Raw genomic sequence first — 72,089 nt, 5'->3', positions numbered from 1 at the left:
AGTAAAACATCCCTGTATTCACTCTGAATTCTCAGAATACTGCATCGAGATCAAATTGCATCCTAAGTTCTGATGATCCCCATCCTGGTGGCAGAGAGATATAGCATGATCTGGTATCTCTTTGAATGACACTCAAGCTGGGATTAAAAATGAGTTATCTTCTTATTCCAAAGCTCTTTGAGAGTCCCTTCTTTATAGCTGGGGTTGACTAGGACCTACCACCTATACTGCCCATGGTTAGTTACTCCTTTGTTGCCCAGTGGTCTCATTCCACCGCTCTGTTATCACCTAGGGTCCTTACGTCGTGGGTCCCTTACCACTGACCTCTTAGTGCCACAGGACCTTTCTTCCAACCTCCATCCCTATTCCAATTCCACACAATTTAATCTCATTTAATTTATAACAGTTTGTTCCTATATAGTAACTAATTCACATTTAATTGAGGAAGAATTGTTTACTTATTAAATAAATCTTCATTCTTTGCCAATTATGTTTCAGACTCTGTGTTAATAGGAGCTTTCTGTATTTTCCCTCCAAGGTACCAATTAAAAGTAGGATATTTAAGACTTAACCAAAATATTAAAAATATTGTCTGAATTGCTAGAGATAAAGCAAGACATCTTTTAAGTCTGTGTCCCCCAGCATTTAGCACAAATTGCATTGATTAAATGATACTGAGAGACAAATTAACTAGAAAGTCTTCTCAAAGTGGCATAGATAATGCAAATGATCATCAGATATCCATTAGTTTGTTTCAGACTCTGTGTTTTCTACATGAAAGATCTATTTGGGCAAATGGGGAACCCGGTAAGTCTCAATGTAGGCTGCATAGGCTGATAACTATTTGTTACTCTGGACAGTAGGGAATAGTGTCAAAGTGGGGAAACTCTTATTTGTTAATCATCTATCTATTTTCATTCAATGCAGCAATCCACAGTCATTCATTTATTTTATCTATAGGCTCACCCTATGAGGTAGGCATTAGTATTCTCACTTAAAAACGAAAAAGCCCAGGCGCAAAGATATTTAGTGCAATATCTAAAGTCCCCAATCAGTGAGACACAGAGTCAGGATCGAAAACCAAGACAGCCCTGTTCTCCTTGCACCTCCTCCCATCAGCCCTTCCCCATGATCCAAGGAGCATAACTTCCTATATGGACACAAAGTCCATAGAGCAGGCAGGACCAGAGGCAGAGCTGCTATCTCTCTAATAGCTAACCTGCTATTTTGTGGATTCTTTCAATAGTCCCAAGGGGACCAGACCACCAAATATCAGAGGAGACAGAAGAATGGTGTTTAGTGGGGGTTAGGAATATGGAACTGAAAATTCATTCATCACTGGGCCCAGGTGTCCCGAGGGTAAAGAAGAGAAATATGAAAGGGACACGTGATTTCCTTAGTTTCAGAGGGGAACAACAAGTAGATTAAAATGAGGTGACATGAGGAATGCTGTCCCCTGAGACTAAGGAACAAGAAATATATCCTGTTTAAAATAAGTCAGGATGCTTACTCCAGAGTCTGGTCTAGAGATTCTACAATCGGAAATAACTGCAAAAACCATCACAACTGCACTGCAGGGATATATTGTTTATTTTGAAATTATTTTACTCTGATTTAACAAATTGGGTACTTATCTTTAAGGAAAAGTAAAAGAAAGTTACTCTGCTGAATGCAAAGTAACTCTCCTACCGCAGGGAATGTGTAAAGGGTTTCAGTTTTCCTGTCTCTGTAACGGATGGTGTCTAAAGTCCATTCCAACTGTGCCTCCTGCTTAACCTGGGAGAATTAGAGTGAATGCCTTCTCTAAGAAGAAGGCTTTATTTATTTTGTTTCTTTTTTGCTGATTTTAGGCACTGGACAGGAACAAGCAAAGGGATCAAATAGAAGTCAAGCAGTTAAGAAAGGTAAGAAAAAGATATAAAGGGTTTTGCCCATGTAACTTACTCACCTAAAAAATAATTCACAATCTTGTTAATTTCTCCAATCACCCATAGGCCCAAAGTTCCGAGAACACTGAATGGCTAGAAAGTATGATAAATAAATACTCTGTTGTTTTTTATTATTATAAGATTTGTAAATCATTAGGAGAAATAAAGGCAGCAATAAATAATGTGATTTTCAGGCCTTTTTAAACACCAGATTTTTTAGGAAATCTCATTATTATTTTCACAAACTCCTAGAAATTAAAAACCCAGATCAAGAGTCTCTGGACTAGAGGATTGACTGCAAAATCTCACCAGGGGTAAGGGTATTCCTGCAGAGAAGCAGAGAAATATATTTGACAAAGTAGAGGGGAGGAGAAAACATGCAATTCACAGCACCAGATATAAAACAAATGATATTTTTCTAATAATGCAAATTAATGAACATGAGCTCTACAAAAGAAATTTTTAGTAATTGTAATTATATTTTCTCTTTAGGAGATTTTTTAATGTAACTAAATGTATTCTAGCACATTAATGAAGCTCTGAGAATTACAGTATCAACTGCTCTGTGTATTAGTGCTCACATCTGTTACTGAGAAAGTCATTCTAAATTACCTCAAGTGTTAAGAGAATAAGAGTTGCATTGGTTGGGTATAAATTAGACTCCATTAGGCTAACTCTGTGATTCTGAGAAAAAGTCACAAATCTTTTGTACCTTTTATGTGCAAAAAGAGGATTAAAATGCTGTCTATCTCATAGGATTTAAATAAAACACTGCAGGAAAAAATACTTAGCACAGTGCTTGTAGAGCATAGGAAATGCTCAACATATTTTAGTACTTCTTACTTTTACTCATCATTACCTTTCTTAGTGTGTCTAGCACACACACAAAAAAATGTCTGTGGCATTTTATTTTTTTCACTATTTCTAATAAAATAATACTCTTAGGGAAACTTTGTGGATGAGGATGGGAGAAAAAGATCCATTCCTTATTTTTACTTCCTTTCTGGAGATACTGTTCTTTTGAAGTTCAAACAGCAAGATTATTCCAAGGAAGAGGACCTAGGCTATATATTTGTCCAGTGAAACAGGGAGAGAGTTGATGTGGTGTTGAGGAACAACAAATAATTTTGCATCAAGAGACCTATGTTCCTGCTCAGGATTCACCACCAATTATCTGAGAAAGCCCTATACTTCACCGACTTCATCTAACAAAAGATGATCTTATTAATACTCTTGGGATAATATCTGCTTATCTCCTTCACTGATTTGTGGTGAGGCTCAGATAAGATAATAGGTGCAATAACACTTTGAAGCATTATAATACTGTATAAAAAACCCAGGTTTTATTATTGGCTGGGATATTGAGCCCCTATTCCAATGGAAACTAGATGGAGCAGAGCATGGATAGGCACTTCTGTGTACGGCAGTGTCTGTGAGAACGGAACCAGTTCCCGCCCGCTCTTCTCCCCAATTGTGCTCAGTAGATCTATTCTCTCCAATGTTAGCACAGCCATTGTGTTACTTTGGTCCTATGTTTTAATTTTATACAGTATCAAATAAATTTCTCCAGTGAGTGATAAAGGATTTAACACTTTGTCTGAGCTATGATTTGACAGGTAGCCTAGTACAGTTTTATCTATTGCTCGATAATCTGAAGTCAAGGAAGGGATAGGGGATTGGAGTGAAAGGGGAGAATTCCACTGGAGCTGTTGCTTAAACATTTATTTGGAAGACGTAGGCTGGGCATCTATTTTGAATTTTCTTTTTCCTTTTCTTTTCTTTTTTTTTTGGCCCTGTATTCAGCTTCATTACACATTGCAAGGGGTGAATCTTATTCCCACTTAGATGACCTGGTGGTAAATTATTCCCCCAATTCAGTATGGTGACTGGAATATTCCATGTGCTGCTGCTGGTGTTTTCTGGTTCTGTTGTGATCCTGTGAATCAGAGTGTTAAGTAGGGGTTTCCACTGCCGTGGCTTGTTCTATTACTTTCTTCTGGAATGTCTACTTATTCTTACAATCTGATTCTCTAAATATTGGAGGGAGTTATTCAAAATTCTCGATACTTAACTGACACTTTTTTTTTCCCTGCAGATGCAGATGCTGGGAATTAGGGCAAGGTTGGAGCCATGCTAGCTGCATGGGATCATCCTCTGTCTCTCTCCTTGGTCGTCAGTTTTTCAAGTTCTCCTCTCCCCCAGGAAATTCAATTATTTTCTTGTTGGACACTGTTGATTAATTTTGCTAACTTTCAATAGTTTTTATACATTCCATTAGTACTGTGGAGGAATAGTCAGTGGCCTGAATTCACTTCACCTTCTTGCTCCAGAAGTTGTGTCTAGAAGGTATGTTAATAAATCAATTAATTTATTTATCACCAATAAGGAAGAGAAATACATCATAGAAATAAGATCCTGTAATTATTCGACAAATGGCTAATGCGAGCTTGGTCTTAGTTAATGGGTATGAAGTCACTTATTTCAAGGTCATTAGTTAGTAGACAGCACACCTAGATCTCAGGCACAGTCTTTTGATTTGACAAGTCCAATACACGTTTTACTATGTTTTTCACGTTGCACTCTTCTGTTAGAATTTGTATGTGTTTATGTCAGTAAAAAGATGTTTATAACTCTGTCATGTATTCATGTGACCAAACGCCACGTTCTATCTTCTCTCTTATTGCAGCTCAAATGATCGCATATATGAAAGAGGTCCATGGCAGAAATCAAACAGAAGTGAGAGAATTTTTCCTCTTAGGACTCTCAGACAATTCAGATCTCCAGGTTGTCCTCTTTGAATTGTTTCTGTTAATCTATATGGCAACCATGGTGGGTAATTTGGGGATGATTGTGTTAATTAAGATTAATGCCTGTCTCCACACTCCCATGTACTTCCTTCTCAGCAGCCTCTCCTTTGTCGATGCCTCTTGCTCTTCTTCCGTCACTCCTAAGATGCTGGTGAACCTTGTGGCTGAGAATAAGGCCATTTCTTTCAACGGATGTGCTGCCCAGTTCTACTTCTTTGGCTCCTTCCTGGTGACTGAATGCTTCCTGTTGGCCACGATGGCATATGACCGCTATGCAGCCATTTGGAAACCTCTGCTATACCCAGTGCTCATGTCTGGGAGAATTTGCTCCTTGCTAGTCACTACTTAATTCCTAGCAGGCTTTAGAAATGCACCCATACAAACAGGAATGACTTTCATATTATCATTTTGTGGCTCTAATAGGATCAACCATTTTTACTGTGACACCCCACCTCTGATCAAACTCTCTTGCTCTGACACCCACATCAATGACATCGTGATCATGTCTTTCTCTAGTTTTATAGTGATCAGCTGTGTTATGATTGTCCTCATTTCCTATCTGTGTATCCTCATTGCCATCTTGAGGATGCCTTTGTTAGAGGGCAGGCACAAAGCCTTCTCCACTTGTACCTCTCACTTCATGGCTATCACTATATTCTTTGGGACAATTCTCTTCATGTACTTGCGCCCTACGTCTAGCTACTCAATGGAGCAGGACAAGATTGTCTCTGTCTTTTGTACGGTAGTGATCCCTTTGCTAAATCCTCTCATCTACAGTTTGAAAAATAAGGATGTGAAAGGGGCCCTAAAGAAGATCTTACAGAAACACATACTGTAAAGGCGTATTACACATCATCCTGTTATGTAGAAGAAAATATATTTTCGTATTAATTTTATTGTCTGATTGCTTGAGCTTTTTTTCTGTGTGAAAGTAGATTGTTTAAAATGAGGTCTCCTTCTTAATCTCCTGGTGTCTTAAATGCGTGTCGATAGGCCTATATGATGAATCAACACAGTGGGGGAGGGTAGTGTCTGGTAAAGTAACAAAAGAGTTGAAATTGGCTGATCTGGGTTTAAGTTTTAATTTTAGTATTTAGCTTTTCTTAATCTTAGTTTTATTGTAATATGTTGGTGTCTTTGATTGGGATCTGGGCAAACAGACTCTGACACTGATATTTGTATGCAGGAAGTTTATTGGAGAGTGTTTCAGGAACCACACCTGTAAGGGAATGAGGAAATTGGGTAGAAAATGTTGAATTGTGATGAAATTGCAACACAGTACACAACCGATTCCACTTGGAGCTCTGGACCTGAGATGAGCCATCAGAGATATCCTAACATGTGAAAAAAGGGCCAGGTATTTGTGCCTCCATAATGAGCAGTTTGGGATATGGATCACCCACCAGGAAGGGGTGTAATCTTGGGCATGGCAATATCTTTCAGCAGGGACATTCCGAGAACAGAACTCAGCTGTGAAGTGTCAGTTGCCAATTCACTTGGAAGCCGAGTAAATACTTCAACCCTGAAAGGCAAATATGGGTAGTATACCACAGCATCCATTATAAATAATAACACTATTTCACTCACATGGATGTCAAGGGTACCAAATAAGATACAAGAAAGAGTCTTACCAGGTGTTATAATAATATGGGTACCACAGCAATTAACTGAGCAATAGTTTACTGACTTTTTGAATTAATTGGAGTATTTTGAGAGTAGTAATCATGTACTTTAATGTTTTTAATCTCTATCTCTCCCAATCTTTCAGGTAGTTTTCAATACACATTTATCAAATTAAATTATCTATTTATTGCTCATTGTAGTGGAGTGGGAGGCTGTCAATGTTGGAGCAGAGGGGAAACAACCTTTTTTGATGAGATGGCATGTTGAAGGAAGCCTAATGTTTTGGAATCACGTAAATGTTTACTCCCTGTTTCTTTGCATTCCACTATCCACTGCAGACCATGAGGGAGAGCACCAGTGCCCTTCATGCTGCAAGTGAGACCTCCTCACCCTTGAAAAATTTGTTAGAGACCACAAAGGAGGGGTTAACTCATCCTGTCCACTCTGAACTGTCCTCCCATCTCCTTATAACTTCCACTATTATCTGTTAACTGCGGTTTGTCTCAAAGACATTCAAGACTGTATTATGGCTGGCATCCTCCTTTATGTTCTCTTTCATTTTGACTCATCTACTGTAGTATCCATGCCTTACCTGCTTCTTGTTTCACCAATCTAAGGAAAATGGCCCTTTATCATTATTCATCACTACTCTCACATCAACATTTCACTCATTGCCCAACTGAGATTCCATGGCCCATCATATGATGACTCATTCTCAATCACTCTCAATTCTGTGGTTCTACTTTCTCTCCATCTACTCATCTAATTAAATCCCAATTTAGTTAAACTTAATTGTTTATTTTCTCTGTCCTCCACTTAGGCTGCTTAGTGCACTTAGAGAACATCCGCCAGTACTTCACTCTGTTGCTGATCTTTTCTCATACTTCATCCTCCAAAATATAGACAATTAGATAACACTATCCCCATCTTATCACCTCTAAATCTTTATATATATACTTTTCATCCCACCTGTCATAATGGATAATATATCCCTGCTTCTACCTAAGACCAGTTCTTTCACAACTTTGGGCTTTCCGTGAACTTTACTTCAGAAATTATATCTCTACTCTCCCTAAGCATCAGTTTCTCACACTCTACTGGAATATTCTCATCTGTTTACAAACAGCATCTGGTATCACTCTTCTTAACAATTTCCTTGGCTGAAAGTCCCATCCAGTCACCAACTTATTTCTCTGCTCCCTTTACAATTAATTTTTTCAGAAGAACTACTTCTAGTCATTGTCTCTACTTCCTCATGCCCCATAACTGTTCTAATTGTATTTGTGTACCACCTCTCCTTGAACGAAGGACACATGAGACTTTAACACTACTATACGCAAAGATAGCTCTTCTACCTTACTTTTACTTGATATTTCAGGAGGATTACCATGGTTAATTCCTTCAGCTACCCAAAATAAAACCCCTTTGTAGGTTTCTATATTGCGTCAATCTTCTGATTTTCCTTCTCGCTCCACTGCCACATCTTCACAGATAACTTTGATGGCTCTTCATCCTCATCCTGGTGTCCAAATCTTGGAGCCATAGAATTAATCCTTTACATTGGTTCATTGGTGCACTGGTTCTCCATCTGCACCCCCCTCTTAGGTGATCTAAGAATAGTGCAATGATTCCAAAATCCTTAGCTCCAGCCCTGACCTCTCACCTGAATTCCAGATTAGTATATTGAATTGACAACCTGATATCTAGGGATTTTTGGATACATAAATGGATTAAGAATTTAGCTTTCTTTACTTAGTTATTGTACTCATATACCTATAAAATAATGACAACTTTTGTACTCGTAGCAGGGTCTGTATCTTAGCATCATATCTATATGTCATTGGGCTTAAAAATGCCCTTTTCCATGTTAAGTTTTAAATGGTATTTTGTGTTATACTTCCTTAATTTGTGTAATACTTCCAAGAAAATGGACACCCTTTATATCTTTATTTACTCATAATTCATTCAAAAATTGTTCATGGATATACAAAATATGCACTTATTTAAAGTATGTAATTTGATGAATTTGGGCATATGCATACTTCAATAAAGCTGTTAAAAATACTATTAGTGTTCACCACCCAAATACTAATTACAACCCCTCATCACACCCATGTGCCGAATTATCCCTTTCCCCCTCCTCCCTCCCCCCTTCCCCTCTGGTAACCACCAATCCAATCTCTGTCTCTATGTGTTTGTTTGTTATTATCTACTACTTAATGGTGGAGATCATACAGTATTTGACCTTCTCCCTCTGACTTATTTCACTTTGCATAAGACCCTCAATGTCCATCCATGTTGTCACAAATGTCTGGATTTCTGTAACATGTACTGGAGATATAACAGGTAAGAACACTGACAGTGATCTAATGTAACTTATATTTGAGTGAGGAAGAATTTATTGTTTATACCAAATGTGCATACATATATGCATAGATGTGTGTGTGTGTATGTGCGTGTTTGACATGGATATGAGTGGTGCTTTGAAGAAAAATAAATCAGGCAATAAAATAGGGAGTGGTGACCTCAGAGAAGAGCTCTCTGTGGAAATAACATTTGGGCAAAGTCTGAATAGGGATAATATCATATGAGTGTCTGTGGAAGAGCATTCCAGGTGTACTTACAGTACCTACAACATCCTTGAGGCAGGATTCTTCTTGGTTTGTTAAAGGAATAGTAAGGAGACAAGTATTGTGGACCAGAGTGAGCAAATGAAAGGAGGGAAAAAACTGTATTCAGGAAGGTATTTGGAAAAAGTGGCAGATCAAACAGTTCATAAGTAGGCTTTAGACTTTACTTTATCTTATCACTTTATAAGAGCTGTTTCTCCCCAACTCCAGACTGTAAGCTGCATGAAGGAATGGACAAGACTGATTTTCTTGTCTACTCTGCCAGTACCAAGGATACTGTCTACTCCCTAAACCAAATTCACTAAATATTTGTTGAATGAATTAACTAGTGAATGCAATGAGAGCTGTATTCTAGTAGAAATGAGTAGGGATTATATTTTAAGTGGAATTCTGAAATTTGGAGGCAGGATCTGACCAATCCTGTACCATTTAATTCAAGGTTATGCTCGATGGAGTCTCAGGACCTTGAAATAGTTTCTGCACTTCTCGAAATGCCTAATTTACTCTCCAGGGTATAAGTGGTTCACTGGAGAGAATGTAGTACAATTATCAGTGAAAAATAAATGCATGTTTTAATTTTGGATTAGTGCATTTCAAGTTTTAGACTTTTTCTCAAGAGAATGATCACAGCCTTAATAAGGCTGACTCTCTGCCTCAGGTTCAGAAACAGTGTTTTCTACTCTTTGTGGAATTAATTAACCATGCCTTAATTCTGTCATAGCTGAATCCTTTATGCTACTTCCATTTTCATCAAAGCTATAAATTGCACATTGTAAGACAGAAAACTTGTATTTCTCCAAAACCAATAAATAAAACAAAATTAAACTAATAAACACCTCTACTTCCAGTGAATATTTTTTAAGGACAAAAGGTAAGATGAATTAATTTATCTCAAAGTGTTCAGATATAGAAAGTTTCCCAGAGGACTCAAAAAACATTCAAGTACTTAAGACGAAACATCTCAATTGGAATATGTCTGAAACACTGAATTTCGTGTTACCAACTAAATGAATATGGATTTTTTTTAGAAGACATGGATTTAGGATCACTAATAACAGACAAGAATTTTATAGAATATTCAAAATACTCATATACATACATACAGAAATGTATATATATATGTATATCTATAGGATATACATGTGCATGAGTGTGTGTGTGCAAAACAGGCAAATTTAAGTAATTTTAGAAAGAGTGCCAAAACACTTGGCATATTTAAGGCCCTCTAAAGGGCATTAGATAAAAAAATTTTATGCTCTTATATGCACAAATTGAGAAAATGACCACAATTTTCAGCCTTCATCTTGTGTGTGTTTATGTTTGTGTATATATATACATATATACACACATTTCTGTACATACATACATATCCATAAATATATATACATACATAAATACATACACACATATATAAGATCATATGTATCATATAGAGTATAATTTCATTTATGTCAATTTATATGTTTATTACATATATAATGCAAGTATTTGTATATATATATGCATAAAGTAGAGCTCTATAAAATGGCTGCAAATTTTTAAAAGTGGTTATTTTGTAGGGTGGGATTTTAGCTGATTTTAGAGATAGAAAGATTAGTTGAAAGACTTTTGCAGTCCTCTAGGTGAGAGATGTTGTTGACTCTTGGGCCTTGGTGGTAGGAATGAAGGTTGTAGGAGGTAGTTGGATTATTGATATAGTTGTTTTAAAGGTAAAAGCCAACATAATTATTTAATCAACTGGTTACGGAGTGAGTGAAAAAGAGAATATATTAATTTCTCCAATATTTACTTATCTGTTCATTTAATTTAATCTAAGCAAATGGAAGCATAGATTTGACACTGACTTGAGACAGGGAATACTTGTTTGCAGTAAATCAAAAGATGGCACGAGGAATTTAGTTTTGAGTTGTGTTGAGTTGCTATTTAACATTCCTGTGGAGATATGAGTAACCAGTTTAATTATAAGTCTGGGGTTTGGAAGAGAGATCAGGGCTGGAGATCTAAATTCAAGAGTTATAGGTATATAGAAGGTATTTAAAGCCACGAAACTGAAAAAGATCACCAAGGTAGAGTGTAGGTAGAAAAGAGAAGAAGATCAAGGACTGAACTCTCAGCTACTCCAACCTTAAATGTCAGAGAGGGAGGAGGAATAAGCAAAGAAGACTGAGGGGGAGCAACCCATATGGTAGGAGGAAAACTCAGAGTCTAGTGTCTTGGAAGATAAGAGAAGAAAGTCTTTCAAGGAATAGTAAGCAATCAACTCTGTCAAAGGTTATTGATAGATCAAGAAGATAAGCACAGAGAATTGAACACTGGATTTGCCAAAATATAAAGACCCTGATGACTTTGGTGAGAGCAGTTTCCATGGAGTAATGGGGTGAAAACCTGATTAGAGGTGGCTTAAGAGAAAACAGGAAAAACAGAATTGGATACAGCAAATATATTCAACTGTATCAGATTTTTAATTACCACGGCAAATGCAAGGAAATTGGATGATAAGTGGTGAAGGCCGTAGGATCAAAGGAGGAGAGGAGAAAAGTTGGGAGTTACGGTAGGATATGGACAAATAGGGGTTGATCATCAAAGACCTCACAAACACACACACACACACATTCATTTTTAAATAAAATGGTTTACTGAGTTTACTTACAGAATCTTGTCATTTTTTTACTATAATAAGAAAATAAAGATATTTATTACACATGTTCTCAGGACATCTTAAGAGGTGATCTTACCTATAGCAGAGAATGAACTATTTGATTTTTCCGGTATTTTTTTTGTACAACTTATTTCCTTGGTTTCTTTCTTATCCTAGCAGATGAACCATCCATTCTGAGAGAAAAGTATGAGAAATCACACAACAGTGACTGAATTTATTCTCCTGGGATTCAAGGATCATCCAGAGCTACAGTGCCTTCTCTTTATGGTGTTCTTAGTTGTCTATACGATCACTGTGCTTGGAAATCTTGGCATGATCCTATTAATCAAGATTGACTCACGTCTCCACACCCCAATGTACTTTTTGCTCAGTAACTAGTCCCTTGTTGACTTCTGTTATTCTTCTGTTGTTACCCCTACTATGCTGGGTGAATTTCTGGGTGGAGAACCCAGTCATTTCATTTAACGAATGTGCCATACAATTCTTCTTTTTTGTTCCTTTGTTGGCATTGAGGGCTTCCTGTTGGCCGTGATGGCCTATGACCGTTACGTGGCCATTTGCAAGCCTCTCCTTTACACAGTCACTATGTCCGCCCATCTTAATGTCCTCCTGGTGTTGGCCATGTACCTTGCAGGCTTCATGAATGCTGCCATTCATACTGGCTTCACCTTCCAACTGTCTTTCTGCCACTCAAACGTCATCAACCACTTTTTCTGCGACATTTTACTCCTCCTGAAACTCTCTTGTTCTCACACATGTGTCAATGAGATTGTCATGTTTGCTTTTGCCAGTTTTAATGAACTGAGCTGCCTCCTGACTCTTCTCATTTCTTATCTCTACATCCTCATTGCCATCTTGAGGATCCATTCTGCTGTGGGGAAGCACAAAGCCTTTTCCACCTGCGTTTCCCACTTGATGATGGTCACCATCTTCTTTGGCACAATCCTGTTCATGTATCTGCGCCCCAGCTCCAGCTCCTCAATGGACCAAGACAAAGTGGTATCTGTGTTTTACACAGTGGTCATCCCCATGTTAAATCCTCTCATCTATAGTCTGAGAAACAAGGAGGTCAAAGCTTCCTTAGGTAAAATTTTTAATACAACCTCTTTTTACTTTTGTAATTAGAATCATCAAAGCATGAGATTAAGGACTTTGAGGGAACTTAGAAATGACCAAACCCACCTCCACTGACCCTGGACCCATTTCAGTCTATCATGAGGTTTCTTTTTTCATTTATTTATTTATTTATTTATTTATTTATTTATTTTTTTTTTTTTGTGAGGAGATCAGCCCTGTGCTAACATCCGCCAATCCTCCTCTTTTTTTGCTGAGGAAGACTGGCCCTGGGCTAACATCTGTGCGCATCTTCCTCCACTTTATATGGGACGCCGCCACAGCATGGCTCGCCAAGCAGTGCGTCGGTGCGCGCCCAGGATCCGAACCAGCGAACCCCGGGCCGCCGCAGCGGAGCGCGCGCACCCAACCGCTTGCGCCACCGGGCGGGCCCTTCATTTATTTTTTTGATAGTGGAGTTGGACCAAATGTCCTAATCATCCTGGGGAATATGATCACTCTGTATAAATCCCACTTATTCCAGAGAACTTCTATGCTTGAAAACAAACAAATATCACATTTCAACTCCCTGTTCAGAGGTATAAAATCCAGTATAAAAGCAGCTGAAAGAGAAAATACTGAGTGACAGGAGGAATGACCCCATTTTGTCCCCCGTTCGATGACTCTCTCATTGGTTGGTTGTGCATGTAACTGACAGAAGACAGGTGATAGGGAGTAGACTGAACTAGAATGTGGCCAGAGGACTGAAACAGGGCTTAGAGACTGCCTCTCGTCCCCAGTGAACTAGAGAGAAACATCAGAACTAAATCCTGGTTAGAAGTGCTGAAGTCATGTGTTTCTAACCTGGACAAGTGATCTAGACCACTGAGGGTGTAATGGGAACAAACCACAGGGTAAATGTAAGGGGGAATCATAGAGCAAAAACACCAAGGATCATGGAATGGAAGTTTCTGGGGCTTAGAAAAGAGGAATTCTTCATAATCTCTGAAAATAAAGTGTCATGTGGCTTGATCTTTGAATGGGTAAGCAGTTTACACTTAAAGAGATAGGGCAAGATGGATCTCTTTTCCCTGATGCCTTAGCAGTTAACCATACCTCTCTATTTTACTGCTGGTTGCAATTTGATTGTAACAACTTTGAAGCTTTCCCCTGGTTTGACCAGTGTTTTCATAACTGGGATATCTCCCCAGTAGGACTGGATTTTCTTTACAGATAGTGACCACTGACATGTGAACATGAATGTTTTAAACTGGTCAGAATTCAGTAAAATATACTAAGTGTGATCCTAGTATATCCCTTTCTCATGGAAAGACTGATTGTCATCCTAATAGAAAAGTAGCCATTTATAAGAGACTAAGGAATAATTTTGCTTTCAGCTACAGCCTATGATTTTTGATAAGAAATTAAACCCAGATCTTATAATTTAATCCTCTCTTACTCTGCTTTTCAGGCATTGTGTATTAAAAACACATATTTTTTTTGCTAATCTGATGGTTTTTGTCCATCCTGTAGTTATTTTTAGGGAGAGCTCTTCACATTTTAAGACACAGCACAAATATAATCTCCTTTTTGATTGTCCCTTACCCTTCTTCATCCTTCCCAAACAGTTACACATGCCCAATCCTGTGATTCTAAAGATATTGCAACACTAATCAAGCTCTTAGTCACAGAAACAAATCACAGAAATGCTGTGTAATGTTTCCTAATATAGACTGAGCACTCCTTGAGAAAATAAACCTCTTTATATCTACCTTTTCTCTCCATGTCTTTATAATCATCAATAAAAGTTTTCAAATTAAAAAAGAATCATTCCACAAAAATGTACAACCCAAGATTTCACAATGTTAAAAACTATTAAAACATCAATAAAATAAATAAATTAATTAAAAAAAAAGAATCATTCCAATGGAAGGCACAGGGTGAGGGAAGACAAAATATTGCTTCTGGCATCTGGAACTGAAAGTATTCAATAACCACAATTTCAAAAAGTTAATATTAGAAAAGAAAAGTTATCTTATATCTGGCTGGATGATCTGTTGGATAGTGTTCTATTCTTTTTAAAACAAGCTGTCCTATCTTCTTTGAAACAAAACGTTTTAATAAGCAGATGATATTTCAGTATCCTATATCTTTCATTTTACATAAAGTAAATGTGATTTCAACATATAGTAATAGAGTCTTCGGGACCTTTTCAGTGAATGACACAGAGTTAGTTCAAACTAACATAGACCTGGAATTCTCTGTGCCACCAGGTCTCTCTCTCTGTCTCTCTGTCTCTTTTTCTCTCTGTCTCTCATTTCCTCTCTCATTATGGATTCATTTATTCTCTTTCACAGACTTTTCACATGATGATCTCAAGTTTGCATACTTTTAGGATGATTGCATTACAGGCAAGGCTCTGTCTCTTTAGAAAGGACAGCTATTACCTGAAATGGCTCAAAACTTCATTGTGTAGAGGTGTATGTATTTGCCTTTGTGTGTGTATGTTGGTGGTAAGAGTGGGGTCACGAATTATCGAAGAAATCTTACTCTACAATAGCTACTGCAGTCCACTGCACATTTACTCAGTAACATTAAATTCCTTGCTTATCCACTGCTCATTTTATTTGCAAACTCCTAGTTTAGGCAGTGATGCTGTATGCTATTTATACCACAATAAGAATATTAAAACTAGTGTTAACGTTATTGGTAGATGGGTTAGATGTTTTTCTATGTGATGCAATTTGTAGATTCCTTTTCTCAAACATATTTGCAACACTGCCTATCTTAGTGCTTAGAATTCTGCTGATAGAAAAATGCAAGTATGTGCAGTGTTTTTAGCACATGGGATTGCAATGCTGACCAATATTATATTGAAAGTGATTGACGCGAGATTGCTTTTCACATACTGAAATCGTCAGGGGCCCTCCAACTAGCAGTATTAAAGTCAGTACATTTTGGCTTATTAAGTCTGCTGACTGCCTACTTATTCTCATATATTTAAAAACAAAACCCAGGAGTCAGAAGCATCTTAGTATGTTTGTAATTGTTACACATAAACCTTTGGACTAAACTAACCACTAGACCCTCTTTATGGAACAGAGGATCAGGAAAAAATCAAGCCATAAGACATTACAGAAGATATGACTTTTAGGCTAAAACTTGGAAAATGCAGCTGTTGGTCCTTTGGTTTTTCTATAGCGCCTAGATTTGAGTTTCATGTGTTTTCTTCTTTCTGCTTATGTCAGACTGCCTAACCAACATAGAAATATCATCTTTACTTATTATACTGATGTTTCAGTGTACCTAATTCTCAAAGACTGTGCAATGTGTGTGATGGATAGATTTAGAAATTCATTGGTCCCATCAGCCTGGGTGAACACTCTTTGCGGCCCTGTCTCCACAGAGAAGGCCCATGAATAGTTGCCTTGACAACCCCTGTTCACTGTTTAAAACTCTCCATCTGACTACCTCTCTTCCCCCTCCCCCTTCTCTTCCTCCTCCTTCTCCCCTTCTTCTTCTTCTTTCCACCTCCCCCCACCACACCCCAGGCTTCAGTGACACTGGGAACAAAGAAAAGAGAAGAGATAAAAGATAAACCATATAGCTTTCTGGATTCCATTCTTGATGTAATTGTCAAAAAAAAATTCTAGTGAAGAACGGGTTTGAGGAAAACTTTAGCTTTCAATGTTTAAGCCTTCGGTTTGCATTAATCTCTAGTATGAAAGAGCCCTTATAACATTGTGCTGTGTTGTTTTTTTTAATCAGTACCTCAGTATTAAACAACCAGTGAGTAATGTGATCTGCTTGACTTTGAGGAAAGCAAAATTTATCTTTAAATCATAATTTATGGAGGCAAATTTATTCACAATAAAATGTACAAATTTTAAGTGTACAGTTTAATACAGTTTGACAAATGTGTAAAACCACGTGATCACAATTCCAGTTTTCAAGGCTACCATGCAGCTGGGGAGAGGGCGTGGGAATAGGACAAGTAAAAACTGCCAAGAAGCTCACTCGTTTTAGCAAGATTCTGTCCTTTTTCCAGACTAAATACTTCTAAGATTCTGCCAGCCCTTGGTTGATTTCCAGCATTCTGAAAAAGTTGTTTTAGATAACTTTTGCCTGTGTTCTCCTTGCTTTCATGGAGGAGTGGGTTTTGAGAGGTCACCATGAAGCCCAGTGTCTGAGGATTACTGTAGATAGTAAACCAATTTGCTGTTTTCCTGTTTAACTTGAGGGGTGACTCAGGGGTCTTGAGGATTTGTGAGCTGGTTTTGCAGAAGAAATAGAATGCCTTCTGGAATGTTGAGATCACTAGATAGCTGGATGGGCACCCTCAGCAGCCATTGAAGCCCAGAAGTTAGACTGCCCAGGGGCTTAGAGGGAGTGACCCCCTTGTTTCTCTGGAGCTTCTCCTGCTGAGCCCCTTAGCTCTAGAAACACCTCCTCCTTTTTTGTTCTTGGAGAGGCGGATTTGAGTGAACACAGGCTCCTGCCTTCTTGTTTTGGCCAATGCGAATAGATCCTTTTCCTTCTCCAAGTACCAATGTCTCTGTGTTTGTCTTGCTGTGCATCGGGCACAGGAGTTTGAGATTAAGAGGTTTGGTATCAATCACTCTACCATTCAGCAAGTTGGGTCCCATCTCCATATAATGTTTTTGAGGTTCATTTAAGGTGTGTGAGTAGGTTGTTCATTTTTATTTCTACATAGTAGTCAATTATATGCATGTATCAAAATTTGTTTATCTATGAATCTGCTAATATACATTTGAATTTCTTTGTGGATATGTGTCCTCTTTTCTCTAGGTTAAATACTTGAAAGTGGAATTATTGGGTCATAAATTTTTAAGAAATTGTAACTTTATAAGAGAAAGAATGCCAGTTTTCAAAGTAGTTGAATTATTTTACATTCCATCAAGTAGTGTATTATGAGGGTTCTAGTTGCCTCATACTATCACTGTCAATCATTTTAATTCTTACCATTGATGAGATTGTGAAGCAGTATCCCATTTTAGTTAAAATATGCATTTCCTTGACAACTGTAGGTACTGAAATTCTTTTCATGTGATTATTGGATATTCTTATATCCTCTTTTGTGAAGTGTCTGTTCACATCTTTGATTTTTTAAAATTTAATTGGCCGGCTAAATCAGTGAATTGTGGAGGATCTTTATGTATTCTGAATACAAGTTCTTGTCAGAATTACTTAATGGGAATGTTTTTCCTAGTCTGTGGCTTGCCTTTTCATTATCTTTACAATATTTTTGAAGAGTGCACATTTTGAAATTTGATGACACAAAAAATATGTCTTTATTGTTTCATAATTAATGCCTTTTTGTCCTTCCTAAGAAATCTTTGGTTACCTCAAGATCATGAAGACAGTCTTCTATTTTCTTTTCCCTAGAGGACTTGTAGATTTAGTATTTACATTTAGTTCCATGATCCACATCAAACTAATATTGGAGTATTGGAGTATGATGCGATATAGGAATTAAAGTTAAATTTTTCTATACAGATATTCAATTGTTCCATCAACATTCCCTATGGAAATACCTTTGTACCTTTGTTCAAAAATCCACTCACTATACCTGAGTGGATATATTTCTGGATTCTCTATTTCATGCCATTAATCTATTTGTTATCCTTAGATCCACACATTGTTTTGAGTACTATAAAATCTTATTAACTCTTGAAATTAGGTAGTGTAGATCATTCAATAATTTTTCTTTTCTCTCAAAATGATGTTGGCTAATCTAAGTCTTTTTTATATGTGTATATATTCTATAATCAGTTTATTGATTTTTGAAAAAATAAGCTTGCTGAAATGTTGACTGGACTGGCATTAAAACTAATGATCAATTTAGGGAGAATTTACAACTTAGTATTGAATTGATAACTAAATAAAAAACAATGGGATATATTAGAGTATACGAGGCAACCATTTGGTTTAAAACTAATTAGGCCTGGCCTTGTTTTTCTAAAAAGGACTGATGTGGCCTGTTGGGCATGTATTATACATCAAATTTAAACATTTACAATGTCCCAAAGGCAAGAATGAGGCCCTTAAAGACAAGGATGTAATTTCCCCCCATATTGGTTTTTCCTTAAAGATAAGCATCTCCTCCCAGAAACTAAGAATTAATTATGGATCTGCTGAGTTCACCTTATGACCACTGACCTGCTGTGCCAGCAAAAGAAATCTCATAACTACTGTGAAAGATATATTCTTGTCATATGTGAGGTATGCTCTCTGTTCCAAGACAGTATATAACCACTCTGTACACCTCACTTCTTTGGAGTTCTACCTTCCTTCATGAAGGTACTCTCCTGGGCTATATGGTCCTTAGGTTTGGCTCATAATGAATCATCTCAATTTTTACTTATAGATTAATTATGGATTATTTGCATCACCAGAACATTCTAATCTACGAGTGAGATATATCTCTCCATTATTTAGGTCTTCTTTAATTTCTCTCGGCAGTGTTTTGTGATTTTCAGTATGTATCTCTTGCACAGTTTTTATTATATTCATTTCTAAGTAGTTTACGCTTTTGATGTTATTATAAGTGGTATTTTAAATATTTTATTTGCCAGTTGTGGTTGTTTTTTACATAATAATATAAATGATTTATGTGTATTGATCTTTTAATCATGTCACCTTCTGAAATATATTCTTAACTTTTCTTTCGCATCTATATTTTAGTTTATTTTCAGGTGTACAACTTAATGATTCAATATCAGTATCTATTGAGAAATGATCACCACAATAAGTCGAGTTAACATTTCTTTTTGTATTTTAAGAGGAGATTCTATGTAAACTATCATGCGATCTGTAAATAACACAATTTTATTTCTTTGCCAATCTGTACAATTTTATTACATAGATTAGAATTTCCAGTACAATGTTGAATCTACTATAACTTTAAAAAGATAGCCAATTGAATAATCACAAAAATACGAGTAAAAGGGGCTGGCCCAGTGGGGCAGCAGTTAAGTGCGCATGCTCTGCTTCAGCAGCCCAGGGTTCTCAGGTTTGGATCCCAGGCACACACCAACACACTGCTTGTCAAGCCATGCTGTGGGGGTGATCCATATAAAGTAGAGGAAGATGGGCATGGATGTTAGCCCAGGGCCAATCTTCCTCAGCAAAAAGAGGAGGATTGGCGTCAGATGTTAGCTCAGGCCTGATCTTCCTCACACACACACAAAAAGTACGAGTAAGAAACTTACAGTGTCAGAAGCATGTTTCCAACTATCTGACTATTGTGACATTTGTGTAGCTAAGTCACTAGGTGTCCTTTTAGCAGACACATGTCACTGGTAATTGCAATTGAAGCACAATGATATTAACTAAGGAATTCATGTCATCAAGTATAATTTATATAGTCTTCTGAAGGCTGTCTAGGAAAGTAAAACAAGAATGCGTAAAAGTCTTCTTTGAGTTGGTATTATACACTTAGGTGAAGTCTGGATCCTCTAATCTTATTCATTACTGTACAAATAAATGAACATCAACTTCTTATGTACGGACTTCTGATCAAGTGATCCCATATTGAAAAGTATGGGTACTTGCCCTTCCAAGTCTAAAAATGCTAATTCACTACGTTTTGCCTGTGCATTCAGTTACTACAGAGCTAGTCCTGTTTCTTGTTGAAGAACAGTTTTTGTGAATCTTATGATTATTACAATGTTATTATATGTTAAAGTATATTAGAAAATACTTAAATGCATACATGCATAATCACTTTAGGACAAATTTTCTTCAAACTAAAAACTGACATTCTGTTTAAAGAAAGGTCAAATCTTCCACTATTTTTATGTAAAACAAGAAATCTCCACATTAACGCCTCAGGAAATGAGGGCTCTGCAAATCCTAAAATTAGCTCCACAATCTTACAAGAAACTTTTATTTCAAGGGAATATTTAGCAGTAGATTTTATTCTTTAAATTTTATTATTTTATTTGTGCAGGAAATCAGGAGCAAATTGAGATAAAAATTGAAACAGAGAAATCTTTCCAGTTCAATTTGAAAAAAAATATTGTAATGCTCAAATCTTCTCAAATGTGGTGAGTTGATAATTGTCTACATTTTGACATTGATATACAGCTTTATCTCATGACTGATTTCTTACAGTGTAATGCATCATTTGGAGAAGTAACAAATCAGAGATGCTTCTCTTGGTCAGACTACACTTTGATTTCTTTGATTGTATTGACTTGGGACTATTAGTGCACTGGACAAACTAGTGAAAACATCTCTATATTTCTTTATTCTCTAACAAATGCAGCACCAAACAATGTTCAAATATTCTTTATTCTAATTTCAACCCTCCTCCTAAACCACCAATTTTAAGAATCATCAATTTCATCAATGATCCTGGCTCTCAGACTCATTTTTGCTTCCTAGCATGTTGACGAAATTAACTCATTGAGGCAGATTGTTACAGTATAAATCCATAATGTCCACACTCCAAAGTGTCCTCACCCCTGACCAGCACTTCTACTTCCTTCTATTGATTATGTCACCCTTTTGCCCTCCACACTCTTCTTGCTCCTCAAATCTTTCATTGACTTCATCTTCCTTCTCCTCACTCTCATTAGATGACCTAACCTCAGTGTTTAGAGAAACATTGAAGACTTCTGTTGAGAATCCTCTCATCTTTACTATACCAAAAATACAAAACTTATCTACCCATGTTTCCCTCCTTCCATATTGTTAAAGATAATGACTAATTTCTCTGTCTGTGCTAAAGACCTCACGCACTCGGTACCAAGCAGTGTACACAGATGTAAGGTAGAAATTTTGGCCTCAGAGGAGAATCTAGGATCTCAAAGCACCAAAATAAAGTTATCCTCTTGAGGAAAAAAGACTATTTTAATTGGATGTTTTAGAATTGTTTTTAAAATACCCTAGGGAATGTAACCAAGAAATACATTATAAGTCTTCCCCCACCATTTTTACAAAATATGGAAGTCAAGTTTTACAGGTATGTCATTTTATACATTTGTTCACTAAAAATATGCTTGTTCTTTTCTGTGAAGATTAATATCCCACCAATGTTGAAAAATTATTTTTATCAATTTTACTTGATTTTCCTATTCATATGTTAATATTTCATGACATCTCTAAAAATTAATTATTATATGCAATCTCTTCTGATGTATACGTGAAAACTAGATAAAAGTATCCTTAGGGTGCAATTCTGAGGTACAATTTTTCCAGCTGTATCTTATTTTCACAAAGAATTGAGAGATAGTGGCTCCAGGTGGGAGCTAGGGACATATTTAAACATGATCTGTATTTCCCTAGACAAATATTTACATATGTGTTAGTTGCACATAAAACGGGGACAGAAAAACCACACATTCTTCTCCAGATACTTGTATTCCTTATTTACTGAACAAATTCTAGCTTCTCAGAAAGGTCTTTCTTTGAATGGCCATCTAAAAGAATCCCAGCCCCCATTTTTCTTCATACTGTTTGCTTCTAACTGACATGTTATCCATCTTTATCTGTGTGTTTAACATCGGTACCTTTTCCTACAACGTATCCTCCACGAGGATGGGGAATTCACTCACTGCTATAAACCGAGAAGCTGGAACAGTAAAACAAATCAATCTTTCTAGTGTATGTTAATAAAGGAGTGGGTGAATTTACAAAGCAGAGAGACCAATTCTTCATTCTGTACCTTCTAAGCCATATGTCAAGAGGTAAATTTACTAATTCAATGCCTTCTGAAGGAAATTAAGCCAAGCAATTATGAATTTCAAGTGAAAATGCTGTACTGAATATTTATTTTTGATTTTGCATCTGGAAAATAGGATATCTGATCTGGAGGGATGCTAGAAATCCAACTTGGTTCAGTTTTCCATTTGAATGATGCCAAGGACCTGTTGTTTTTTGTATCTGATTTTAATTCTTATGCTTTTTTTCCCACAAAATTTGAAAAAAAATACCAAATATGGAGTTTTCCATTATGACAGGTTTAAATGTGTGATGTGTTTGTTGAAAAAAGAATAATTTCCCAATAGATGAATAGATCAAAGACTAAATGATGAAATGCATTTACTGGAAAAAATGGAACAAATGCAGAATCTGGATCAGACAGAATTCTTCACTTTCAGTTTTCAAGAGATAAGAAAATGTCTTCTCAAAACCACACTGTAGTGAGGGAATTCATTCTCTTGGGACTCACAGAGGATCCAGTGTTGGAGAAGATCCTGTTTGGAGTGTTTCTGGTGATCTACCTAATCACACTGGCAGGGAATCTGTGCATGATCACGCTGATCAATACCAATCCCCACCTCCAAATGCCCATGTATTTCTTCCTTAGCCACCTCTCCTTTATAGACATTTGTTATTCCTCCAACATTACTCCAAATATGCTGCACAATTCCTCTCAGACCAGAAGACCATCTCCTATGCTGGATGCTTCACGCAGTGTCTTCTCTTCATTGCCCTGGTGATTACTCAGTTTTATATCCTTGCTTCCATGACGTTGGATCGTTATGTAGCCATTCATAACCCTTTACATTACAGTACCAGAATGTCCAGGAACATTTGTATCTCTCTAGTCATGGTCCCTTATACTTTTGGCTTCCTCAATGGACTCTCTCAGGCACTGCTGACTTTTCACTTATCTTTCTGTGGCTCCCTTGAAATCAATCATTTCTACTGTGCCGATCCTCCTCTTATAATGTTGGCCTGCTCTGATACCTATGTCAAGAAGATGGCAATGTTTGTAGTTGCTGATTTTACTCCCTTAAGCTCGCTCTTCATCATTCTCCTGTCCTACCTTTTCATTATTACAGCTGTCTTGAGGATCCGTTCTGCTAAAGGCAGGCACAAAGCCTTTTCTACTTGTGGTTCCCACCTGACAACAGTCTCCATATTTTATGGAACCCTCTTGTGCATGCACTTAAGGCCCCTATCTGAGAAGTCTATAGAGGAGTCCAAAATAATTGCAGTCTTCTATACTTTTTTGAGCCCAATGCTGAACCCATTGATCTACAGTCTAAGGAACAAGGATGTGATCCATGCCATGCAGCAAAGGATTAAGGGAAATTATTCATGAAATTGCAGTTTAGCCATCTGTTCATTTGAAATGACTAAGTGTCTGTGATAAGATAGTGATTAGCACCTAGAAATGAGTAAGAGAGAGGTCCTAAATGTAATAGATTCCCTCGTTCCAATTTCTTTTTGAGGATCAGCATCATTTAGTCTGTGGAACATTTTCTTAATTCATAAGAAACTTCCCTTTTTGTTAAGCAAAGAGTTGTTAGCAACCATTCCTAGCAACCAGAATATGCTGATATCCAGATTTATAATCCTATTTGAAAAATATATTTTAGAATCATTTTAAAGTACTCCATATTTTGTCTAAATAATTGTATGCTTCCTTTTATTTTTTAGTCCTAAGAGCCACTGTGGCTTTCAGGAGCCAAACTTAAACTTAGTCTTGGCAATTCTCTTAATCCAATGGTTGATCTCTTTGTAGTCTTTTTTTAAATATTCTATTTATTTATTTCTATTTGTGATTTAATTTTTTCTTTGTGTAAGTTTTGGGGTGAAAGTCACCTCAGAATTTCTTTAGAGACAGGATAGAACATAAATCAACATGCATAAAAATAATCATAAGTGACACTCAATTATAATTTGGTTCTCATTTTTATATCACTATTTATTTTAATCCTTGCAACTGAACTAGTGAGAAAACTATGATCTCCATTTATAACATTTGGAGTCTTAGGCACAGAGAGGTTAAATGACTTACCCAAAGTCTCTCAGCCACTAAGTAGCACAAAGGCAAATCCCTCGATTCCATATTCTTTCTCTTTCCAACTCACACTGCAGTGGTTAAACTTCTCAGCACTGCAAATGCAGGACAGAATGCGGGGATAATAAACCAATGAGGTTAGTGCTGTACACGAAATCATGGTGATTGTGATGAGAGTGATACAGCTGATAATAGCTAATGTGGATGTCTTCTGACATTTCAGGTAAAGATGGTAATTTGTGTGCAATACAATTTGAATTACCCCACTGTTCCATGTAAAGCAGGCAATTTTTATATGTGGTAGACTTATTTAGATAGTATTTTATGGATATATTTTCCAGATTATAAAAGCTCACAGGTTCATTTTAAATAACTAGAAAATGCAGACAGAAATGAAGAAGCTACATTTATCAGTGATATGTCCTAAACCAATGGATAATTTCTGTTTATGTTTTTTATATTTCTTCTCAATAATTTTATGCATATATATTAATTAATAAAACAAAATTGGAATAATTTCCCATATACAAGTATGAACATTGATTTTCACTTGATATAATGTTTGCATTTCATGTGGACTAAATGTTTTTGGTGAACACCATTTTTAATGTAGTATAAAAATTAATTCATTTTGAACTTCATTACAAAAATAATACATATCAATTGTAGAAAAACAAGCTAAAAAATACTGAAAGATATAAGGCATGAAAGCAAAATTTTCTTGTAATCTCCTACTTAAAGTGAGCTGCTCTCAACATTTTGGTATATTTTTTTCCACTTGATTTATCTTGCAAACCATTATTCCAGCATATGGATGTATCCTATTTTTAAGATTGAGTCGTATCTCGATATTTGTATCTCTCTGAATGTTCCGAGAGGTGTAATTGCTGAATTAAATACTTTGAATGATTTTGAAGCTCCTGCTAATTTTTTCTGTGGTAAATTTTTCTCCAGAAAGCTCCTAACAATTTATACTTATGATAAGTAATACTTGAGATTAACTTTTTCACTATACCATTATTAGTATTAGAAAATGTTATTTGGGATTTTTGGCTTCTTTGATTTCTCAACTGAAATTCTTAGGAAAGGATTCTGGGTTTTTTTGACAGAAAAATTTTTGAAATGTATTTTTAACAAAGAATATACATCAGTTTGATGATTGCCTTTCATGTTATTTCTGATGACTTCTCACATGAAGAATATTTACAGGAATGTCGAATTATTCCAGAGACATTTTTGTTGTATGATATAACATTGCACACAATTTTTCCCACACATTTTTAACTCATTCCCTCCCATTATTTGTTAAGGAACCCCTTTTTGCCCACCGTTTTGCAGTGTTACCTTTATCATATGCTAAGTGAATCCATTTCTGACCTATTTCCTCTATTCCTTTGACGAATGTATACAAATATTTTAAACCAAATTACTATAATTAAGGTAGTGTGGGAGATCAAGATTTGGCCACCCTGAAATCTCTTTACCTTGGTTGTTTTCTCTGAGGACATTTGACCTCCCCCACTACCTGCCTAAAGAATTTGACATGGTAACTCCTTCCTGGAACAGATCTTCTATCTGATGGCTGTAATATAATGTAAAATAGATGTTACAATAGAAAAGGCATCAACAAGCCCATCTTATGTCTCTCTGGCCACATTCTCTGGATGGCCCTGCAAGGAGTTGCCAGACAAACATTTACATTTATAAGGGAAATCTCCATTTGTAAAGGTATCGCCCTCTCTGTATTGGGAAAAGAGGGGATGGCCTCATTTCTAGAGACTTATCAATGTGGAAGGTGAGGCCTTAAATCTGCATAATAACCTTACTCTTGTTTACTGTGCTTTAGTGGTAATCTCCTGTAACTGACTCCCCCCACCACAACATCCTCCTTTGTCATTGGCTGAACATGGTATTTAAGACGAGAATTCCTGCTATTGTGCTGAGAAACGCGGTGTCCCTGCTTTCTCCCATGTATACATGTTATTAAACTTGGTATTATTTTCTCCTGCTCACCTGTCTAGTTAATTATATGGCCAGCCGTAAGAACATTAAGGAAAAGGGCAGAGGGAGATTCTCTCTCTCTCCCCATAGTAGATTTAAAATTTGTTTTAATTTCTAGTAGAGAAATTCCATCTTTTTCATTTTTTCCTTTCAAATTTATCTTAGGAGAATGCAAATCAGATGCTTCTAAGCTATCCAATATTTTTAACTCAGAAATTATGAATATTCAATCTTGAAAGTACATGCACACTTATTAATAAAGATCAATTATGGCTATACATATAATACATATCCATTGTAAATTATTTTAGAAATATGGAAAATATTTTAGTACTAACAGTATTGTTATAGCTTGGTCCCCAGATCTGACAGGGAGATATATGGCATGGAGACCATAGAGAGGACTGCTTAGGGAAGAAAGGTTACAGGTGAGTTAAGGGTTTTTTTGCCAGAAAGGCAGAGAGCTGCTGGTAAGCCATAAATGAGGAGAAAAGCATTTAACCTTTACGCATTAAGGCTGTATATTTGTTAACATTTTTACACAAACACTTATTTTTTCATTATACCATTATGTGTCCATTATGCAACATTATTTTTCAACAAATATAACTAAATACAGAATCTTATTCTTAACTAGGTTGTCCTTTGCCAGCAACTATCCTCCCAAAGAACTGACATGCCCACACATACTCAACTGTGAGTCATTTCAAACACTGAAAAAAATTTTATATTGATCCAAACTAAAATAATTATTAAGTTTTTAAAGAATTGGAAGAAATATTGCTATGCTTAATTGCAGTGGAGAAATTCACAGTGGAAAAGTTACTCGAATTTGACCATAAAGAGGTATCCAATACTTTGGCAAAGTTTTTGCCCCAGATATGGTAAAGTGTAAACTTATTAAGATATGATAAGTTCACAGAAATCATATGAAGTACTGAAACACTATCATATAGATAAATGTTGAAGGCTATATATGAAAAACTGATAAAAATATAAACATATTAAAATTAATGAGTACTAATGTTAGTAATCAAAAATATGAATTAAGAGACTGCTTTGTGTAGTGTTTATATTTAAGAGAGTTCAAAAGAGACTGGCACTTTCTACACCGATTGTGTTGTAGGGGAGGAAGACAATTCCCCTACTCTCTCTAAGTCCTTCTGGCTGGCCTAAGAATTAAATTGATGTGAGACAGAATAATAGGAGAAAATCAAACAAAGCTTTATAACATGTATATGTAGGAGAAACCCAGGAAAACTGAGCCATTTACCAGAACAGCTGAGGTTGACACCTTAAACAGCATTTTTAGCTAAAGACAAAGGAGAGTGTTGGGCTTAGTCCTTTGGGACTTCAGGAGGGAAGAATGCAATTTACGTGGGGATGGAAATGCAAAAGGGCCAACTCCAGACAATGTGACCTGAGAGACACATTTTACATTACATCACAGTTATCTTATGGTATTACCACCTTCCTGGAACAGGCCCTTCTTTTTTAAATTGTTTTAGGCAGTTACTGGGGACTTCGAAGTTTCTTTCAGAGTCATTTGTTCTTAAAAATAATCAAGCCACAGAGACACATTATGGGGGGGCCATCTATGACCCCCACAGTGTCAAGAAGAACAATATGATGCAGTTTTTCTGGAAATCAATTTAACATTATGTTTTAAGGAATCTTAAAAATGTTTGCACACTTTTACTCAGTCCAATTTTAAGAATGTGCTGAAGGCATAATAAGAAATGGAAGATTTTCATAGTAATGTCTGCTTTATTGTTGAGAACAAGGAAAGAAGTTACATATTAAACACAGGCAGCCCTCACTTTACACAGTACCAGCTTAAGTGAAACCTGTACAGACTGGGAACTTGTCCTTGCTTTGCAGGGATCCCAATTACCACAGTGCAGTGCAGAGTGAGGGCTGCCTGCATTTAATAACCGGTTAGGCACAGGTGTATGGCAGACAGAGCAGAAGCTGCCCGTAAATAACTAGAACCCCGGAAGGGTGTGTTGGCTGTGATCATGAGGGAATTGGGACTATCGAGTGACAGATTTTTACACTAGAATGTTATACAGACATTAAAATGAAGAAGTTCCCAGTTAAGGAAAGGGCAAATCATTTTATATAGGTTTCATGAAAAAAGAAGTGTACAAAAATATATACATTATAATAACCTTGTAAAATACTAAGATTACGGAAAAGTAAAACTGACTTATTCTTTACATCTATGTACCAATTTTCCATGATAAACAATTATTGCTTTTATAAGCAAGAAACAAACAAAAAACTGCATGTTTTCAATATCATCCAGATCTCTAGATGTAAAATTAAAGGGTCTTTACTGATTAATGTTAGAATTTAAATATGAAAGTAGGAGAAAGCAGAGGTTCAAAACCCCTTTTATAACAGTATTGAACTGGATGGTCATCTAGATTTTCCTAATTCAAGTTCCTATTACTTTTCCCCTTAAAAATATCGTGTTTCTGAATATTTTGAGTGTCTTCAGTGATAAATAAAGTTATGCTTATGTTTGTTAAGAGTGGGTTATGGGGACAAGTCAACATCAATCTCTATCTACAATGTTTTAATCTGGAAAACAGAATTTTTCTTTCATTCAGAAGTTTTCTTCTCAAGAGACACTTCCTCCAAATAAAGGCTTTTTTCTTCTTCTTCTTTTGAAGCTTAAACATGACCTTCAGGTATCGATCATACTATGACACTGAGAAGAAGTGAAACAAATTAAAGTTGAGTTTCAATAAATTGTATCTGATGGATCAATGTTTTCTGCATTGATTCATATCTACTATATTAACACATACACACAATAGAATGAACACTTTCAATGCATTTGAGGATGTAGAGAAACTTGGGTGCCATTTGCTGGTCGTGACTTTACACATCAGTACATCCAAAAAGTATGAAATATAAAAACATGCAAGAATAAAACTGTAGAAATCTATCTTAAAACAATAACTCATCAGAAGCACTAACTTGTATTTATGAACATTTTCCTAAAGAGGGAAAAATATAAAAACTGCCTAAATATTTAAAGAAAGTAGTACTTTGTTCTTTTGAAAATTGGTGTTGCTAACTAAAGTGGACAATATGTTGGACAAACATAATTTATTTTATGTTTCATATATATTTCATATTTATTCAATTTACCCCATATACTCAATATCACACTTTGTATTTAACTATGAGGAAATCTTGTCTGTTCTAATTTCTAAATATTATATATTGAATCTTAACACAGCTTGTCAGCATTTCCTCTGCTACCAGTCTGGTCTAAGATGAAATCATTTTTTGCCCAAGCTACAATAACAATCATCCTCCTTCCACATTTGAAATCATCTGTTTCAATGCAAGCCAATGATCTTTCATAAGTATAATCACATCATGTTACTGATCTGGTGAAATAGTCCAAGATTTTCCAACACACTTAGGCTAAAATCTAAACTTCTTAAGAAACATCACAGAGCCTACAAGGACTGAGGTGATGCCTTCCTATCTACTTCTCCAAACTCTTTGACCACTTACTCTTCAGTACTTCTTCTGCCATATTGATCTTCCAGCTGTTTCTTGAACATGCTGAGCACATTCCCACCTCAGGGCCTTTGCACATGCTATTCCCTCTGCTTAGAAAGTTCTTCCCTCAGACCTTTGAGTAACTCATTCCATCACTTCATTCAGATCTCTCTTCTAATAACACATCTTCTGAAAGGCATTGCCTGGCCACTAATCTAAGTTACTCCATAACAAATAGCTCTTTAATCATGAACCATGATCTATCTTTCCTTATATCATTTATCACTTCAGAAATGATTATTTACATACGTGACTCTATTTATGTGACAGTTCCAGTCCTAAGGCTGAAATGGCTGGACAGTGGCATATGTCACTAGAGCCCAATGAGAGCTAGAACCGAGAAGAAAGTCCCTGGCCACCTTCTTCCCCAACACACACCTCCACGGTAGTTTTCCCCGGAAGGTTTCAGCCACTCTAGCACCTTCATTGTGAAGCTGGGAGAGAATGAGAAAGAAACTGAGCTACTTTTCTCTTCCTCCCACCGCTGACATCCTGCTGGTTTCTCCCATTGGCTAAACTGAGCTGGAAACTAGTTACCAAAGGAGCTCTATTGATGTGACGCCTGAGGGTGAAATTCCGGGTGGACAGAACAAGGCAGAGAAGAAAAGGCCACAGATCTGGGTGGGGTAGGGCGACAAAGGGAGAATCACCAGACAACTATCTTATCCATGTTTCTACAATGTTCCCATAGCTATGTATTATTTTTCCTACTGAAAAATAAAGTGCAAGACTCAGATTAGTAAATAAATAACTAGTCCAAGTTCAACAAAAGCTAATTCATCTTCCAGTGGTTTTCCAAATGCCGAAACTCTCTCCCTACACCACACACTATTCTATCTTACATGTTGTAAACAGGAGAACTTAATATTTCCCCCGAGTCAAAAAATATTAAGACATTCAGGCATAAATTAAAATTAATAATGAATCCCATTGCTTCTTCATTCTCGGGAAATTTGATTCTCTGATGATATTGGGGAGTGGGCAAAAATCATGTTCTCAATAAGCTTATGATTTTTAAAAGAATAAAAAAGATAGTGGTTGTTCACAGTCTGAATGACTTTCTGCTGGAAATAATTAAACCATGGGGATTTGGTCCCTTTATAACAATTCCATTATAAACTCTTCAGTTCTTCATATCCATGCTCTCCTCAGGAAAACACTCTTCTTTCACAGGTAGGATGAGGTATTGTAAAACATATTTTAGAAACTGAAATAAATATTTTAATCAACAAAAATAAAATTATGTGCTGAAACATATTCTGATGAATCACTAAATACCCTGAATGAAATTCTACTACTCTCTCAGAGCACAAGTCTTTATGTGTTTACAATGGAGATGAATAGCTTGCCCAAGCCCTACAGCTAGGGTAGAGGATATGGGATTTTCAGCCAGGAAGTCTGGCTTCAGACCCCAGTAACTGTTACACTCTGCTGACTCTCAGGAACTCACCATGCTTACTTTCTCATTTCATGAAGAAAAACAAAGTGGTATTAAATAAACTATTTGGTTCCTTCCGAGTTAACAACGCTACTCTTTATAATTATAAGCATCATATCATGTAATGGTCGGCACCTCCTTCGTGGAGAATTGGCCACGTTTAGGTTATAATCTATATAAATTATTTAAAATTAATTCAAAGTGCACTTCATGAAGATGTCTTCTCTAAATTTCTTTTTCCACTTCAAATTGAACAACAATCACGTGCCAAGGAGACATCATCCTTGTTAAAGCTAAAGACCAACCTTCTAGACTCTTTGGGTCACTATGCAGTGGCAGCAAACATCTACACGAGAGAGCCTCAGGGTGAGGGTGAATGTCATGAGTGTAAAGCCGTGGGTGTCCCCAGAGCCACATCTGTCCACATGCAAATACTTCTCTCTGAAGTTTTCTTGCTCAAATCATGTAGGACGTCGTGTTCTGTTTCTTTAAATGAAGGTTATTACCATAAAGTACTCAGTTCAATTATCTGGAATGTTCATTGTTTGCATTACAAGCATTCAAAAATTAATCGAGGTATTTATTATTTTGGCTCTTAATTAATGTTTAAAAATAGAGACTTATTAAATATACCATCATAGCACCAAGGAATATTTGCCTATTATGACAATTACTATGACATTATGAACTTAAAAAAGAAAAATAAAAAATGATTTTCATTCTGTTGATTTATGATATTTTTCTTGGATTTTATTACCCTAGTCAATACGTCCAAAGTGCAGAATAGGATAATGCAATGGGAAAGAATGTTGGAGTGGTACATTTATAAAGTACCTTACAAAGTGACCTGTGTCCCTCCTTGGCACTGTAGCTACCAACAAGAGTCCGTACAATATTTACATACCTGGGGATGTGTTATTGAAAGAGAATGTAGATTTTTCCTCAGTGGTTTTCATGGCCACTTTCATCCTGCAAAAATGTTGGGAGATGCGCTCCATGATATTTTATGTACTGTCTCAGTGTGTAGGTAGTATTGTTATTATTTCAGTATGACCATTTACATGTTTTAAAGAACTTAAATTGATTCATGTTATAGGGTTTGTCTCATTTTTTGCAAGAGTTAAAGTGAAGTAGAGTTATTACAAAATTGTTATGGTCTGGGGATATGTTTGTCAATCTTTTTTTTCATGGTTATCTTCCCCTCACCTGGGAGACTTTTAATACATTATTTTATCACTCACCCATGAATATTTAATACCACCAATATATGTGTATGTGTATACCTACACACACACACACACACACATATTATTTGTGTATGCTATATACATCTGTTTTTATACAAACACATTGATTTATTTTTGAGACCCATGAACAAATTTTTGCCTCCTTATATAATTGGCAATAATGCAGAAAACAAAGAAGATCCTTTGAGATGTGTCTTAAAATTTAAGTAAAATTTGGTGATATCAGGGCCACCTGAAATAGACTGGAGTGGGGAAAATGGACAGATGCTGCAAGGAGAGGGAAAGATTGAAAATAATCTTGAGTTTAGAGAGACAGGTAGACAGATCCTAGTTTTACGAGAACATTTGCCGTACATCAGTTCCATTTCCCAAAGTCCATTCAGCTCTGAAAAACAGATGAGTGTCAATGACAGATGCTTTAGATATCACATCAAAAGGTGTATTGGAAAACAAAGGATTACAAATTCAAAGACAGCAATGTTGAAGGAAATTGTCTAAGGAAATTATAATTGAACAAATATGATACAGACTTGCAGAAAACATAAAGGCTTTTCAAACATGAAAAGATTTGCAGAAAAGCATTTAAAAATAGGACTGCCTTTATACAAAGGGGTTCTATATAAATTTAGATATTTAAAACATCAGTCACTTGCTTACTTCTGCCACATGTATTTACAAGTTTGAGAAAAGATGAAGAAGTACCCCCATGATGAGGGTGATGGAGAAATGACAAAAGACAAATGCATTTTTATTTCCTTTACTTTAGACCTCATTTGAAGCCAAGCAAACACAATGTTAAAGAAAAACTACACAGCGGTGACTGAGTTTATTCTCCTGGGACTGACAGATCGAGCAGAGTTGCAGCCTGTCCTTTTTGTGGTTTTCCTCGTCATCTACCTCATCACAGTGATCGGCAATGTGAGCATGATTTTGTTAATCAGAAGTGACCCGAAACTTCACACTCCAATGTACTTCTTCCCCAGTCACCTCTCCATTGTAGATCTCTGTTATATTACCAATGTCACTCCTCAGATGCTGGTTAACTTCTTATCCAAGAGAAAAACTATTTCCTTCATTGGTTGCTTTATACAGTTCCACTTTTTTATTGCCTTGGTGATCACAGATTATTACATGCTCACAGTGATGGCTTATGACGGCTACGTGGCCATCTGCAAACCTTTGCTATACAGTAGGAAAATGTCCAGATGTGTCTGCTTGTCTCTCGTTGCTACTCCTTACATTTATGGCTTTGCAAACGGACTGGCACAGACCATCCTGATGCTTCATCTCTCCTTCTGTGGACCCAACGAGATCAACCACTTTTACTGTGTGGACCCTCCTCTTTTAGTCCTTGCCTGCTCAGATACTCATGTCAAAGAAACTGCTATGTTTGTGGTGGCTGGTTCCAACTTCACCTTTTCTCTCACCATCATCCTCATCTCCTACTTGTTCATTTTCGTGGCCATACTGCGTATGTGCTCTGCTGAGGGAAGACGCAAGACCTTCTCCACCTGTGGGTCCCATCTGACAGCTGTCACCATCCTTTGTGGGACACTGTTCTGCATGTATCTAAGGCTCCCTTCTGAGGCAACTGTAGCACAGGGGAAAATTGTAGCTGTTTTTTATATCTTTGTGAGTCCTATGCTAAACCCTTTTATCTATAGCTTGCGGAACAAAGATGTTCAAACAGCAATCAGGAAAGTGATCCAAAAGAAATTGTTTGCTAAATAAAGTAGACATTTTGGTCACAGGTATGTAATAAGTCTCTATTATGTGACCAATTAATGAGCATTTTAAATTAACCAATCATGTTTTGTCATTGAATATATTTTTGTCTTTTGTAATTCACATGTGGGACTTGCAAGAATGTGTCAAATTATTTCCTAGTTTTTACAGTGTTGTCTCAGTGAATTAAAAATAATACCACAGAGAAATTCAAAGTCAAGACCACAAGGCATTGTTATTGCTCTATAAAATCATTAAAGAATAAATGACTCTACCTGTAGTACTCATACTGGTTAAAGTTATGAAAGACAGAATTACCAAATGATGCTATGACAAATGATAATTTGTTGGATTTTTATAGTGCTTAGTAAATTCTAAACTATTTTCCAGAAACACATTCACCATAATAAAGGAGTTTTTATTTATTTCCCCTTCATATGTGTTATATAGCAATGAAGATCTTTGGGCATCTCAGATTATTACTTTAAGATATAAATGTCAAATTTCCTTTAGAAGGATTTTTCTTTTTTTTTTTTTTAACTAATATGCATCCTCATTATAAAACTGGTTTTGTGGTTTCACTTGCTAATTTTTTATTATGGAATATTTCCAACACACAGCCCAAAATAGAAAATTATAATATAAAGACTATCTATGTAAGCACAACTAATCATTATTAAGTTTTCACATGATGCCACTTCTGTTTCAGATATTTCAGAAACTCAGATATTCTCAAATTGACCCCTCCTTCCCTCATTCTGTTTCTCTCCCCATTTCCTGAATTAAACTCTAGTTATGAATTTAATATTTCTTATCCCTATGTAGAGTTTTAGCATTTTCTGGGTGTTTATGTATCCACAGATTGATATAGTATTATTTTGCTTGATTTAAATCCTGATATAAATGAAATCACTCCATGTTGCCTTCTGCAATTTATTTTACTTTTCACTAAACATTGTTAGATCTATCGATGCTAATTCATTTAGCAGAATTAATGATTGATAATTTTATGGCAATATATAAATATGCCACAATATATTTATTCATTCTACTATTGATGGACACTTACATTTTTCTAGTTTCTGAAAATATGAAAATCCAGCAATACATTTTCTTGTGGAATTCTGAATGTGTAGCAGTTCAAGAGTTCCTCTCACGTAGATACCCAGGATCGTAAATTCTGGGTCATGAGATGTGAACATCTTTAAATTGAGTAGATATCGCCAAATTGTTCCACCAATTTACACTCCTGCCAAGACGGTGTAAGAGCGCCCTTTACTCCACATTCTTCTCAACACAATGTACTGTCAGAACTTTAAAATGTTTTCAAATCTAATGGGTGCAAAATGGATTCTTGTTTCTTCTTTAAGTTTTTGAATTGTCATGATAAGTGAAGGGAAGTATTTTTAAATGCTTTGATGCCAAATGAAGATTTCTCTTGTTTTCAGTTGCATGTCCATATTCTTTGTTCACCTTTCAGCTGGTTATTTCCTGCATTTGTAATAGCTCTTTATATATTCTGAGTCAGATACTAATCTTTTAATGATATATCAAATGCAAATATCTTCAACATGTTTGTAGCTTGTATTTCATCTTTGTGAGCGGTATATTTGGTGCTGCAGAAGTTTTTCATTTTAACATAGTTCAAAGCTGCCAATCTTCTCTTTATCGTTGTGGTTTGTAGGTCCTGTCTAAAATAATTTTTTCCTATTATACAGATATTCTCCTATCTTTTTTCTCAACGTTCTAAAGTTTTGCTTTTGCATATTTAAGTCTTTATTTTTCCTGGTATAGTAAATGCTGCAAAACAGACTCTAATCCTATCTTTTTTTTTTTGACGAGGAAGATTCTCCTAGAGTTAATGTCTATTGTCAATCTTCCTCTTTTTTTTACTTGAGGAAGATTAGCCTTAAGCTAACATCTGCACCAGCCTTCCTCTATTTTGTATGTGGGTCACTGCCACAGCATGGCTGACATGTGGTGTAGGTCTGCACCTGGGATCCAAACCTGGCAAACCCAGGCTGCTGAAGCAGAGCTTGCTGAACTCAACCACTGCACCACGGGGCTGCCCCCTCTAATCCTACTTTTAAGATGGTCTGATTTTTATGTTTGCTTTTTCTTTTATACTAAAACTGTCTCCTCTCCTATGTTTACTGCTTAGAGAGACACCAAGAAACTTTCTTAATCAGAAGTTAGGAAAATAGGTGGTTACAGAACCAGAAGTAAGTCTCTGTGTTTTTACTTTCTTTATTTTTAGTTAAGAGAGATTTTATTCAAGTCTCAAAGTCAGGTCTACAAATTACAAGGATTTTCCATCCTTAAAAATCAGATTTTCAGGGCTGGCCCGGTGGCGCAAGCGATTAAGTGCGTGCGCTCTGCTGCGGCAGCCCAGGGTTTGCGGTTAGGGTCCAGGGTACGCACCAATGCACCGCTTGGCAAGCCATGCTGTGGCGGTGTTCCATATAAAGTGGAGGAAGGTGGGCAGGGATGTTAGCCCAGGGCCAGTCTTCCTCAGCAAAAAGAGGAGGATTGGCAGATGTTAGCTCACAGCCAATCTTCCTCACACACACACACAAAAAAATCAGATTTTCTGTGGCTTTACAAATCAATGGGGCTCAGGAATCTAGAGTTTTAGCTCTGAAAGAGGGCATGCCCTGCCCTCAGTGGCTGTGGACAAAGAAGTAGAGAGGAGAGATCAGCTCTGAAAAAAATCTTAATTCTATTCCTTGCAGCACCCATCACATCCCTACTGTATGCAAAACACTATTCTATGCTTTGAATCAACTATCTTATTCCTCATGACAATTGCGTTTCTCATTTTATAGCTGGGATTTAAGGTAGGACGGGTTAAATAACTTGCCACTATCATGGAACTCATAAACAATGGATCCAGACTCAGAATCACTAACTGGAATTAGATTCATGAAGTTCTGACTTTCTAAATGCTAAGGTATTGCCTCCTTGATATTCACTATGTTAGGGCAGGCCCCCCATCATCTAATTTGATTTATTTATTTTGGAAAAGTTGCAACTGAGCTAAATGTTACCCAATTTCACTCAGAGAGTGAGGTGGTGACAGAGCTGGATATAGTTCCAGACCTACCCACATCCTTTGTTTACATGATAGAATTCTTCTCTAAACACAGAGAGAAAGCTCAGTGAGCAGCATAGTGCTCCCCTCATGTGCGTCTGATCATGAGGACTGTCCTGCTGATGAGTCAGGCATCAGTGTACGCCTGTAACGAGGGCTGATCTACTTCAGCTGCAAACGTCAAGTTCACACCAGACATTCTGGTGGCCTTTAGGCTCACCTCTCACTCTGGAACTGTATTTGCGGACACTTTTTTTCCTTGTAGATGCTCTCATGAATTGATATTATTTTCTGACTACTTGCCTCTAAGCACCTTACAACTTGAATCTCAAGCCTTTCTTCTTAATTATCTGGTGGAACATTTCTAAGTTACCATTGCAGGGAGCAGGAGGAGGGAGCAATGAGAGGGAGATGGAGGTAGCCCATTTACTTTCCTTACTACAAACAGAAAGTCATTCTGAAAACAGAGTAGAGTAGTCAGCTTTTCTTTATCTGTAGTTCCCAGTTGCATAGAGCTCTTTACGTCCCTGAGGACAACATGAAAATCTCCTTTGGTCTTTTTTTTTTCCTGCATCTCCCCATTTCCAGTAAATGAAACAGTTCTATGTACCAAGATTTTAAGTCACCTGGAAGGTTGTTTCTTAAAAAGTGACTGGTTATTATGTTTCTAGTGTTCTTTTCAAACATATTCCTTATCTCCACCTTTACGTGCATAAATGGACAAACCATATTTTCCACAAACCTCTAGGACAATTTCAACATTGGTGTACCCTGTTTCCTCAAAATGCTTTGAGGCAATCCTTTCTGTTTTCAGTAGCAGAGTTTGAACCTCAACTAACTTTCCTGACAACAGGCTTATTGAAATTTCAGTTGATCTTCCTGGACAATATTTTGTAGACCTGTCACTGGTTCAAAAGAACCAAAGAAGGAAAACATTCTGCTCACCACACACAAACGTAAGGACATTTTCAGGCGCAGGATGGAGCTCACCCCAAAACAGGAGTTCCTATAGTTAGAGCCAGGTGATCTATGAGACCCTTATATCTTTGGAGGGAGGGGTAAAATTTTGAGTGTGTGCTTTAACTTAGTTGAGGATCCACAGTTTCATTAGATTTTTCAAGATATCCATGTAAAAAAAAAAATTAAGCACAATTCTTATAATGAGCTGTGGCTAAAAGTTTTTCTATAGCTCTACTTGCTTTTTTTTCTTAAACAAAGTCTTTTCTCATTCACCTGTAATTGAATGGCCAACAGAAAAAGCTAGCCTACTGAGCTGGGTGACCATCTAAAGGATCTCTCCAGGGCTAACTCTTTGCTCAGGGGCTTCTTTCTCTTCTCCTTCTTCCTCGTCCTCTTCCTCTTTCTCCCCCTCCCCTTCCTCTTCTTCTTCTCCTCCTCCTCCTCCTGCTCCTCCTCACCCTTCTTCTTCTTCCCCTCCACCCACGTCATGCTCCCCCTCCTCTTCCTTCTTCTCCTTCTTCTAGTCTTTATCTTAGCAGGGGTGAGGATGCTCTCCTTCTCCTTCCACATCCCCACTGTCAGCTCTGATAGCCCATGTGTTCCAGGAAAGGCTGGCTTCATGGACATGCAACTTATGCCGTTGACAGGACCCTGTGTTCAGAAGTCCCTCAAGTTTGGTTTAATACTCTGCTGTCTCAGTCTTGAAATTCTTAATACTTTTTGAACAAGGATCCCTTACATTTTATTTTCTCCTGGACACTCTATATTATGTAGCTAGTCCTAGTTGCAGGTTTCACAATTTGTAATTTTCTACTATCCTTGAGCTACTCCTCTGGGTTCTTTCTCCACCAGGTAGAGGCTCTGCCTGGTTGTGAACCAGTAAACACACAAGCGCCTTGTTCAGAAGATGTTCACCTTTTGCTCTGGCCTGACTCAGGCAGTCAGATTGGCTGTGATTTTCTTTCTCTGTAAACACACAATATTCAGTCCTTTTTGCCTCTTCACTTATCAGTACCTGATAAGTTACTGGTACTGGTACTGGTATCTATTCAACTGGATATTTCTGGATCTCACACAGGTCACTGAGCTTGTGAGTCAAGACCACTTCAGATCCCACAGGCCGTCATTAGTGACATGCAACAAATGAGTCCTTCTGCAAATGAAACCCTCAAGTCCAATTTCCTTCCGTGTCTTTATACATTTGAAATTGCCAAATTCTGTTCTTTTCCTTCCATTTTTCTCTGTTCTGGTAACCACCACCTGTTCTCTTTTTGAGGTTTTCTGGGTGTAGAAGAACATGAAGACACCTCCTAAGTCACCTCACTGCTGTCATACAAATAAATATTCTGGTTACAGAGTGTTTCCTTCTAGACATTTCTTGAAAGGACTGCAACTAACCACTGACTCCTCTTCTCCAGGGAAGGCCATTGATATTCTTGGAAGGAAAGTCTGAGGTAGAGATGAACCAGACTTTCAATGAAGGGAAACATTTGCATTTTAGGGAACATTTCAGCTGGATTTTCTGCACTCCTCTGCATGAACTCTGTACACACACATCACTAGCAGTTTTACAGAAAGATTGCATACGGTATCTTTGCATCTGATCTTTATCCTTCTTAGAACATCCTTCTTACAACAGCCTTATTGCTTGTTCTCTTCCTCCTTCAGTTTGTTTCTAAAAAAGTCACTTTTCATGAGTTCTTTGTTGATGTTACTATTTAAAATTTGAACACCCTTTCCTCTAAACCTCATTTTCTTTATTTTTTTCTATAACAGTGCCATTTGAAACACCGTTTACTTACTCACAATACTGTCTATGTCTGTCCACTAGAATGTGAATGCCAGAAGGGCAGGGGGTTGGAAGGTTTTGTTAATTTCTGCATCTGCAGTGCCTAATCACATGTTATGTTGAGCATCAATAAATACTTGTTTATGAATATCTAGCTTGATGTTCACCATGACTTGAGAGGGCAACAGAACCGATACTGTTAATCCCACTTACAAATGGGGAAAAGTGGTAACTCATGGTTAAGGGTTATTATATTTCATCTATAACAATTATTAGTGTATTCAGCAATTGTTTATTAAGTATTTACAATTCTGGGTAATGGAGATATAGGTAGCAAAAGAATTTGTCACTATCGGGCTGGCCTTGTGGCGTAGCGGTTAAGTGCGCACACTCCGCTGCTGGCGGCCGGTGTTCAGATCCCGGGCGCGCAATGATGCACTGATGCACTGCTTGTCAGGCCATGCTATGGCGGCGTCCCATATAAAGTAGAGGAAGATGGGCATGGATGTTAGCCCAGGGCCAATCTTCCTCAGCAAAAAGAGGAGGATTGTCATAGATGTTAGCTTAGGGGTGATCTTCCTTACACACAAAAAAAAGAATTTGTCACTATCTTTCTAAAACTAATACTACAGTAAGTTGTAGTGACTCATTATTGAAAAGAAACAAGAATTGGGAAGATTTTTAAAAGAAACAAAGTATGAAAGAAAGGGCAAAAAATAAAAGCATCTCAAGAGAAAGGAAGAGGGGATTCAGCTCTAGTTGTGACATGAAGGAGATAAAAAGGAGTCCATAGGGACTGGAATACCTCTAATAGACACAAGCTGTGATTCATAACTTAAATACGAACTATGCAAAACTTATTCCTTTTCTTTATCAATACATTACATCATTGTTGTAGATGGTCCTCAAAATGCTAAGTAAGATTTGATTCGATTTGATGATTATTTGTTCAATTATTTGGCATATGTTTATGGGACCACTGTGACAGTGCTTTTTTAAAGTGTGATTCTGGGAACATCTGCATCAGAATTTTCCGGATAATTGTTGAATATGATGATCCCAGTATCCTACATAAGACTTTATGAAATGAATGTTCTGTGACTTTTATTGAATAACGAGCTTCCAGAGCAACTGCTTTGTACACTAAAGTTCAAAAGTACTAATTCTCCTAAGCATATTACATCATGAAAAGCTCCGTAGAGACACAGACATGAGTAAAACATTGCAAGTAATTCATCTTTCATGCTTACACTGTTTTTTTCTTTTCTTTGTAAAATCCGTATATAAACATATGCTGAGAAGTCACAGTACAATAATGAACTGGACTTTGTCCCTCACCCTGAGGAACTAAAATATGAGTAGAAAGTAGATTCACTATGATGGGGTAGTGTCTGTGAATAAATTAGCAGTATATAGAGTGCACAGGAAGCAGAAAGCCTAAAGGGATTAATTCCAGCTCACGCACGATGTGAGTGGAGTGAGGTATGCTTCACAAAGGACTGTGCTTTGAACTAGGCTTTATAGGATGTGTAGAGTTCGAGAGGCAAAAAATAGTGCAGGGATATAGGGAATACGTACCACAGCTGTATATGGAAATAGGAAAAGGTATAAGTATAGTTATCTATAGGTATTCCCATAGGTATAGCTGTAGGTATACAGATGGAAATAGAATACTTACAGTGGCAACTGAAATCACGGCTTAGTAGAAGTACAAAGTCGGGTTATGATAGTATTCATTTAACGACATACGAAGGTTTAGAGAAAAGTTATTTCAGTAGTCAGTAATGTGATTTGTACCTTCATGCTGCTTTATTTTCATTTGTTTCAAATGCAGGCACAGACTCTCAGAAAATGTCCATCACAAATGAGAGTGCAATAACAGAATTCATTCTCCTGGGGCTCACAGACGGCCCCGAACTCCAGCCTCTCCTCTTTGTGCTGTTTCTGGTTGTGGACTTTGTCACCCTCTTAGGAAACCTGGGCATGATGGTGTTAATCAGACTCGACTCTCGCCTTCACATGCCCATGTACTTCTTCCTCACTAATTTAGCCTTTGTAGATTTGTGCTAGACCTCGAACGCAACCCCGCAGATGTTGACTAATTTCTTACCAGAAAAGAAGACCGTCACCTTCGCTGGCTGCTTTACACAGTGTTACATATTCATTGCACTTCTCATGACTGAGATTCACATGCTGGCAGCAATGACCTATGACCGCTACTTGGCCGTATGCAACCCTCTGCGCTACAGTGCGAAACTGTCCAGGCGTGTCTCCATCTGCTTAGCCACATTTCCTTACGTCTGTGGCTTCTCAGATGGGCTATTCCAGGCCATCCTGACCTTCCACTTGACCTTCTGTAGATCTAGTGTCATCAACCACATCTTCTGTGCTGATTCGCCAGTCATGAAGCTTTCTTGCTCTGATACTTATGTCAAAGATCAGCCATGCTCATACCAGCTGGCTTCAACCTCTCCAACTCTCTCACCATCATCCTGCTGTCCCATGCCTTCATTATTGCTGCCATTCTCCGGATCAAATCAGCAGAGGAAAGGCACAAGGCATTCTCCACCTGTTGTTCCCAAGTGATGGCTGTTACTCTATCTTATGGAACTCTCTTCTGCACGTATGTAAGACCACCAACAGATAAGACTATCGAAGAATCAAAAATAATAGCTGTCTTCTATACTTTTCTAAGCCCAGTGCCTAATCCATTCACCTACAGTCTGCGGAAAAAGATGTAAAGCTGGCCTTGGAGAATATGCTCAGATGACATATGGCCACTAGGATGGCAATGCCTCCAATTTCCAATAAACCATAACTGTAAATATTTGGCTCAAATGTCTTTGCATTTTCATGACGAGTGTTGGTGTTCTTTCTGGATATGACACAAGTGTCTCAGCTAAAAAGCTCATGTCTGGGAAGAAATGAGCTGCACTTATTAGTCTAGGCCCTTGTTCCTCAATGTGTGGTCCATGGACCAGGAGAGAAAGTGTTAATCTTGGAGGTTGTTAGAAATGTAGCATTGCATTCTGTGCCTCAGGTCTACCATACACAGATCTCTGTTTTAACCAAATCCTGGGTGATTTGTAAACACTTTAAATTTTGAGGAGAACTGCTCTAAGTGAAAAGTCCTAGTTAATATTCCCTGAAATGCTGGGGTACTCTTGTTTACAATGGTAAACAGGACAAACATTCTCTCAGCTCAGTTCCTTGAATTTATTCCATTCTTATTACCATCTGTCTTTTGGGGCTAGGAGTCTTTAAGAAACACCCTTCTGTATACCTCTTTGACTTACTAAGTGAAGCCAGAACCTGTGGGTCACAATAGTAGTTTCCTGTTTCTCGTGAATGTGCTTGTGTAATGGCCCCTATGGGAATGGGAAGAGAGATGAATAGCGTGATCTTTCTTTTCCCAGACTTGAGTTTGTGGATCTAGTTTGTGGCCTCTGAGCTATTGGGGCCTACTTCTTCCCTGTGACTTGTAAGCCTTGGTCCACAAACTCAAGTCTAGACAAAGAATGAATGCTCTCTGCTTTGAAAAATTTAGAATTTACTTGGGATTATCTTTTATCTTTCCTTCTCATTTTTTTAAACAAAAGTTTGGATTATTGATTGAGTCTCGCTTCTTTTCTCATATTTCACCAAAACACTGCTTAAGCTGAAACCCACTAAATTTTGTATTTTGTATCGTTCAGTTTTCAATACTTTTTAATATTCCCTGTGACTTTTTAACTTATGGGTTATTTAGAAGAGAGTGCTTAATTACCTTATATTTGGACTTTTAAATGATATTTCAGTGTTACATATTTGTAACTTTGTTGTCAGAGAACACAGCTTTATGATTTTAATCTTCAAATTTTATTGACTAGTTTTTTTTTTTATAGGTTTGTTGAGATATAATTGACATATAACATTGTGTAGGCTTAAGGTGGACAACATGATGATTTCATACATCTATATATTGTGAAATGATTATCACAATAAGGTTAGTTAGCACTCTATCATCTCACATGATTACAATTTTTTGTTGTTGTCTTAGAGGTGGCCAAATCATTTCAGATCCATTCTCTTAGCACTTGCAAGTACAAAAAAACAGTATTTTTAACTATAGTCACCATGCTGTACATTAGATCCCCAGAACTTATTCATCTTGTAACTGGAAGTTTGTACCCTTTGACTGACATCCTCCCACTTTCCCCACCCCTGCCAACCACCATTCTAGTCTCTGGTTCAACAAGTTCAGTTTTTTTAGATTCCATGTAAAGGGGAGATCATACAGTATTTGTCTTTTTCTTCCTTCCTAAAGAAGGAAAAAAATAAAAACATCCTGATTATTAAAACAAAGTGGCATACTAAATATGTCATATTAACAAAGTTATATTATACAATTAAAAAGAAGCCAAATTCAAAGAGCATCAACCAATTCGGAATATTCTTGCAATGCTATTTAGTTTTAAAACACTAAAACCAAATTCATGCAGACTTGAGGAACTATTATGTAAAATTATTTATTGGTAGACAGGAACCAAAAGGTAATACGTAAAATTATATAACAATAGCCGTTAATTATGTAGTAGGGAAAATTATATAAACCTTCTGTAAGAGAAGAATATACTAAATTAGAGGTGAGTATTCTTTATTGAGAAAGGATTCTGTTTTGATTGAGGAAACTAATGAAACAAATCACAGAGGAATTAAAATATGTAAAACATTAAGTTCTTTCTTGAAAAAATAAAACACATATGGTTTTATATTCAAGAGAAGTAGACTCAAATATATACCAAAGTGCAGTGAGAAAAATCATTGAAATTAGAGATGTGAGTTTCTTTGAGAAGATAATCAGCTTTCATTACAGGAAACTATGTAGTATGTGATATGAAAGTAAATCATTTTCATATTCAAGAAATATATCATAAAGCACTTCCCTTGTTGGTAAGAGTAGCTCAGTGGTGTTCAATATTGATGCCCTAGGAAGTGAAATGAAGTACTTATCTGCTAAGTAATCAAGTGGAAATGAGTTCTTGAGGGAGACTAAAAATATGATCCTGTATGATTATAAACAGCTGACTTCTGCTTTTGTGTTTCTTATTAATCATCATTTCCAAACTACTTTTCCAATCATTGTTTCCATTAGACTTTCATTTGATCCCAAACTATGCATATATAAAAAATATTTTGTTATCCGAGAGAATTGCATTCAGGTACCACCAACAAGGGATATCTTTTTTATTGTTTTTGAGACTCATTATTTTATCATGGGGAGACTGTCAAAATAGAACTTTTCTCCATTGTACTAACGTTTCTCATAAACACTCTTCTCAAAACCTGTTCCACATCCTTGTTCCTCAGGCTGTAGATAAATGGATTCAGGATGGAACCCACAAAAATACAAAACACGGCCACAATTTTCCCTTGTTCAACAGTCTGCTCATTTGCTGGTCTCATACCCATGCCACCATAAAACACAATGGCAGCTGTCAGGGGAGCTGCAGGTGGAGAAGTCTTTGTGCTGCCCTTCACTGGAATACGTCTTCATAATTGTGATGAAAGTGAAAATGTAGCAGTTGAGGATGATGAGTAGGGAAACTGTGAGTTGAATCTTTGTGGACACAAACAGGGCAGGTTGCTTTATGTAAGTGTCAGAACATGTCAACATTAAGAGGGGTGGGCCAGCACAGCAAAAATGATTGTTGGTGTTGGCTCCACAAAAGGACAAGTGAGAGGTCAATATTATCTGCATTGTGCCCACCATAGAACCCCAGAGGGAGGGGAAAGTGAGCAGGTAGATGGAACGTGGCCTTGACATTCTGCTGTTGCAATGCGGGGGATTGCAGATTGCCATGTCCCTGTCATAGGCCAAGCCACTGAGCATGTAATACTCAGCAAGGAACAGACTCGTGAAGACTTGAGAAAGCTTTTACGTATTTCATTGACCACTCCTATTTACTACTTAAAACTCTTCATCCAACTAATTCTCCTTCTTCTGCTGCTTCTCTCTTTCATTTTCTTTTTATAATTTTATTTATTTATTTTTTTCCCCCAAACTCCCAGTAGATGTATGTCATAGCTGCACATACTTCTAGTTGCTGTATGTGGGACACGGCCTCAGCACGTGTAAGCATGAATGATGAATCTGAACCCGGGCCGCCAGCAGCTGAGCGTGCGCACTTAACCGCTAAGCCACGGGGCTGGCCCTCTCATTCATTTTCTTTTTTTATTTTTTTATCCCAACTTCCTTGATACTAGAAACAAAGAGAAGAGAAGAGATCAGAGATAAACAGATTTCTTTCTGGATTCCATCCTTGATGTAATAGTTAAAAATTTTCCAGGTGAAGAAAGGGTTTGACAAATTAAGCTTCAATGGTTAACTCTTGTCCTGTTTTAAGTATGGGAAGAGCCCTGATAATGTTGTGCCTCTGTTGTTGTTTTTATTCATACCTCAGTATTAATCATCCAGTGAATAATTTGATCTGGTTGACTCTGAGGAAAGTGAAACTTACCTTTAAATCAAATTTATGCAGGTAAATTTACTTACAATAAAATATAATAATTTTAGTGCAGTTTGACAAATGTGCTCAGCCATGAAATCATAATTCAAGTTGTCAAGGCTGCTGTGCAGGTAGGGAGAGGGGGTGGGGATAGGGCATATAAAAAGGACACAGAGGCCGCCCGGTGGCACTAGCGGTTAAGTGCGGGTGCTGCTCCGCTGCAGCGGCCAGGGGTTTGCCGGTTCGGATCCGGACGCGCACAGATGCACCGCTTGGCAAACTATGCTGTGGCGGCATCCCATATAAAGTGGAGGAAGATGGGCACGGATGTTAGCCCAGGGCCAGTCTTCCTTAGCAAAAAAAGAGGAGGATTGGCAGATGTTAGCACAGGGCTGATCGCCTCACAAAAAAATAAAAAAAGACACAAAGCTCACACTTTTTAGCAACATTGTGGCATGTTTACTTGAATAAATGGATTAATTTTCCTAGAACTGTTGCAAGCCTTTGGTAAATATCCAGGGTTCTCAAGAGTTGATTTTGACAACTTTTGCCAGTGATCTCATTGCTTTTTTGGAGAAACAGGTTTTGGGAGGTCATCACTCTGCCCTTCGGGAAGTTAATCTCTCTCTATATATGCAATGCTTTTGAGATTCATTTAACTTGTATTGGTAGTTTGTTCATTTTTTGCTGAGGGATATTCCATCATATGGGTATATCACAATTTGTTTATCTATGCATTTGTCAACATATATCTGAGTTTCTTTGTGGGTATACGTCTTCTTTTCTCTTGTATGAATACATAATGCTTACTGGGCTATAGTTTTATATGACACTTAACTTTACGAGAAATTTTATAAGGAACAACCAGTTTTCCAAAGTCATTAAATTATTTTATACGCAATCAAGTGACATATTATGAAATTTACAATTACTTCACGTTGTCATTGTCTATCTATTTCTTGCTAATCTTTTTAATTCTTGCCATTGATGTGACTTGAAGTGGTATCCAGTTGTAGTTAGAATTTGCATTTTCTTGACAGTTATGGTTGTTGACATTCTTTTCACGTGGTTATTGGCTATTCGCAAACCTTCTTTTATGAACTCTCTGTTCACCTCATAGACTTTTTTTTTTTGGTTAGGATGGTTATATTTTGAGCAGTTTATTGTGGAAAATCTTCATGTATTCTGAATACAAGTCCTTGTCAGAATAACTGAATGTGAATATTTTTCCTAGTCTGTGGCTTTCCTCGTCTTTCTGCTCCTCAAATCTCTCACCTGCTGTACCTTCCTACTCCTCACTATCATTAGATAACCTCATTTCAGTGTTTATAGAGAAAAATTTAAGCTTTTTGATTGGGATTCCCTGTTCTTTACTATATTAAAATTGCAAAACTTATCTGCATGTATTTTCCTCCTTCCATAGTATTAAAAGTGATGGTTAAATTCTTTACGTGTGCTGAAGATCTCACACACAGTACCAAGCAGTGTCTGCCAGAGTTAGGTAGGCTTATTGGCCTCAAAGGAGAATCTAGTTCCCAAAGCATTAAATTAAGATTATGCCCTTGACGAACAAAGACTATTTTAATTGGTTTTTAAAATTTATTTAAAAAATACTCTATGGAATATACTTAGCAAATACATTATAAATCTTCCCACTGTGCCTTTACAAAATATGGTAAATCAGCTTTTACAGGTAGGTTATTTTCTACATTTTTTCGCAAAAATATGTTTTGTTCTTTTGTGTGGAGATTAGTATCCTCTAAATGTGGAAAAAATTTCATCTAAAGCATCCTGCCATCATTTTCTTCATAATACTTGCTTCTAACTGACATGATGTTATAAGGTTTTATCTATGTGCTTAATATCTGTTCCTCCTCCTACAACATGTGCTCCATGAGGATGGGGAATTTGTTCACTGCTGCAACTACAGATCCTAGAACAGAAAAATATCAAATTTTGCAGTGTACGTGAATAAATGAGTGGGTAAATTTATAAAGCAGAGAGAACAAGTCTTCGTTCTGTACCTTCTGAGCCATATATCAAGAGTTAAATTTCACTAAATTCAGTGTCCTCTTTAAGAAATTAAGTCAGACGACTACAGGTTTCAAGAGAAAATGCTGTGCTGAACATTTATCTTCTATTTTATATCTGAAACAATAGGATATCACAGCACAAGAGCCCTAGAAATCCAACTTCCTTTGTTTGTCCATTTGAATGATGTTGATAATGTGCTGCTTTTCCTCTCTAATTTTCATTTTTTTGGCTTTTTTTCCCAAAACATTTGGAAAAAATATCAAATATGAAGTTCCCCAAGAAGACAGTTATAAATGTATACATATGTACATATAATATGTAATATTATAGCATATTATCTATTAATATAAAATACAATTATATGTAAATACACTATATATACATGAGAGAGAGAGTGGATGTGTTTGCGTGTTTGAGATGTATATATATAGAGAGAGAGAGAGATAACAGAGATAGAGCGTGAAAATATTTACATAGAAATCTTGATGTGTTTGTTGAAAAGAGAAGAGCAATTTCCTCATAGATGAATAGATCAATGAGTAAGTGATAAAATGGATGGAATAAAATAATAAAAGCAGAATCTGGATCAGACAGAATTCCTCACTTTCTTTGTCACTGTCAGTTTTCAAGGGCTAAGAAAATGTCTTCTCAAAACCACACTCTAGTGACGGAATTCATTCTCTTGGGACTCACAGAGGATCCACTGCTAGAAAAGATCCTGTTTGGGGTGTTTCTGGTGATCTACCTAATCACACTGGCAGGGAATCTGTGCATGATCACGCTGATCAGGACCAATTCCCACCTCCAAACGCCCATGTATTTCTTCCTTAGCCACCTCTCCTTTGTAGACATTTGTTATTCCTCCAACATTACTCCAAATATGCTGCATAATTTCCTCTCAGACCAGAAGACCATCACCTATGCTGGATGCTTCATGCAGTGTCTTCTCTTCATTGCCCTGGTGATCACTGAGTTATATATCCTTGCTTCCATGGCAGTGGATCGCTATGTTGCCATTCGCAGCCCTTTACATTACAGCACCAGAATGTCCAGGAACATTTGTATCTCTCTAGTCATGGTCCCTTATACTTTTGGCTTCCTCAGTGGACTCTCTCAGACACTGCTGACTTTTCACTTGTCCTTCTGTGGCTCCCTTGAAATCCATCATTTCTACTGTGCTGACCCTCCTCTTTTAATGTTGGCCTGCTCTGACACCTATGTCAAGAAGACGGCAATGTTTGTAGTCGCTGGGTTTACTCTCTCAAGCTCCCTCTTCATCAATCTCCTGTCCTACCTTTTCATTATTACAGCTGTCTGGAGGATCCGTTCTGCTAAAGGCAGGCACAAAGCCTTTTCCACCTGTGCTTCCCACCTTACAACAGTCACCATATTTTATGGAACCCTCTGCTGCATGTACTTAAGGCCCCCATCTGAGATGTCTGTAGAGGAGTCCAAAATAATTGCAGTCTTCTATACTTTTTTGAGCCCAATGCTGAACCCATTGATCTACAGTCTAAGGAACAAGGATGTGATCCATGCCATGCAGCAAAGGATTAAGGGAAATCTCTTTCATAAAATTGCAGTTTAAGCATGTGTTCATTTGTCGTTACTAAGTGTCTGTGATGACATGGTGACTCCCTTCAAAGAACAAACCTACTACTCTATAGTCATGATTTGTTTATCTTCATGAACTGTCAATGACATTAGCTAAATTCTCCGCAAAATTAATACCTTCAAGACAACTTGTTTTAATAAAAACTGTACTATTGAAATTAAACAATATTTTCTTTAGCAGAGAACCTCTAAAAATAAAATGGGCAGTATCCAATAATTCCATATAATACTTTAATATCTTTACTTACTTGGGGATAAATCTTGTAATTAACTCACTCTGATGGAAACACTGGAAATCCATCTTCTCTGAGTTATGTGATCTACAGAGCCATAGTGACATTCAAAGCAGGGGGATTAGTTTTGCACCTTTTTTAACTTATGAAATTATCTCTTCTTCAAGTGTGGTGTAGAACAATGTCTCTGGTGCCTGACTAATTACTGGAATCACCTCAGGGAAATTTTAAATACATAGATCACACATAGGTTAAAACATTTTTGAAATTCTCCCATAACCCGAATCATACACATCCTAAAAACTTTTTGTCTATTTATAAATACTGGTTATGATCCTCAGTTTTAAAAATAAACTGTCAACACCTGTTTGTGAGTTTCCAGGAATATGGATTGAATTCAAGCACAGTACAGTATAAAGCATTCTAGGTATACTTTTTATGTAGTAGCACTGAGTTAAGTCTAATTTATTAAGAGTTAATACAGTCTGTGAAGTGGCTTCTGCAACCTGAGAGGGCCCTGAAACAGTATATAGATAAGTAGGTGTTTACATATCTTTTTGGAGGAGAACACTCGATTCTTACTTTGGTTCATAAAACTGTCTGTGACATTATTCTCTAGATAAGTCTGTTCCAGTAGTTCTCAAAATTTCTATTGAGAAAATCTTCAGTAAAGAAGGTTATATAAAGAGATACATAAATCATCCTCATTAATCTATGCACTATTATTCAACTGCATATTGAGACGTATATTAAAATTTCTTTAAATTGTCTTAAATGTCTGGTATTCTAATATTGTGTGCCTTGATTTTAACTTAGACCGTGATACTAAATGTTCACATGAAATCAACTGCTATATTTACTCTGTGTTCAAATAATTTTCCAGAAAATCACTCAGATGACATGCAGTTTTAGAAAACTGAGCTCCATTCTTAAGTCTCAGTTGATTGAATAAGGCTGATTCTATCAAACATGTTCACTATAAATAACTGAAGATACAGACAGTGGTGAGGAAGTAACATTTGTCAGTGATGTGTCCTAAACCAATGGACAACTTCTGTTTGAATTTTCTTATATTTTTCTTAATAAATTGGTGTGTGTATATATTCTTATAATGCCTAAAACAAAATTGGAATCATTTGCCATATGCAAGTTTTAACATTGATTTTCACTTGAGAGTATAATGTTTGTATTTTCATATAGACTAAATATTTCTAGTGAACCTTATTTTCAATGTGGTATAATACACAAAATTAAATCATACTTGAAGTTAGTTACAAAAATAATACATAGTTGTAGAGAAGCAAATTGAAAAATACTAAAAGATTTTTAAATTTTGCAATAAAATTTAGTTTCAATTTTGGAATGAAAGTAAAATTTACTTGCAATCTCCAATTAAAAGAGAGTCGTTCTCTGCATTTGGTTAATTTTTTTCCACTTTATCTTGCAAACAATTAATCCATCATATTGACATATCCTATTGTTGTTATGATTGACTCGTGTATCTACTTCCATATCCCTCTTGTTATTTCTCTAGGATAGATTCCTAAATGTGGAATTGCTGACTTAAATGCTTTGAACACTTTTAAAGCCCTTGTTAAATTTTTCTATGGGTAAATTTTTCTTCAGAAAGCATCAACCATTTACATGTATGATTAGTAACCCTTGGAAGTAACCATTTCACTGTACTTATATTAATATTAAGAAATATTATTTAAGATAATTTGCTTCTTTATTGTCTCAACTGAAATTCTTAGACAAGGTTTCTATTTTAATTTGAACAGAAAAAGAATTGAAATATATGTTTAACAAATGAAATATATACATCAGCTGGATGATTACTGTTCATGTTGTTTCCAATATTCTTCACATGAAGAATATTTACATTTTTATTTGGAAAATTTTTGTCTCTTTTTGTTTTGCTTTGTGGATTTTCTCCATCCTAAAATTAAATAAGCAAGTATCTATATTATGTTATTGATTTTTTGTGGCTATATATTATAGGAATACCTTGAGTTATTCTAGATACAATTTTGTTGTATGTTGTACTATTTATTGTATATAACTTTTACTCTCACATTTTAATCCATTTCCTTCTATTTATTAAGCAGCCCTTTACTTTTCATTAATTTGTGATGTTATCTCCATTGTATACTGAATGAATCCATTTCTATTTTTTCTTTGACCAATCTATATACATATTTTAAACCAAATTCTTATAATTAATGTAGATTTAAAATGTTTCAATTTCTTTTTTTGTGTGTGAGGAAGATCAGCCCTGAGCTAACATCTGATGCCAATCCTCCTCTTTTTTGCCTAGGAAGATTGACCCTGGGCTAACATCCATGCCCATCTTCCTCTACCTTATATGGGACGTCACCACAGCATGGCTTGACAAGCGGTGCGTCGGTGCGTGCCCAGGATCAGAACCTACAAACTCCGGGCCGACGAAGCTATGCCACCGGGCAGGCCCCCTAAATGTTTGAATTTCTAGTAGAGAAATTCCATCTTTGTTATTTTTGCCTTTCAAATTTACATTAGGAGAATGAAAATCAGATGCATTTAGCTACCTGATATTTTTAACCCAGAAATTATGCATACAATAGTTCAATTTAGAAGAATATGCGCACATATACAATATCATATGTGGCGACACATCCAACACATATCCATAGTAAATTATGTGAAAAATGTGGAAAAATATTTTAGTATTAATTGTATTGTTATAGCTTGGTCCCCAGATCCGATGGGGAGAGGTATGGCACGGAGGCCACAGAGAGGACTGCTTAGGGCTGAAAGGTTACAGGTGAGTTAAGTATTTTTACTAGAAAGGTGGAGAGGTGATGGTAGCCTATAAATGAGGAGAAAAGCATACAACTTTGGCACATTAATGCTGTTTATTTATTAACAGTTGTACACATACATTTATTTTTGCACCATCCCAGTGTCCATGATGCAATATAATTTCAACAAAGATATCTAAATAGAGAATCTTATCTGTATCTGAATTTGCTTTTTGCCAACAACTATCCCCCAAAAGAACTGTCATGTCCACACATAAGTCCTCAACTGTGAGTCATTCAATCACTGAAAACAATCCTCAAAAACAATTTGATCAAAATTCAAATAAATATTAAACATTTCAATAATCAGAAAGAAATGTCTCTGAGCTTAATAGCAGACTGAGAAATTCCCAATGGAAAAGTTACTTCATTTTGACCACAAAATAATTTAAAATAAACAGCTCTAACAATTTGACAAAGATTTTGTCACACATAAGATAAAGTGATAATAATACTAAGATACAGCAAGTTTATAGAAATCAGTTGAAGCATAGAACAACAACATATAAATGCATTTCAAGGGCTATGAACTGAAAATTAATAAAAATACAAAAATGCTAAAATTAATGAATAAATTGTTAGTAATCAAAAATATGAATTGAAATATTATTCTGTCTAGTATCTACATTTAAGAGATTTCAAATAACTGCACTTTTATACATTGATGTTAGAAAAATAAAATTATACAGTTTCTCTGGAAATTCATCTCACCTTATGTTTTTAAGAGTCAAAAATGTTTGTACAGTTTTACTCAGGTATTCCAATTTTAAAAACGTGCTGAAGGTATAATAAGAAACTTGGGAGATTTTCCTAAGATTTTTTTTATAATTGAGGAAAGGGAAACAAGTGATATATTAACACAAGCAACCCTCGTTTTGTGTGGTGCTGGTAAACTGGACCATCTACAGACTGGAAATGTGTCTTTGCTTTCATGGAACCCAGTTTCCATAGCACTGTGTAAAGTGAGGACTCCTGCATTTAATAACTGGTTAAGCATAGGCAGTATGATGGCTGTAAATAACTAGAACCCCTAGAAGGGTGTGTTGGTTGTGACTCTAAGGAGAGTATGACTATTGCGTGACAAATTTTTGCATTAGAATGTTATACACACATTAAAATGAAGAAGTTCTCAGTTAAGACACAGGCAAATTATTTTATACTGCTTTTTATGAAAAAGAAATGGTACAACAATATATACATTATGCTAACTTTGTAAAATACTAGGATTAAGGAAAAGTGAAACTTTATATCTGTGTACCAATTCCCCATGACAAACAATTATTGCTTTTATAATCAAGAAACAAACAAACAACAAAGTGCATATTTCCAATATCATCCAGATCCCAGGATATAAAATTAAAAGATCTTTATTTATTAATGTTAGAATTGGAATATGAAAGTAGGAAAAAGTAGGGATTCAAAACCTGTTCCAGGGGCCGGCCTGGTTGTGTAAGCGGTTAAGTGCGTGCGCTCCGCTTTGGTGGCGCGGTGTTGGCAGGCTCGGATCCCAGGTGCCCACCGACACACTGCTTGTCAAGCCATGCTGTGGCGGCGTCCAATTAAAGTAGAGGAAGATGGGCAGGGATGTTAGCCCAGGGCTAATCTTCCTCAGCAAAAAGAGGAGGATTGGCAACAGATGTTAGCTCAGGGCTGATCTTCCTCACACACAAAAAAAAATCTGTTCTATAACAGTATTGAATAGGATGATCATCTAGTTTTCTTCTAATTCCAAATTCTATTATTTTTCCTCCCGAAAATTATTGTGCTTCTGAATAGGTTGAGATCTTCAACGGTAAACAAAGCTGTACTTAATTGTTTGTTAGGAATGAGGGATGGTGTACGTGAATATCTCTATCTACTGTTTTTAAATCTGGAAACCTAATTATTCCTTTACTCAGGAAGTTTCCATCTCAAAAGAAAGTTCCTTTAAATAAAAGCTTTTTTCTTTTTCTTCTCAAACTTAAACATTACATCATAGTAGCTAGCATATTATGAAATTGAGAAAAAGTAAAATAAATTAATGTTAAGTTCTAATAAATTATATCTGCTGCATGAATGTTTTCTGTACTGAATTTACATCTACTATATTCACACATACACACAATCAATTGAATGCTTCCAATGCCTTTGAGGATATAGGGAAACCAGGGTACTCTTTTGCTGGCGGTGATTTCACACATTGCTACACGCAAAAATAAAGAAATATAAAAATAAGTAAGAACAAATCTCTGGAAATCTATCTTAATACAATAACTGATCAGAAGTAATGACTTATATGCATAAAGATTTTCCTAAAGAGGGAGAAATAAAAACTCTCCTAAATATTAAAGTAGTGATGTACTAAAATGTTTCACATCAATGTTGTTATATCATGCTCTCAAATAAAACCAGTTTCAAAGAGTATCAAACAATCTAGAATATGCTTATTCTACTATTTAGTTGTAAAACACTGAAAACAAATTCATTCATAGTAGAATAGTGGTTATTTTAAAATAGTTTGTGAGTAGACACAAAATGAAGGGTAATATATAATATTATAGAAAAAATAATTGTTAATATTGTAGGGACAAAATGATATAAACCTATTATGTAAGACATGAAAATTCTAAATCAGGAATGGTTATCTCCCATTAATAAAGGTATCTGTTTCGATTAAAGGAAACTAATGAAACAAATCCTTGGGTTATTAAAATGTAAAATATCAGGTTCTTTGTTGAAAAAATTAAACACATGTTTTTATATTCAAGAGAAGTAGACATAAAAATATGCCAAAAATGTATTGAGACCAAACATCCAAAATTAGAGATATGAGATTTTTTGACAAGATAATCAGCTTTCATAAAAGGAAACTATGTAATATATTGTACAAAAGTAAGTCATTATCATATCGAGGAAATATATTATAAAGCACTTTCTTTGCTGACAAGATGGCTCAGGGATGCTCAATACTGATGACCTAGGAAGTGAAAGGAGGAATTTATCTGCTAAATAACCAAGTGGAAATGAGTTCTTGAATGAGACTGAAAACATGACCCTGCGTTATTACAAACAACTGACTTCCACTCTTGTGTTTCCTATCAATCATCATTTCCAATTTCTTTTCCATTCATTTTTTCCATTAGACTCTCAATTCATGCCAAGCTATGCATACATAAAGAACATCATTCTTATTCCAGAGAATTGTATTCAGGCACCACCAACAAGGGATACTTTTTGATTGTTTTTGAGATTCTTTTTTTAGTATTCATTGGGAGAGTGTCAAAATGGAACTTTTCTCCATTATACCAAGTTTTCCCATAAACACTCTTCTCAAAGCCTGTTTCACATCCTTGTTCCTCAGGCTGTAGATAAATGGATTCAGCATGGGACTCACAAAAATGCAAAACACGGCCACAATTTTCCCTTGTTCAACAGACTGCTGATTTGCTGGTCTCAGATACAAGCAGAATAGGGACCCATAGAACAAAGTGACAGCCGTCAGGTAGGAGCCACAGGTGGAGAAGGCTTTGCGCTGCCCTTCACTGGAATGGATCCTCATAATGGTGATGAAAATGAAAACATAAGAGACGACGATGATGAGTAGGGAACCTGTGAAGTTAATCCCTGCAGACACAAATAGGGTCGTTTGCTTTATGTAAGTGTCAGAACATGTCAACATTAAGAGGGGAGGGTCAGCACAGTAGAAATGGTTGATAGTGTTGGGTCCACAAAAGGACAAGCGAGAGGTCAATATCACCTGCATTGTGCCCGCCATAGAACCCCAGCGGTAAGGGAAAGTGACCAGGCAGATGCAAAGTGGCCTGGACATTCTGCTGCTGTAACACAGGGGACTGTAGATTGCCACGTACCTGTCATATGCCATGGCACCAAGCATGTAATATTCAGTAAGGAGCAGAGTCACAAAAACAAAACATTGGATCAGACACCCCAAGTAAGAAATGGTTTTCTTCTCAGATAGGAAATTAACAAGCATCTGAGGAGAGATATTAGTGGAATAAAAAATATCCACGCATGCTAAATGGGTGAGGAAAAAGTACATGGGGGTTTGCAGCCCGGGAGTAATTCTGATTAATAAAATCAATCCAAAGTTCCCTGTCATGGTGACGACGTAAATCAGGAGAAACACCACAAAAAGGATGGGCTGCAGCTCTCGTCGGCTGGTCAGTCCCAGAAGAATGAACCCAGTTGCCTCAGTGCCATTGCATTGGGGAACTTTTTCTATCTTCATGTTCTCTAATAAAAGAAGAAGAATTGTTCAGGTATAAAGAGAGAAATAAATTGCATGCAATCCAAGAATAGACAAACTAAATGTACCCTAAAACATACAAGTTTTGAAGAGAGGTTTAAACAGGTTACTATTTCCCTCAGAGATGGAAGACTTTCCAGAGGTGCCTTCAGGTGGTCGGTGGTGCTGACTAAAGTGGACGTTGCAGTGGAAACATGTTTTGAAGGCCATGCACCATGCTTTGCTGGCTGCTTTGCAACCCCCCCCATTAACTTGGCTAGCACACACAGAATGTGTCTCAGCTCACTGGTCTCCCTAAATAGGCTATGGAGTCAGAACCCCTGATCCTCAAACACGGCTACCACTGCAGTGGATCATGGCGTAAACTGTTGATCAGGGAATAGGGAGAATGGATGAGTCTCTGTTTACTGGTTCCATCACTGTCAGCAGAGGCAAACCTTCTGTAATTGGAGCAGCATATAATTCTTGAGAGCCTATTGTGTGTTTATTCAGTTCAGTTTCTACCTCATTTCTTACTTTCTGTCAGTAATGAACCTCTCCTGGTCCCTTGGAGTTCTGTCCGTCCGTCTCCTTTGTTTTAAATCAACACCTGGTATCTGGATTGTTTCTTCACTTAATATGCCCTTTCCTCTTGGTAATCTCTTTTTATTGTACAGTGTCCCAATTTATTTTATATCTCATACATATTTAATATTACTATTTCAATTTATCTCATACCTTTGACTTCACATCCTTAATCTAAACTACCAGGAGATCTTGTTTTCTCCACCTTCAAAATATTGCACGTTGCATCTTAAAATAGCTTGTCAGCATTTCCTCTGCTACCAGTCGGATCTAAGACAAAATTATCTCTTGCCAAAGCTACTACAGTGATCTTCCTTCTTCCACACGGGAAATCCTCTATCTCCCAATGCAAGCCAGTGGTCTTTATAAACATAAATCACATCGTGTTACTGACTTGGTGAAATGGTCCAAGATTTTCCATCACACTTGGGCTGAAATCTAAATTTTCTAAGAAACATCGCAGAGCCTAAAGGACTTAGTGATTCCTTCCCATCTACCTCTCCAAACTTTTTGACCACTTTCTCTTCAGTCCTTCTTCTCCTGCCACATTAACCTTATAACTGTTTCTTGAACATGCTGAGCACATTCCCACCTGAGGGCCTTTGCGCATACTGTTCCCTCTGCTTAGAATGTTATTCCCTCAGACCTTTGAGTGACTCATTTCATTACATCATTTAAATCTCTCTTCTAATGACACCTCCTCTGAAAAGCATTGCCCGGCCATTTATCTAAGTTAGCTTCATTCCAAATAGCTTGTTAATCATGCACCATGATCTGTTTTTCTCATATCATTTATCAATTCTAAAATTATTATTTACACAAATAATTTTTATTTTCATATTTTTTGTCTGTTGCCTCCGTTAGAATTTATACACATGAGAGCAGGAAATTTATTTGTGCCATATCCCCAGACCTTTGGAACTTGGGCAGGTGCCTGAATCATAGGCGACACACAGTATCCATTAGTTGAATAAATAAATCAATGAGGTAGATTTGCCAACTCACATCAGTTGATTTTTCATGGTATGTAGATTCCTTACCTCCCTAATGTTACTAGTGGAGATTGAGTTAGTACAAGACACTCCAGCTGCCATGTAAACAATGTACAGGAGGGAGCACCGTCAGGGGTTCATTTAATAACACAAGCTAGTGAAAATGGTGCCTGACCAAAACCTTGATAACTGACATTTATAACTTGCAGGTTAGACTGTTGGAAACAGGTGGAAATTTACTGGGGACTGAAAAAAATGAGTTACCTTTAATTACTACAGCAAATTTTGCAAGGCCAGGAGGACATAGAAAGTACACACCTTTCAAAAATAATTCTGTTGCTTTATTAAATCATATATTCACAAATCTAACACTTAGATCCGTGGTTTTCAACTCTGGCTTCACATTAAGTTCAGGTGTGGGGGTTTTAAAAACACTGACATTTGGGTCCCAGGTGGGGCACACACGTTTGTACATTTTAACAAGCTTTCTACATCATTTTAATGCACAGCCAGGATGAAGCACTGAATGAGATCATTGGAACAACGTGTTTAAACTAAAGAAAAGAGTTATTATCACATGGTTTTACCCTCTCATCATTTATACCTTCCCCTTACGGTGGATTCTGAGGTATTGCGACAAAGTACCCTTCAGTATAGAACTTCCCGTCATTAATGTACACAAAATTTTTCTCCATTGGTTTGAAGAAGGAAATACCCTAGCCCCTAACTTTAGCTCTTATAGTACTCTGTTGTTTTAGGAAGCTTGAAAAGAGAGAATCTTTCTGAGAATCTCCATGATCCTATCTCAAGTCTTCTTGCACTCAAGAAATAGAAGGAAAAGGAAGTAAACTTTCTCATTAAGGATCATGTCATTCTATTATTTATTACACGTAGTCCAGGCTTTAATTTCTGGGATTCATATGGAGAAACACCAGTTATGAAAGTAGATTTAGTATAGTTATATTTCAAGTTATAAGCTGAAGTGAGGGAGTGGAGAACAACTTGTGTCTCATCGTTCTCACTAAAATATTCAGAGTTTTAAAAACTCTGGTGCAGATCATTTGTATTGAATGGTGTCTGAGAATGTTTCAGTCCCATCTCACATAGCATAGCTCACAATGCCATGGACTTCCACTAGATGGATACTTTCCAAATTGTTAAGATACCTTCTTCATTCAGTGCTTCTCTCTCATTCCAAGTGGAATGTGAGTGAGAAAATGAAAGGAATAAGGATATTCCAAAAGAAGGTGTTCATTAAATGTATAGGTCAAATAACAGAATTATTGAAAAGAGCTACAATTATGCTTACCGTAGGAAAGAACTAAAGATCTATCTTCAATGCAGGGGAAAGAAACCTAAAAATCTTTAAGCCCTATGCAATCTTTCCTGAGAACTTAGGCCAAATGGGATGGTTAAGTTGAAAGGTCAATAAAATCCATAGAAATGTTGGAAAAAGACACAAACATATTAGAGAAAACTGTATTCCCTTTGAACTAAGCAACGTAAACTTGTTTTGGTCATCCTGGATATAGCAACACCATCACATTTCAGTGTAAAAGTGAACTGGAAAAACCTAAGAGAAGCCCTTCGGATGAAGAAGGAAAAGTATTCACATTTACTTTTTTTTTTCTTTTCACCTTTAACCTTACACTCATTTAGCAAAATCTCTTTAAACTTTTAATAGTAAATGTGGGAAATTATTAAAAGCATATGGAGTGGGAGTATATTTTCTTGTGTCCATCTCTAAGGCTCTAGACTTGGAGGAGAAATACAAGTTAAAAGGGAAGTATGATGTATGGACTTTTTGAATTCCAACAATTGGCTGAAGCTCACCCTGTAAGCCTACTCTAAATCTTTGCTGTATTGTGAAATGGGTCTGTAACTAAGGCCAGGGATGCTATGGCACAAGGCCTGCCTGACCTCCTAATATATCACAAGTCACCAGCTCTCTTTGCCAGAAAGAGTCTGCAATATGTCTGCCTGTGATTTTGTCTTAATGTGGCAGTTCTTAGGGTCACTACTTATTCCATTTTTTGTTCAAAAGAGGAAATAATAAGAAATCAAACAATATTTCTTAGAATTATTGATTTTCAGAACTATCAGACTTACCTGTGGAGGGATAGTGATTTCTTAGCCTCCTCAAAGTTCCCCAAAGTAGAAGGATTTATAGCTGAATGGCTAACTTTGAGAGACTCATCCCTGAAGCATTCATCAAGAAGTCACCTTTGGGACATCATTTCAACTCACCCTGGAGGTGTTTTAATAGTCACATCTTAATGGATGGGATCCTAATTTATGGGTGAATCATTAGATGCACACAGTGTCTCTTGGTAAGTGCAAACACACATAGTACTGGTTTTGATATTGGGATCAATTCTAGGGCAGATATAAAGTATTCCATTCTTTATAGTGAAAAGATCTTTGCCATGACTCTGCTCATCATATCCTCAGCTGGAATAGTCTTTCCCTCTTCTGAATGCCCGTGGGGGTTTTCTTTGCCTGTCTTGTGGTACTTGACTCCTTTTATAAATCTATTTCTTTTACAGGATGGTAAGTGCTCTTAGGGCAGAATTAGTGTCATTTCATTTGATACCCCCTGTAGACATCGGTATAAAATTTTGGGTGCCCAGTTAATATTCAGTGAATAAAGAATTCAATGTTATTTAATGAATAACTAAACAGTGATGCTAGGCAGAGGATTGTGAATTAGCGGTCTTTCATGTAAACAGTAATTTATCTCATTTTCACTAGTAATCTAAGATCACTTCTCATGAATTAAATTCCAAGTTGCAGGGAATCAGTTTTTAGACTCTCATATCTAATTGAAATGTTAGTTTAAATGAAATTAGTTTAAATAGATTTATTAGCATGGACTGCTTATACAAAGCTATATTTAGTTTATGGTTCTTGATGTACATTATCTACCTTAATATTTTCTCTTTGTGTCTTATCTACATTAGTATTTGAAATCAGAGTAAAATCCTAGTACTTTTGGGCCAGGTTCATAGTAACACTATTATTATAAATAACCACAAAGATCATATAGTACTGTTATACCTTTCTTCTGATTAAGCCAATCTTCCTCTTCTGAACTCCATCCACCATTAATGCATGACACACAAAAAAAATGTAGATTATGACAGAGAGAGAGAGTAAAGAGCCCCAAGCCTCACCTTTTGGCATACTAGTGAGTAGATAGAAAAAAGTTAAAAGAAAATTTAAGGCCTTAGGAGATCTCTCTGAGATAGGCTGCTCCAATCTCCTTGCTGTAGGCTTTAGCTCTGAATCAACTTGTTGGGTAGCCACAGTAAAGTAAACGTAAGCATTTAAGCATTTAATAAAGTTCATCTTAATTAAGCCTTCCCACTTGGACTTGATTTAATACCCCCACAGATTCTTTAGTGTCCTTGTGGCATGGATCATACCCAAATTTCCAAATTTCCAGCATATCCCTAATGTGGAAGTATGAAAATAGCTAAAATTTGATGACTGGGACATGTTGCACCAGTGAAGCTGAGTACTACACAGCAGACTTCCCAGGCCAATTCTGAATGAATATGAGGGGCAGACATCAGGGGGTCTGTGGTTCCCACAAGAACCAAAGTGCAGCTGGGTCAGCAGGGAAGATGAGCAGGCTATGTCCAGCCAAGAGCAAGTAATGACCCCAAGCTGCACTTGTCATGGTGAACGACAGCAGAGCAAACGCTACCATGCAGATCAGAGAGAAGCACAAAGATTTTGCAAGCAGACCAAAGCCCTCCTTCCCCAATGATGGGAGACCTCATTAAGTTATAAAAGGAGAGAAAGGATTACAAGGTGAAGGACTGGGCGTTTGCCTAAAGAGAAAGATCAATCAAGAGAGTTATTTAAATTATTGACTGTTCCAAGTCCAAAGCCACTCTTTAAAGAAAGCCACACGTCACAAATCCATGTGATATGTAATTATATCTTGATGTAAGGACCCAGGCAATATGCTAATTAAAGATATTTTGTCATTACATTTTTTTCTGAAAAGATAGAAGAGAAACAAGCACAATATTTATTACCAGTTGCCATGAACATGCAAAGAATAAATAAAAGCATTTGTCAGATGGGCAAAAATCTTGCTAGTTAAAAAAAAAATAAAACAAACTTATATGCTCTCTTTATTTTTTCATTCTGAAAAAATGTCTTTCTGCCTAGTTGGTTAATTGAGATGGGTGAATGTTCTACTACGATAATTTATCTCATATTTCATAACACTTAGTCCTAAAGTCATGCTACTGTCAAATCCTTTGTTGAGTATGTTGGTTAGAAGAAATACATTAAAAAATTGTGTTTTCTCACCTAAAGTGATACATTATGTTCATTATAAAAATTTGAATTTGTTCAACAAATCTATGATAATCGGTCCACTGTTGATGACCCTGCAAATGGTTTTACAATCAACTTCAACATTGTAAATTCTGTATACATGCCTTTGGTAGCTGAAATTATTTCTGGATTTTCCTAAATTCAGATTGGACGAATAGAATGTATTGGTTTTATGGAGGATTCACTGTAGAAAACATACTTTGAAATCTTGTCTCACCGCATCTCTGCTCAGCGGGGTGGGGCACCTGTGGAAGAGCAGAGCACTTACAGAGAATGTAAAAAGCCGCATTTTCACACGTTCTTCACATCAACTGCTTGTAGAGCGAACACATTTGCAACTCTCTTAGTATCACAACTGCTATCACTTCTTGAGCGTTTACTAGATACCAGCCACCACTGTGCTAAGCATTTTAAATGCATATCTGTATTCATTTCCAGGGAAAAACAAAGTTTATTTAACTCACTATATCCTGGTGATAAAGATATTATAATTTATTTCTTACTGATAAAAATCCTCTAGCTTGGAGAAATTAAAAATTTTTTCCAAGGACACAGACAGAGGAAGATTTCAAATCAAATATTATTCTCTTAGATATTTCTGGGCTGGCTCTCAAAACACGCCAAACCATATGGGTTTATAAGGTGTTTAACAGGTAATTATATTTATGGGTAGCTATGTTTTAGACAGTTTTGAAAATGTATGAATATATAGATTTCTTATGGAGAAGACAGGGGTGGCCACTAAAAGATAATATAGTTTTAGAATTTCCAGGCAAAAAAGATTGTGTCTGGTACCGGGTTGATAGTGATGGAGGAGACAAAAAGTGGTAAGAGCCTATGAGTTGTTTCCCCACATCATGCACTTCCCATTTATAGCATTTCCCCAAAGTTGAAATGTTTATTAAAGAAAGTAATCAATAAAATTTTGTAAGATTTTAAGACAAATGACCTATCAATACTTTTGTGTGTGTGTGTGTGTGTGTGTGTGTGTGAGGAAGATTGTCCCTGGGCTACAATCCTTCTCTTTTTGCTGAGGAAGATTGGTCCTGGCCTAACATCCACGCCCATCTCCCTCTACTTTACATGGGATGCTGCCACAGCATGGCTTGATGAGCAGTGCACCAGTCTGCGCCCAGGATCCAAACCTGCAAACTCAAGGCGGCCGAAGCAGAGCGCGGAAACTTAACCACTATGCCACCGGGCCGGCCCCTATCAATACTTGCAAAGCATCATTGCAAGCTTTTCTCAAGTTCCTCTCTATTGCTGTAATTCCTTTCTCCTTCTCCTCCTGCTTCTTCATGTAGGAAAATTTGACTTGAGTTATTTAAAAAGTCATGGAGATGATATAGTCTATGAGAGGGAGTGGGAATGAGAGCAGGAAATCTAGGAAGACTCAGGGATTTCTGGAATGCATAAGCAGATAAAAAAGGGTGCCAAATGTGATACAAAGGATGGAGGCGGAGGCTTCTAAATGACCTTGGAGGGGAAGGTCTTAGAGGAAACTTTGGATTCTTCTCGCTATGCTCCCCACTTATCCCCCTCAGTAGGATGAATGGAGATGGGTGAGATTATGAAAAGGATCATTGCAGCTGCCTGGTTTTCAGTACAAAGCATCTGCTTCTCCTGTATGGGATTGACACACAGGCGTCAAACAGACATGCTGACTGGTCATGGCTCTGGAAAGGGAAAGAGGGAGCAAAAGCTATCCCACTGCTCTGCTTGTGTGGGTGACTTCAATTCAGAGGAAAGGAATAGAAAAGTATGTCTAAGCCAGATTTTCAAATCCAAGTTTCCCTTTGATAATGCTAGGAATTTCAATATCTGACTCCTGTGTGTAGTCCTCAGTTGATTCAGGATCCAGAAGGCAGATGCTTCATTAGTCCCTTCAAGCTCCAACAATGGTCAACCCAGAAATATCCCAAAACTCTATCTTAACTAGTCATCATTATTACAATAATTATTATTATAGCTATTACTTCCACTGCAACATTTATTTAAAAACTACTATGTGCTGCTCTGGCCTGAGTCAGGAACTTGGCATAAAACAAAATTCTATGCAAACAGTTTAACTGAAGAGAATTTGATGAAATGACAGAGAATACAAGCAAAGTTAAAGGAATCAGTCAACGCAGTTGAAGCGCCTGGAGGCAAATTGCAGAAAGCAATTTCCACCCCTAGTCCTGAAATGGCTGGGCAGTGGCATATGTCGCCAGAGCCCAATGAGAGCTAGAACCAGGAAGAAAGTCCCTAGCCACCCCAACACACACCTCTGCAGGAGTTTTCCCTGGAAGGTTGCAGCCACTCTAGCACCTTCATTGTGAAGCTGAGAGAGAATGAGAAGGAAACTGAGATACTTTGTTCTTTTCCTCCCACTTGTGACATCCTTGTGGTTTCTCCCATTGGTCAAACTCAGCTGAAAACTATACACCAAAGGAGCTCTATTGATGCGACCCCTAAGAGTAAAACTCCAGGTGGACAGAGCAAGGTAGAAAAAAAAGGCAATAGGGCTGGCTTGAGTAGGGTGACCAAGGAAGAATCATTAGCACATCCATGTTATCCACATATATACAATATTCCTGTAGTTATGTATTATTATTCCTATTGAAAAATAAGAATTGAAAATATTTATTGAAAAATAAAGCACGAGGCTCAGAATCTGTAAATAACTACTCCAAATTCAACAAAAGTTTATTCATCTTCCATTGGTCCTCTGGACTCCAAAACTTACTCTCTATACCATGCATTATTCTATCTTATATGTTGTAAACATGAGAACTTAATGTTTCCCCCAAGTCAAAAAATGTTAAGACATTCAGGAGTAAATTGAAATAAATGAATCCCATTGCTGCATCATTCTTCAGAGATTTGATTCCCTGATGATACCGGGGAGTGGGCAAAAATCATGTTCTCAATGAGTTAAGGATTTTCAATAGAATAAAAAGAGAGTGGTTGTTCATAGTCTGAGTGACTTTCTGCTAGAAATAATTAAACCACAGGGATTTGGTCCCTATATGACAATGACATTATAAGTTTTCAGGTTCTTTATACCCATGTTCTCACTGGGAAATCACTCTTATTTCACAGGTAGGATTAGGTATTTTTAAAATATATTTTGGGTTCTGAAATAAATATTTTAATCAATAAAAATAAAATTATGAGCTGAAACATATTCTGATGAATTAGCAAATATCTTGAATTAAATTCTACTATTCTCTCAGAGTACAAGTATTTACAAATGCACAGTGGAGTAGTATTTATCACGAAAGGGAACTAGACCAAAGAAAACATTCATTCCATCAATAATTAGTGATTGCCCCCATTTGGGAAAGCGCTGATCTAGGTGTCACTGAAGCTGTAGCTATAGATTAGATAAACTCCTTGTCCCTAAGGAGCTCACACTTTGATGTTGAGTCTTGTTTTAGACTAGACCTGCATTTTTCACCAAATTGTAATAGTAGCTACAACCTATTAAATGCTCAATACATGTCAGACATATTTTAAAAGTTTTATTGGGATTAGCTCCCACACATGAAGGAAGTTGCTATTAATAACCAAATTTTACGCATGAGGAAACTCAGGCACACAGAGATGAATAGCTTGCCCAAGCCACACAGCTAGGAATTAGAGGATATGGGATTTCCAGCCAGGAAGTCTGGCTGCAAACTCCAATAACTGTTACACTCTGCTGACTCTCAGGAACTAACCATGCTTACTCTCTCTCGCTTCATGAAGAAAAATAAGGGAGTGGTATTAAGTAATCTTTCTGACTCTTTCCCAGTTAACAATGTTACTCTTTATAATTATACACATCATATCATTTAGTGATCTGTACCCCCTTCATGGAGAACTGGCCACTTCTAGGTTTATAATCTTTATTAATTATTTAAAATTAATTCAAAATGCATTTCGTGAAGATGCCTTCTCGAAATTTCTTTTTCCATTTCAAATTGAACCACAACGATATGCCAAGGCGACGTGACACATGTTAAAGCTAAAGATCAATCTTCTAGACTCTTTGGGTGAATGGGTAGTGGCAGCAAACGTCTACATGAGAGATTCTCAAGGTGAGGTTGAATGTCGTGAATGTAAAGCCTCGGGTTTCCCAGAGCCACTTCTGTCCACATGCAAATACTTCTTGCTGAGGTCTCCATGCTCAAATTGTGTAGGGTGTTGTGTTCTTTTTCTTTAAAGGAAAGTTATTACCGTATAATTCTCAGTTAAATTATATGGGATGTTCATTGCTCACATTGCCTCATTTCTCCACAGTAAAAAGATAAGTGCAGATATTAATTATTTTGACTCTTGATGACTTTCAATAAATATATACTTATTAAAAATACCATCCCAGCACCAAAGAGAATATGTCTGTTATGACAATGATCTTACAAACATAAAAAAAAAGAACACAAAGTGATTTTATTGATTTAGGTGACTTGTCTTACATTTTTTTACCATAGTCGATAAGTCCAAAGATCTCTTGTGCAGAATAGGAAAATGCAATAACCAAGGAAGCTGGAGTGATGGATTTACAAAGTGCCTTACAAAGTAACCTGTTTCCATCCTTGGCATTGTAGCTATTAATGACAGTCAGTACAACGTTGTCCTACCCGGGTATGTGTTACTGAAGGAAAATATAGAATTTTCCATGAGGGTCTTTGTGGTCACTTTTATTCTGCCAAAACATTGGAGGATGCACTTCATGATGTCTTATGTACTGTCTCAGTTGTATGGGTACTATGATTGTTATTTCAGTATGACCTTTTACACGTTTTAAAGAACTTGAATTCATTTTATAGAGTTTTTCTCAATTTTTGCAAGAGTTAAAAAGAGGTAGAGTTACAACAAAATCATTATGATCTGGGGATATTTGTCAACCTTGTTTTTGTTATCATCTCCTGCCATACCAGGGAGCCCTTTAATACATTATTTTTCCCCTAATCGCCCCCAGTCCCAAACAATAACGTTGAATACCATTGATATATGTATGTACATATAGCGGTCTATATTTGTGGATCTATCTCTCTCTCTTTCTATATATGGGTAGATATATGGATATATAATTGATGTATTGTAAATATGTCTGTTTTTGTACAAAAACAGTAAGATTTTCTTTTGTGCCCCATGAACCAATTTTTTCTCTTTGGGTAATAATATACAAAACAAAGGAGATCCTGAGCTGAGTCCTAAAAGTTAAGGTAAAATTTGTTGATATCATGGCCACCTGAGGTAGACTAGAGTGGGGAAAATGGACATACATTTCAGGTAGAGCGAAGAGCTTGAAAGTGATCTTGAGTTTACAGGGGGGGGTAGACAGATCCTGGTTTTACAAGAATATATGCCATATATCAGTCCCACTGCCCTAAGTCCATTCAGCTCAGATTGGTCTCAATGACAGATGCTTTAGATACCATATCAAAAGGTATACCGAAAAACAAAAGATTACAATTTCAAAGAAAAACAATGTTTAAGGAAAGTGTTTGAGGAAATTGTAATTGAATAAATGATAAAGACGTGCAGAAGAAATAAAGGCTTTTCAAATATGAAAACATTTGCAGAAAAGCATTTAAAAATAGGACTGTCTTTACATAAAGGAACTCTACGTTAATTTAGATATTTAAAACATCAATCACACGCTTACTTACGTAACATGTATTTGCAAGTTTGAGAGAAGGGGAAGAAGTATTAGCTGACATGTTGAGGGTAATGGAGAAACGACAAAAGACAAATGCATTTTTATTTCCTTTATTTTAGACCTCACTTGAAGCCAAGCAAACACAATGTTAAAGAAAAACTACACAACAGTGACTGAGTTTATTCTCCTGGGACTGACAGATCGAGCTGAGTTGCGGCCTGGCCTCTTTGTGGTTTTCCTAGTCATCTACCTCATCACAGTGATCGGCAATGTGAGCATGATTTTGTTAATCAGAAGTGACCCAAAACTTCACACTCCAATGTACTTCTTCCTCAGTCACCTCTCCTTCGTAGATCTCTGTTATGCCACCAGTGTCACTCCTCAGATGCTGGTTAATTTTTTATCTGAAATGGAAAAACCATTTCCTTCATTGGTTGCTTTATCCAATTCCACTTTTTCATTGCCCTGGGGATCACAGATTGTTATATGCTCACAGTGATGGCTTATGATGGCTACATGGCCATCTGTAAACCCTTGCTGTATGGTAGCAAAATGTCCAGATGCGTTTGCCTCTCTCTTGTTGCTACTCCTTACACTTATGGCTTTGCACACGGTCTGGCACAGACCATCCTGATGCTCCGTCTCTCCTTCTGCGGACCCAATGAAATCAACCACTTTTACTGTGCGGACCCTCCTCTCCTAGTCCTTGCCTGTTCAGATACTCACGTCAAAGAAACTGCCATGTTTGTAGTGGCTGGTTCCAACCTCACCTGTTCTCTCACCATCATCCTCATCTCGTACATGTTCATTTTCACAGCTATTCTGCATATGCGCTCTCCTGAGGGGAGGCGCAAGGCCTTCTCCACCTGTGGGTCCCATCTGACAGCTGTCACCATTTTTTACGAGACATTGTTCTGCATGTATCTGAGGCCCCCTTCTGAGGCATCTGTGGAACAGGGGAAAATTGTAGCTGTTTTTTATATCTTTGTGAGCCCTATGTTAAACCCTTTTATCTATAGCTTGCGGAACAAAGATGTTAAAACAGCAATCAGGAAAGTGATCCAAAAGAAATTGTTTGCTAAATAAAGTAGACATTTTGTTCACAGATATGTAATAAATCTATATTATTTGACCAATTAATGAGCATTTTAAATTAACAAATCACTTTATTTTATTGAATATTTTTGTCTTTTATAATTTGCATATGAGACTTGGAAGAATGTGTCAAATTATTTACTAGTGTTTACAGTACCATCTCAGAGAATTAAAAAAAAAATGCTGCATAGAAAGTCAAAGACCAGAAAGCATCACTATTGCTCTGTAAAGTCAATAAAGACCAGATGATTCCATCCATAATACCCATACTGGTTAAAATGTGTAAAAGACAGAATTACCAAATGATGCTAAGACAAATATCATCCATTATATTTTTATAGTACTTAATGACTTCCAAATGATTTTCAATAAACTTGTCAACCATGTCAGGTGAATTTTTTTCCTTTTATGCAAACTGTATAGCAATGAAAAATCTATTGGTATCTCAGATTATTACTCTAAGAAATGTCTTTAGAATTCATAGGCTTTTCATGGAATGGCAAATTTCCTTTAGAAGACCTTTTTTCTTTTAACAATATGCATCCCCATCATAAAACTGGTTTTGTGGTTTCATCTGTTAATTTTTTATTATGGAGTGTTTCCAACATACAGCTAAAAATGCAAAATTAAAGATCACTTATGTAAGCATAACTAATCATTATTAAGTTTTCACACAATACCAAGTCTGTTTCTGACATTTCAGATATGCAGATATTCTCAAATTGAGTTCCCCCTGTCTGAATCTGTTCATCTCTCCATTTCCTGCATTGAAGTCTCACATGAATTTTATGTTATTTATCCATATGCAGAGTTTTACTGGTGTTTATGTATCCACAGAATTATATAATATTATTTTGCTAGATTTAAATCTTGATATAAATGAAATCACTCTACGTGTCCTTCTGCAATTTATTTTATTTTTCACTAAATATTGTTTGATTTATCCATGCTGATTCGTGTAGCAGCATTTTTCACTGATGTATTCTATGCTGATATATAAATGTGCCACAATAGATCTTATCCACTCTGCTATTGATGGATGAACGCATTTTTCCTTTTTCTTGATAATATGAAAATCCAGCAATACACTCTCTTGCAAACTGTTGAATATGTACCAGTTCAAGAATTCTTCTCAAGTATATACCTAGGATGGTAAATTCTGGGTCATAAGCTATGAACATCTTTAAATTTAGTAGATATTGCTAAATCCCTCTACCAATTTGTTCTCCCACCAACGGAGTGTGCGAGTGCCCTTGACTCTACAATCTTGTCAGCATAGTATATTGTCAGACATTTAAAATGTTTTCCAATCTGTTGGGTGCAAAATGGATTCTTATTTCTTGTTGAAGTTTTTGGATCATCATTACAAGTGAAGTGAAGTATTTTTAAATACTTTGATGCTATTTGAAGATTCCTCTTTTTTTTGTTCGGTTGTATGTCCATATTCTTTGTCCACTTTTCAACTGGGTTATTTTATCTTTATTTCCTACATTTGTAATAGATCCTTATATATTCTGTACTAGGTACTAATATTTTAATGATATGTGAAATGCATATGTCTTCAATCTGTTTGTAGCTTGTATTTCATTTTTGTGCATGATATTTATTTGGTGGTTGGTGCAGAAGTTTTTCATTTTAATGTAGTTCAAATTTATTAATCTTCTCTTTATCATTGTGCATTGT

General features: G+C 36.6%; 3 protein-coding genes and 4 pseudogenes across 3 annotated transcripts; 6 read left to right on the top strand and 1 right to left on the bottom strand.

Moving 5' to 3' along the window:
- Nucleotides 1–4,159: 4,159 nt before the first annotated feature.
- Nucleotides 4,160–5,573, top strand: LOC131395661 (olfactory receptor 5AP2-like; annotated as a pseudogene).
- Nucleotides 5,574–11,833: 6,260 nt separating this feature from the next.
- Nucleotides 11,834–12,772, top strand: LOC131395384 (olfactory receptor 5AP2-like; annotated as a pseudogene).
- A 10,065-nt stretch (nt 12,773–22,837) lies between these two features.
- LOC131395660 (olfactory receptor 5M10-like) lies at nt 22,838–23,786 on the top strand (annotated as a pseudogene).
- A 9,750-nt stretch (nt 23,787–33,536) lies between these two features.
- LOC131395659 (olfactory receptor 5M11-like) lies at nt 33,537–43,085 on the top strand (annotated as a pseudogene).
- A 6,268-nt stretch (nt 43,086–49,353) lies between these two features.
- Nucleotides 49,354–50,425, top strand: LOC131395658 (olfactory receptor 5M10-like). Its single transcript, XM_058527509.1, has one exon. It carries the CDS (start codon nt 49,478–49,480, stop codon nt 50,423–50,425), a length of 948 nt encoding a protein of 315 aa, XP_058383492.1. The 5' UTR covers nt 49,354–49,477.
- A 6,343-nt stretch (nt 50,426–56,768) lies between these two features.
- LOC131395383 (olfactory receptor 5M11-like) lies at nt 56,769–57,752 on the bottom strand. The gene has a single exon (XM_058527281.1). The coding sequence runs from the start codon at nt 57,750–57,752 to the stop codon at nt 56,769–56,771; it is 984 nt and encodes a 327-aa protein (XP_058383264.1).
- Nucleotides 57,753–69,434: 11,682 nt separating this feature from the next.
- LOC131395657 (olfactory receptor 5M5-like) lies at nt 69,435–70,514 on the top strand. The gene is given in 2 exon segments (XM_058527508.1): nt 69,435–69,723; nt 69,726–70,514. Coding segments are annotated over 2 exon segments (939 nt in total). The 5' UTR covers nt 69,435–69,456; the 3' UTR covers nt 70,398–70,514.
- Nucleotides 70,515–72,089: the final 1,575 nt, after the last annotated feature.

The sequence above is a fragment of the Diceros bicornis genome, chromosome 31 (genome assembly GCF_020826845.1).
Source record: "Diceros bicornis minor isolate mBicDic1 chromosome 31, mDicBic1.mat.cur, whole genome shotgun sequence".
Lineage (NCBI taxonomy): Eukaryota > Metazoa > Chordata > Mammalia > Perissodactyla > Rhinocerotidae > Diceros > Diceros bicornis.
The sequence above is the reverse complement of the archived record's forward strand: the minus strand, read 5'-3'. Positions and strand labels throughout refer to the sequence as shown.

Excerpts from the sequence above, each read along its gene's own strand:
- LOC131395658 (XM_058527509.1), top strand. The coding sequence starts at position 49,478 with ATGTCTTCTCAAAACCACACTCTAGTGACGGAATTCATTCTCTTGGGA.
- LOC131395383 (XM_058527281.1), bottom strand. The coding sequence starts at position 57,752 with ATGAAGATAGAAAAAGTTCCCCAATGCAATGGCACTGAGGCAACTGGG.